Source organism: Salmo salar, chromosome ssa06 (genome assembly GCF_905237065.1).
Source record: "Salmo salar chromosome ssa06, Ssal_v3.1, whole genome shotgun sequence".
Classification (NCBI taxonomy): Eukaryota; Metazoa; Chordata; class Actinopteri; order Salmoniformes; family Salmonidae; genus Salmo; species Salmo salar.
In genome coordinates this window covers 30,767,020-30,839,108 of record NC_059447.1, presented here as the reverse complement: position 1 = coordinate 30,839,108, position 72,089 = coordinate 30,767,020, and the positions used below count along the sequence as shown (strand labels likewise).

The 72,089-nt window shown below is 42.5% G+C and overlaps 4 protein-coding genes across 6 annotated transcripts; 2 read left to right on the top strand and 2 right to left on the bottom strand.

The window, feature by feature from the left end:
• Positions 1-1,835: 1,835 nt before the first annotated feature.
• ppct (Phosphatidylcholine transfer protein) lies at positions 1,836-7,943 on the bottom strand. The gene is given in 6 exon segments (NM_001141138.2): positions 1,836-2,700; positions 3,242-3,309; positions 3,483-3,654; positions 4,068-4,147; positions 5,501-5,618; positions 7,784-7,943. Coding segments are annotated over 6 exon segments (648 nt in total). The 5' UTR covers positions 7,913-7,943; the 3' UTR covers positions 1,836-2,619.
• Positions 7,944-9,213: 1,270 nt separating this feature from the next.
• LOC106606948 (transmembrane protein 100) lies at positions 9,214-12,408 on the top strand. The gene is made up of 2 exons (XM_014203443.2): positions 9,214-9,601; positions 10,803-12,408. Exon 2 carries the CDS (start codon positions 10,904-10,906, stop codon positions 11,333-11,335), a length of 432 nt encoding a protein of 143 aa, XP_014058918.1. The 5' UTR covers positions 9,214-9,601; positions 10,803-10,903; the 3' UTR covers positions 11,336-12,408.
• Positions 12,409-30,287: 17,879 nt separating this feature from the next.
• LOC106606949 (monocyte to macrophage differentiation factor) lies at positions 30,288-50,253 on the top strand. Of its 3 annotated transcripts, XM_045720256.1 has the most exons (8): positions 30,289-30,875; positions 32,466-32,563; positions 38,198-38,279; positions 38,525-38,685; positions 39,323-39,397; positions 47,079-47,180; positions 47,392-47,461; positions 48,579-50,253. In XM_045720256.1, exons 2-8 carry the CDS (start codon positions 32,550-32,552, stop codon positions 48,780-48,782), a joined length of 708 nt encoding a protein of 235 aa, XP_045576212.1. In that variant the 5' UTR covers positions 30,289-30,875; positions 32,466-32,549; the 3' UTR covers positions 48,783-50,253. The 3 variants fall into 3 exon arrangements, with proteins under 3 accessions (XP_045576210.1, XP_045576212.1, XP_045576211.1); XM_045720254.1 differs by lacking the exon at positions 32,466-32,563 and having other exon boundaries at positions 30,288-30,875; XM_045720255.1 differs by lacking the exons at positions 30,289-30,875; positions 32,466-32,563 and adding an exon at positions 36,244-36,655.
• A 1,181-nt stretch (positions 50,254-51,434) lies between these two features.
• On the bottom strand, positions 51,435-65,125 carry LOC106606950 (hepatic leukemia factor). Its single transcript, XM_014203446.2, has 4 exons — positions 64,776-65,125; positions 61,357-61,704; positions 55,187-55,404; positions 51,435-54,633 (listed from the first exon to the last, which is right to left on the bottom strand). Exons 1-4 carry the CDS (start codon positions 64,888-64,890, stop codon positions 54,418-54,420), a joined length of 897 nt encoding a protein of 298 aa, XP_014058921.1. The 5' UTR covers positions 64,891-65,125; the 3' UTR covers positions 51,435-54,417.
• Positions 65,126-72,089: the final 6,964 nt, after the last annotated feature.

Genomic DNA, 72,089 nt, shown 5'->3' with positions numbered 1-72,089 from the left:
TGAGCTCTTCAGTAAGGCCATTTTACTGTTAATGTTTGTCTATGGAGATTGCATGGCTGTGTTGCGATTTTATACACCTGTCAGCAACAGGTGTGGCTGAAATTGCCAAATCCACTAATTTGAAGGGGTGTCCACATACTTTTGTATATATATAGTGTATATCATTTTATATTAAATACATCAAATGTATATATATATATATATTTATTTTATTTGACCATGCTATTTAATCTAGTGTATGCCCAATTTGTTTGAGGAAAATTGTGCCTTACATAATGTTGAATCAGTCTTTCCAAATGTGTGGGTGCAGTAAAAAAAAAAAAATACATGGAGATTTAAAATCCAATCTGAACAATAAATGGACTCAAACAACTATAAATGTGTAGTTCATTCAAAAGACATTTGAGGACGCATGCTCCACAGCTCATATAGGCTGTGATCACAGAATGTTTCACTGCGCAGATACTGTGACATTCTTTGTGTGGGTCTAATCAAGACCAATATGTAATGAAATCATGTTGCTGTGACATGTTGAGGAGGTAGGAAGATGACCAAATGGTATTACCTTCAGATTATGTAGCCACAACGTTGTGAGAAGGTAATGTCTAGTCATGACCAATAATTACAAATCCATTACGTTGGGGGTTGGTCGTGGTTCATTTTACACTGGGGTGACATTTTGTTTTATGGTTATGTGTAACTCTGTTGTGTGAGTAAATATTGATGCTTTGTCAAAGTTATAGGCGCTCTGCCAGTTTGAAGGCGCTCTGCCTTAGAAGCCAGAAACTTCAGTATTTTGGGCCCTTTAGTTTATTTTTTGAACTAGGCAAGTCAGTTAAGAACAATTTCTTATTTTCAATGACGGCCTAGGAATAGTGGGTAAACTGCCTCGTTGTGGGGCAGAACGACAGATTTGACCTTGTCAGCTCGGGGAGTCTAACGCTCTAACCACTAGTCTGTAGTGTTTCTGTTTGTCAGTGATGTTCATCAACTTGTCAATATTCATGGTTTCATCTCACCCTCTATACCTGTAAATAAATACTCCCATCTTCCAGCTGAATCCTGCCTGACTCCTAATGCTTTGCAGTTAGCACCCCACTGACAAGGTAGGGTCCACTTTCTCACAACCTGAGAATAACATCGCTTAATTACAACTAAACTCCTATACCACCTATGTAGCCAGACAAATTCTATAGGACTCACCATACTCATCACCATCACTGTTCATGAGTTTCGGTTTTTCCGGCCTCTCGCGGATTTTATGCTGTCGACGAATTTTAAGATAAAACCTGCAAAGTAGGCCTAGACTGCTAAACCTAGGCTCTACCTTTTTCAGATGATGTCAAGAAATACCCTGTCAATTTATCTTCAATATAACTAGTTTTTAAAAAACACAGCAGTGCTTCCGGTGAGAGAATTGAATTAACAGATACATGTATCAAATTTGAAAGGTCAAGTAAAGTATATCAACTTCATCACGCAACATCAAGGCCGCGCGGCGTGAACATATCATTTTTACCGCAAGAGGGAGCGCGAGCCAAAGAAACAATGACTTTCATTTGTCAACGTCAAAAGGTGGAAAATACAAAAAATTTTTTTAATTGTGTTCGATGAAGGTGGTAGTCCTGTTTTGAAAAGCATCTACGGGTTTCAGTCAAATAATGCATGCAGTGCTTCATCTCAGCCGTCATTTTATTTATATGTATTAGATAGTAATACACACTGTATCACCTCCATAGAACTGGAGGCCTAACTGCAACCACACAAGGACAAAGAGGTATAGGCCTAGCTCTCGAAGATTCAACATATGAATAATTAACTTAAACTATTTCATTATCGTGTTTTTTTATTTATTTCAAGTATCACAACAAATCAGTGCAGGCAACTTTTAATAACAGGACAAAATCAGATTTTTTTAATGTACATTCAAAATGTCCATTAGGGAAATACAAAATAAAAATCTAGTCTGCTTTCGATTCAGCCTTGCTTGCCTAAGCAACAATGTTGCATTGTAGAGTACAGAAATCATTCCTCAATAGAGCTGCTGAGAAACTAATAATTCACTAATTAATAGGCTGATGAACAGTAAAATTAAGGTTTGGAAGTTGATTTGATTTCAGTGCTTAATCACAAGTGCAAAAATGCATATCATTCATTGACTGAACATTCATACATAAAAAAAAAAAGTATAATTTAAAAAACACACATTTGACCATAACAAACAACAGGAAAATAAAAGGAAAAGCCATTGTCGTCAAAGAAACAGTACTCGTTAAAACAGGGGGTAGATCACTACAGATCTCATCCAAGCCCTAACCGTGGGCAAGCCCGAAATGCAACATTTACATAGGAGTAGGAATTCAGTACCAGATAACTTCAATTGAAATATATATATTTTTATACATCTAATAACTAAAATACAGTACATGCCCCAGTCAGTACCACATCCAGCTGCAGATTACACCAACACCACTTTCACCTATTGACTTCGTAATAAGTCTCCAACCATACCCAAAACACCCACAATGGCCCTCAGACACCGTAAGTGTAGACTTTATTGAACAATGGGCTGAAAAATGCAATCCTCATGGCTTTGATGCGACTTCCCACCAAGGGTGTTCATTTCTTGTTCTTCTGGCAGTAGTTTGAGTAATTGCCACAGGCCTTCTGCATGTCTGTAAGGAAGGCAGGCACTCCACTCTGTTGAAACACAGGGAATAGCTGCCTTTGTCAATGAACGTCATGGATAGACTAGCAGAGTAGACACACCCAAATGGGGCAACAGAGAGGAACCATTGGCATCCTAACACAAAACATCTGCTTGAGATTAACAGCGTGAATAAAGCCTTCCATTTGAGATAACAGGGCATGCTTTGGGGCATTCAAAACTGGCAAGTAGATATAAATGTGAGTAAACAAACCGTTTTCTTAATTCTATAGTACTCCTTTATTATTACTCTACTATGAATATGTCAGCCATCCCACCAACAGAAAAAGATGAGCTGCTACACTCTTAGAAAAAAGGGTTTGAAAAGGGTTCTTCGGCTGTCCCCATAGAATAACCATTTCTGGTTCCAAATAGGACACATTTTGGTTCCATGTAGAACCCTCCGTGTACAGGGTTCTACCTGGAACCAAAAGGGTTCTACCGGGAATCAAAAAGGGTTCTTCAAAGGGTTCTGCTATGGGAACAGCCGAAGAACCCTATTAGGTTTTACATAGCACTCAGGTCTGAACTCACCTTGGCTGCCCAGTTCACAAGCCAGGTTGGAATATTACCACCAGGGTTATCAAAGTAATTCATGAAGACTGAAAGAAAACAATGCAAATGTAAATGGCTGTCAATTAAAAGCAAGTAACTTCACAGACAGATCCACAACAGATTCAAGTTCACAACTGAACAGTTTCCCCTATGGACATTTAAAATGGTTCTACAGGGATGAGTTCTGATTGAATCTGGTGTACTCTAGAGTGAGCAGTACCTTTAGTGCCACAGGCACCATCACTCTCCATGGCCACAGTCTGCTTGTAGTCAATCACTCGCTGCACCCCACTCTTCTCTGGTAACGGGGACTGTGGGGAGCTCTTAGCCAGGACCACCCAGATCTTCCTGCTGTCCACGTCAACGTCCCTCCGCTCCCTGACGTACACGTACTGAGGTTTACACTGTTAAAGAAGCCTGGTAGAGATAATATGGTCTAATGTGGTCCACACCTTGTGACTGGATCAGTTACTCCTTGAGAAAATATACCGTCCCGTGTTGTCGCCTAAAGAACAATACATTTCTCACGTTACTCTTAATACTATAAACCATACTTGGTTTCACTTCACCATGTCAGACCCATTGTAAATGTGAAAAGGAGGAGAGAGAGAAAAGCAAGATTGAGACATTGTGGGTGGGTGAATACATAGAACAGGATTATGTGATATTCTATAGTGAGTATGTATTTAGTAAAAACATTTAAACAAAAAAAAGCATAGGCCTAATTGCTTTTACTGAGAAACATGATGACCTGATATTATCTACAGGTATTATTTATTTGGACATTTTACTTCATTAAGGATACGTCTCTGTTTGACAGAGGAAATGGGTATTTCACCTCCCAGTAGATTGCTGAATGACCATCATAGTCCTTCTCATGCAGCTCTACAAACACAAAAAGGCACACACAAAATAAAGCAGTGCTTACATCATGAAACATCAGTCATCTATTATACGATAAGCATTATACTATAATGTCATATACTATTCATTACATGATTAAATCATACACTGGCTACACTTAGCACCTTTTTTTCTATCTAGAACCAAAAAGGGTTCTTCGAATAACCCCTTTTGATTCTAGGTAGAACCCTTTTGGGTTCCATGTAGATCCCCTTCCACAGAGGGTTCTACATGGAACCCAAAAGAGTTCTACCTGGGACCAAAAAGGGTTCTCCTATGGGGACAACTGCAGAACCCTATTTTCTAAGAGTGTGTACAGCGCACATCAAGATACAATCACATGTGCAAGCAAAGACACCAACAGCACTTTCAGAATACAGCATCTATCCAATCTATTGAAATGGCCATTTTATTCAACAGCAAAAAGCTTGACGGCAGTCAGAAGCTGAAGCCAAGGATGTGTTTCCAATAAAAAGCCCACTCCACCCTCTCACGCAACAAGTCTCTGAGAGAGGCAAATGTTACTTCAGTTAGTTATCAATTCCAGGATATCCATAACCCTGTGTCTCTTCTTGAAAAGGACAACAGTACAGTATTTGGAAATCCCAAAACAAGATATGGCCAATGATTTAGGCCTACCCTGTTAAGATGGAACCTGTTGGTCATTTCTCAGAGGGTCGACGAAACAAAAACTACATTTTCAAGATACAAGCCCTGAAAGAACATCTTCAAGTTCCCTTGTTTGTTCACAGTCTAGGCTTAAATGAACATTGGATTAAGCACGTTAATACACAAAGGACACAACAACATTAGCCTATGGCTATACCAGAGTGCTAACTACCCAACTACGACATCAATAGCTACAGTCTATGGCTAAATTCAGGTGGACAGACATGTTACCTGTTGGATACTTTGGGGAGGCAAGAGAGAATAAAAGATGAGAAAAGTGATTAACTGCCAAACGCGCCCTGTGCTCTTAATGTGATCCTCATGAAAACTGAGATAAAAGGGATTATTGGTTATGATTGGTTTGATTGGGATAGAACAGGAGTGAATGGAAAAGGACAATGGAAAGGTGATGGGCTCATTTTTAAGATAATTAAGTAAGCGTTAAAGGGGCTATACATATGAACAATAACACATGCATAAGTAAGCACCATATAAAACAAGCATTAATATGCAATACCATGTCATCAATACTCAACCAAACTGACAGAATTGAGTTGCTTATGAATGTGTTATGAGTCTTATAAATGGCCCTTATTAGGGGTTGAGTGCGACAAGAGGTTTGAATGGAAGAAAGTCGATCTAGGGAGAGTTTGCGTTACTCTTTACCTTTGACATATCCATCCCATTGTTTCCGATAGGGCAAGTCCATGTAGACATCAGCACACAGTTCTGGAGTGCAGGTGGCAAGCACTCCAAAGACTTTGTACTCATAAAGTCCAGTTTCCTGTGAACAGCATATGAAAGAAGTTCTCTCTTCCAAATATATACCACACCTACAATGTAACTAATCCCATACCACAGGATTATTGCCAGTTGGAGAAACATGCAACCCCAAAAAATGTGCTGGATTTGCACAGGATATTATTCTCCAAAAACTTGAGCTGGGGATAGAGTTAGGCAGGGGGTTTAATAAAAAACAAACATGCATTCTGTGAAAAGGTACGGTCTGAGCATGCGTTAAGTTCTAGGCTACAATTTGGCACACCATACCCAACAGACGCAGCACAAAATGCAATATTTGGCATATTTCTGAGGGTGCCATTCATCCCACTATCTCTAGCCTACAACACCATCGTTAAGTTTGCCGACGACACAACAGTGGTAGGCCTGATCACCGACAACGATGAGACAGCCTATAGGGAGGAGGCCAGAGCCCTGGCCGTGTGGTGCCAGGATAACAACCTCTCCCTCAACGTGATCAAGACAAAGGAGATGATTGTGGACTACAGGAAAAGGAGGGCTGAGCACGCCCCCATTCTCATCGACGGGGCTGTATTAGAGCAGGTTGAGAGCTTCAAGTTCCTTGGTGTCCACGTCACCAACGAACTGTCATGGTCCAAACACACTAGGACAGTCGTGAAGAGGGCATGACAACGCCTACTCCTCCTCAGGAGACTGAAAAGATTTGGCATGGGTCCTCAGATCCTCAAAAAGTTCTACAGCTACACCATTGAGAGCATCCTGACTGGTTGCATCACCGCCTGGCAACTGCTCGACCTCCGACTGCAAGGCACTACAGAGGGCAGTGCGTACGGCCCAGTGCATCACTGAGGCCAAGCTTCCTGACATCCAGGACCTCTATACCAGGCAGTATCAGAGGAAGGCCCTCAAAATTGCCAAAGACTCTAGCCATCCTATTAATAGACTGTCCTCTGCTACCGCACGGCAAGCGGTCCTAAAGTCTAGGTCCAAAAGGCTTCTTAACAGCTTCTACCCCCAAGCCATAAGACTCCTGAACAGCTAACCAAATGGCTACCCGGACTATTTGCACTGACCCCCTCACCCCCCCCCACATTTTTACACTGCTGCTACTCTCTGTGTATTATCTATGTACAGTCACTTTACCTCTACCTACATGTACATATTACCTCAATTACCTCGACTAACCTGTGCCCCTGCACATTGACTTTGTACCGGTACCCCCTGTATATAGCCTCGTTACTGTCATTGTTGCTCTTTAATTATTTGTTATTTTTCTGTTTTCTTAATTAGTATTTTTTTTATTGTTTACTTAAGTTTATTTAGTAAATACTTTCTTAACACTTATTTTTTTCTTAAAACTGCATTGTTGGTTAAAGGCTTGTAGGTAAGCATTTCACTCTAAGGTCTACACCTGTTGTATTCAGCACGTGACAAATAACATTTGATTTGGATTTTTCTTTTAAACCTAGCATAAAAGTGAATCCTTGTACCTGTGTGGGCAAATAGTCACAATGTTTGCCTTGGGGTAAATTGAGCCAATTGAAGTGTTTTCTTTCCAGGCATAATGCACGGCATTATCGCTGGGATATGAGGTAACAACAGGGCCTGGCCTATGTTAAAAAAAAAGGAAAAAAAGAAATGTGTTTTTTGGGTGTTAAGCTTTGTTAAAATATGCTTAAAATGACTGAAATACAAAAAAGCGATCGTAATTGTGTTGAATTGCCGAGGTAAGTTGTGCCAAAAGGCCACTTTTTTTTATGGACAAGCTACAGTATGCTTTCAAAACTATGTTTACATGATTTCTGAATGGCTCAACTTACCCCACTCTCCCCTAGCTTACTCCATCATCAATATGACGTTTAAAACACTTTAGTTGATGATAACTAATAGCGACTTCCGCATTTTGCCAGTGGGCCTGCTGCTCGAGTCTAACGTAGGCTACTCACAAAATCTGCTATGCTATTTCGTCCTTTTCGACGTGAAAATAATACAACGTATGAAACGTGAAAATAGTCTACGTGCGAGCACATCCAACAGATCGATGCCAGTGCGTCATTCAATCACGCCAATCCGCATAATCACAATGAATTAACTATCGCTTCGCCAGCTAACGACGCTAACCGTCGATAAGCTAACACAGCAGTTTTCACTTTCTATTCCTGTCTCAAAACAGTAACTTAAATGTACCTTGTCATACAGCCGGTAGATTTTGACACCCATTGTCTCTGTGAAAAACTCCCACCCCCCCTCCAACTGAGGTTTATCTAATTCCTTCCATGCCTCCAGAAAATCCTCATCTGTAAAGTGCAGCGACATGTTTTCAAACCGTGCTCTGACATTTGATCATGTGATCTAGGACTCCGTGTGTGCGCGTCAGACGCCGTGCGTGCGCTGAAGTGCGTCAGTCATTCCAGTGATATACTTAGAATCACTATCTATTTATTTTTGTGATTGAAATTGTATTTTGGATTTAAACTGTGCGTGTGTGTGGTTAATGACTATCTGCACTGCACTGTAATGTTTTTGGAATGCTCCTCTGTCTATCCCACCTCCAAATTGAAGTGCCATCCAAGGAAAAATATAATTTGGAAGCACTGACCATCTCCAATTACAATAGATAGGAAACATAATCTGTAATGCTTTGTGTCCTCCTGGTGCCCTGTCTCAGTTGCTTGTTGATGATTACTCTGAGGTTAACCACTCCCATTCCATTCAGAAATCCCCAAAACTGTAGGCTATTTCAAATATAGGATAAGCTACATCTGGTGGTTTTAATAAAATATATCAATGCCTTTAGGAACTTCCAGAGGTAGAACCCTGGATCTGTGGTTTAGCATCCTTTGCAAACACACCAGGCGAATTCAGCATTTACATATGCCACTGATTGAAGGTAGGCCCAAATGATAATCACTCTAAAATATGTCACTCCATAAGTGCCTCTGAGGGATCGTTTAGAGACATGTCATATTACTAAAATCAGTTTTCCATCCGGACAGTATATGGTCCAGCTAAGGGTTGTGGAAGAGCCATGATTTCCCGTTGCCACTGTCTCTTTTTGGGAAGGGATTTACTGCAGGAAGGAAGAGACAAGACAACACCCCGTATCATATTACCATGTGTCAGATCTGTCTTGGGGAGCACTTGTGTTACAGGCAGTAGGCATATCCCATCCACATGCCCTGGTGGCTGCCATTGGATCATAGGCATAGCATGGGTGTGACAGCATGAATTTCCAGACACATAGGTCCTATGAACCATGGCCCCAGTTTGATAGACCATATGTCATTCATCTTAGAGAGTCCCTTGTTTTAATTAAAAATAACCAAACATGAAGATATGTGCATGGATATTCTTGTAGGCTCAAGTGTGTGTTTGTATGTTGTATGTTTTTGTATGTTTGTGTGTGTATGTTTGTTTGTAATGATGTGATAATATTATAATATGTCAACTGCTATTGCTCATCTTCGTATTAGCCAACATCTGCTTCAAAGGCCTAGGCTATATAAATGTGTCTGGACATCCCAACAGCTGTGCTTCGTGTTGGCCCTGCCTTAGTCAAAAGAGGTTAAAAGGTCCCCCCTCCTCTGAAGCCAAGATAATAATACAAACCTGTCGCCCGCTTTTGGTTCACCCCACCCCCATAGCCACCGATATTCTACAAACGTGCTTGCAATGCAAGAAGATGGCAGTCAAACAGTCGTTTTCTTACACAGGAGGAAACGCACAGGGGACATCCGATGAATGGGAGTCAAATTCCAACACAACGTTTACCGTGCTAGCTGTAGACTGGCTGAGCGAAGTGGAGAGTGAAACTGTGTTCTGGACCAACACATTGAATCTGGCTTATAATTTAATGTACATAAAGACCGAGGGGAGTCCCACTTGTGTCGGCTTTTGAAAGTATACGGCGTTACTGGAATACAAAAGCGTATTACAGTCCATGTTTTATTCATCGATGGGCAAAACCACATTTTAAACGGTGCGGGCATGGAAAATGCGTGCAAGGTAAGTTTAAACACTTCGTTAGACACTTATCGAACATGCTGATTTTTTTTCTTCATCACACAATATTCACTGTGTGTTTATCGGAAGTTGGTCCACGCGTAAAACTCGATCTCTCCAACCCAAACACTTTTCCTCATACATGATATGTTCCCTTTTATGTAATCATTATAATAACTTCAGATAACGTGTTTATATATGGTAGGTAGACTATGTAGTCATCGGAATTATAGCCTATGCATGTGGCACAGCTAAGGCTACAATATTTTCTATTACTAACTTTCTAGACCCATTGAAATTCAATTCAAACATAACACCCCTTACAGAAAAACCGCATGATTTTACATGTGTAAAATCACATAATTTCACATTAAATTGTACATGTGAAATCATGTGAAAAATTGTTTTGGGAACATTTCACATGTGTAATTTCATGTTATCTATCACATGTTGCTTTACTTGTTGTCATATGTTATCACATTAACTTCACATACTATCACGTGATCACATGAAAACATGTGTTTTTGGAACACTTCACATGTTCACATGTGAAATTAATGTGTTTTTTCTATCAGGGACCTCATCAACAAAGGTTACTATAATAAAGGACTAGGCCTACTACAATAGATAGGCTATACGTGAAATATATTCCATATAGAATATCAATTGCAAAAGGTCTACAATTTTGCACTAGGCCTATTAGAGTAATACATTTCTAAGATGTTATGACATGGACTAATGTTTTATAACAAGCATCTTGAATGACATTTTTTATTATATTTTCTAAGTTTGCGGACATGGAGAAACAATGACTGCTTGTGAAATTGCTGATGATTTTGAGGCTGCTCGCATTACACGGAGTAGTTTGTAATGCCATCTCCCACGCTCTCCAGGGAATGTGACAGCTTGTGCAAGGTTGAGTGGTTCTGCGTCATTCAGCCAATTTCTGACTTTGCTGGGCCAGAGGCTAGCATTGTGCAAGGAGGTTGCCTGGAGTTACTAAGTGCCAAATGAAGGCTCATGTCTTAAGCTGTCAACAATTCCGACTGAGGCCATGTGCATGCACATAATAGCTACTTAAATGATTGTTTAGGCCTATTTTATTATGTCCAGTGAGGCTACAATTGGGCAACATGTTGAGGAACATATGGATTTTGACACTCCCTTCAGCATGACATAACAAATGATATATTTCTTCACATAGATTGGGACACGCTGACAGAACAACCTCAGGATATAAAAAGTGAAGACCCATCTGTGGTTAAAGTGAGGATCCATCTGTGGTTGGAAAGAAGCAAAACTTTGATGCTGGATCCTGCGATGCCAGAGGAACCCAGTAAAGACACCATGACAGTGCCAGCAGCCCCAGAAAGAGCTGTCGTGGAGAAGGCCAACATCAATGACCACACTCCGACTGTGACTATAATAGCTATCCCTTTGGTCACTGAAATCCAACTGAACGCGGCCACAGGTGGTGCAGAACTCTCCTGCTATCGCTGCACGGTGCCGTTTGGCGTGGTCATTCTCATTGCCGGTATCGTGGTCACTTCTGTGGCCTACAGCTTCAACTCACATGGGTCCACCATCTCCTACTTTGGGCTTGTGCTACTATCTGCTGGACTGGTGCTATTGGCGCTAAGTGTGGTATGCTGGAAGATGAGACTTGAGAGAAAGAAGGAGAGGCGGAGGGAAAGCCAAACGGCACTGGTCGCAAACCAGAGGAGCATCTTTGCATGAAGGGAAAGACTGATCATCAGGAGAGAAATAAGTCTGTGATATGTTTGGGTGCAAGAGGAAACAGAGGTAGTGATGCATTTGAAAGCGGAGTGGAGACAGCTGTACCCAGATGTTTTCATGACTGACCAACGTCTATGTGGTGGGTCGTTGACCTGCAAGGCTTTGACCTCAGACTGTCTCTAGGCTAAGCAAGTCAAAACGTCTTAGCTTTCATGAAGTTGTTGGGTTTTTAATCTGTCAAACAGACTGGTCACATCTGGGAAGCTGGGCTGACAGCCAAACTGAATGTATCAAAATTAAGACAAATTACCACTGTACAAAGCAATGGAGAGGATGTTTCCCATTAATCTACTGTTGCATCTGGTGGCTTAGATTTACTGGGAGGGATAGTGGTCTGAAAGGAGGGGGACATGGGAAAATCCAGAACAATGAATCATGCTTCATTTACCATGTTTTAGGCATAACATCTCTCATAAAGTCTGATTGTTCCTTTTCATTTCACACATAATTTTGTTCAATTACCTGACATGGGAATATGGTACTTACATGTTAGTATGTAATGATATATATTGGCATTATGGGGACACAAAAACGTGTTGTTTTTGTTTGATGTTTATTATCGTATTCTCTGAAACAAGTCAAGCTCAGAGATAAAGTCAGTTAGATGTCACACAGTAATTATGTATAGTACCAATGATGTACCTATGATGTTATAGGTAGTATTACATTATGAGGGAATATGATTATTGACTAAATGTAACTTGCATCAAATTAACCTTTATTAAGTATTCTCTGTAAGCACTTTGTTCCACACCATGACTAACATGGTGTTCTATGTAACTATGACGACAAGATTCTTTGGAATTACTAGCATCTTGCCACAGTCTTGTTGTCACTACAGTACTTGCCATTGTCAGTAAATGTATTTCATATATTGAGCGATATGAAATGGTCTAGTATTTTATTCCACTTTATTATAATCATTTTTATGTATGACTTCTCTGTTAACAGTACATCAATTGTTAATAGGTTATAGTGAGGTTTAATAAACTCTCATCCATATTTAAACATTTCATTTGTGTCTGTTTTCATGATCCAAAGGTTCACTATGTATGCACTCTGAAGAGAACAGCTGATATATAGGGGAGAAGTCGAAGTGTTCCATGAGACAGTCTGGCTCATATCAGCTATTAGCTTGACATATCAAATGAAATGATCTTTCTGTTTAACACAACCACACATGGTTTATTTCGCCGTTGGGGTTTTTTAATGACTGAAATGACATAATAGAATGTCTCTCACTTAATGTATTTGTCAAAGAAGAAAGAGTAGGGCATAACTGCTAAAAGCAGTTAAGTGGTGTGACTTGAACATTCAATAGTGAATTGAAGGAAGTGTGTCTTTCTCTCCTGACGTACACCACTAAGTCCAACTCCTTATCCTGGGGTTCCATTGTGTATTCAACCTTATGCACTTGTTCTGCCCTTTGTTGATTGTTTAAACTGCTTTGAGGGCAGGTTTGCCTAGGATTACATTTCATTAATTTGCAGTGAATGAAATGTGTTCGTGATAAGGATAATAAATATTGTTTATGTATTATATAAATAAGTTACAGTAGTAATATCTACTTAATATTTGTTCTAAAATTACAATGTATTAACTATTTGTTGTTGTTTTGTACCTCTGTCAGGATCAAATTGTGTAGCTGCCAAAGGTGACATCACTGTATGCTTTGACAGCTGAGAAATCACTTCCACCGTTTCTTCCACTATATAGTAAAGTCCAAATAATCTACATAACAGTGGTCAGTTGGCCAACAGAATCAATACTTCATTCTACCTTCCAATACATACATTCCCAAAGGTAAAAGGAAATTGAACTCTCCTGTTTGACTTGGTTTAAAATAGCACAGACGCGGAGGTATATTTATAGGCAGCATTTGCGTTGCTATGCGTCCCTGTGACACCAGACACTACAACTAAATGGTTTGCTTGCGTCAGAGGAGCACCTACAACATACTTTGTCACTTTTGAGGGCGAACCTTACCCCACGCATAGGGAAGCTCCTTATAGGGGGAGAATGGAGTCATTCAGACACCTGACTCTGAGACCAAATGTTAATCACTTAGTAAGATGTGTCCTTTTTCCGCATGACATTTTACCAGCAGCTAGGGCTAATATGCAGTGAAGTTGGAAAAAAGGGGTGACCTGATATGGGATTTAACAAGTGCTCTCCACAACCGTACCCTCTTTCTGAATTTGGTGTACGTCACTTTTTTTGTTCCAGGGACTGCCAAGCAGATAATTATGTTTATGAATAAGACAAAAATGAGATTGGATCAAATTATTTTAATTGAATTGAAGAAGCCCATAACGGCTAGCTGTTACAAGCCAGAATGGGATGAGCACAATTAAAAGTAATGAGGCAGACATTACAGGGATCCTTTTCAGTCAGTTACTTCCTATCAAATACTTGATAAAAAAAACACCAGAGAAGCATGACTTAACCATAAACAGCTTGAAATAATCAAAATATGTGGTACCAGAGGAGCAAAGGGCTTATTTATTACAGCTTCTATTTCAAATGACCTCCAATCAATGACCTTGGTTGACCTGGAATATGAGGTCAACGTTTTAGAAATATTTCTTTAATCGTTGCTTGTGAGCTCACCCTGTTATCATTAGGCTGTTAGGGCTTGTCACGTCCTGACCATAGTAAGATGTTATTTTCTATGGTAGAGTAGGTCAGGGTGTGACAGGTTTTTTCTCTCTCTATGTTTTCTATTTCTATGTTTAGGTTCTAGTTTTGTATTTCTATGTTGGGGTTTTGTTTGGGATGATCTCCAATTACAGGCAGCTGATCCTCGTTGTCTCTAATTGGAGATCATACTTAAGTAGGGGTTTTCCCACCTGGGTTTTGTGGGTGATTAATTTTGAGTTGTGTATGTGTTCATCTCTGCATCACGGTTTGTTGTTTTTTCATTCAGTGTATTTATGTATTGCATAGTTTCACACTATAAATAAAATGTGGAACGCTGCACTTTTGTCTACTCCTTCCTATGACAACTGTGTCAGGGCTGTTGGTGTAAAGGAAGACAAATTCTCACTTTTTGTGTCTGCACACAAATAAGACTGCCCATGTTCTTATACAGTCCAGCCCAAATGGAAAAACAGCTAACCATATCCTAATAATTGTGGATTGTTCACTTGAAAACGGTGTTACAAAAATTCACTTCAAGAGATAAGTTGCTGTTATGAATATTAGAACTGTGTTTCTGATCAAGGTGTCATTTGAAGTACAGTGAGGGGAAAAAAGTATTTGATCCCCTGCTGATTTTATACGTTTGCCCACTGACAAAGAAATTATCGGTCTATAATTTTAATGGTAGGTTTATTTGAACAGTGAGAGACAGAATAACAACAAAAAAATCCTGAAAAACGCATGTCAAAAATGTTATAAATTGATTTGCATTTTAATGAGGGAAATAAGTATTTGACCCCTCTCAATCAGAAAGATTTCTGGCTCCCAGGTGTCTTTTATACAGGTAACGAGCTGAGATTAGGAGCACACTCTTAAAGGGAGTGCTCCTAATCTCAGTTTGTTACCTGTATAAAAGACACCTGTCCACAGAAGCAATCAATCAATCAGATTCCAAACTCTCCACCATGGCCAAGACCAAAGAGCTCTCCAAGGATGTCAGGGACAAGATTGTAGACCTACACAAGGCTGGAATGGGCTACAAGACCATCGCCAAGCAGCTTGGTGAGAAGGTGACAACAGATGGTGCGATTATTCGCAAATGGAAGAAACACAAAAGAACTGTCAATATCCCCCGGCCTGGGGCTCCATGCAAGATCTCACCTCGTGGAGTTGCAATGATCATGAGAACGGTGAGGAATCAGCCCAGAACTACACAGGAGGATCTTGTCAATGATCTCAAGGTAGCTGGGACCATAGTCACCAAGAAAACAATTGGTAACACACTACGCCGTGAAGGACTGAAATCCTGCAGCGCCTGCAAGGTCCCCCTGCTCAAGAAAGCACATATACGTGCCCATCTGAAGTTTGCCAATGAACATCTGAATGATTCAGAGGACAACTGAGTGAAAGTGTTGTGGTCAGATGAGACCAAAATTGAACTCTTTGGCATCAACTCAACTCGCCGTGTTTGGAGTGGGAGGAATGCTGCCTATGGCCCCAAGAACACCATCCCCACCGTCAAACATGGCGGTGGAAACATTATGCTTTGGGGGTGTTTTTCTGCTAAGGGGACAAAGACAACTTCACCACATCAAAGGGACGATGGACAGGGCCATGTACCGTCAAATCTTGGGTGAGAACCTCCTTCCCTCAGCCAGGGCATTGAAAATGGGTCGTGGATGGATATTCCACCATGACAATGACCCAAAACACACAGCCAAGGCAACAAAGGAGTGGCTCAAGAAGAAGCACATTAAGGTCCTGGAGTGGCCTAGCCAGTCTCCAGACCTTAATCCCATAGAAAATCTGTGGAGGGAGCTGAAGGTTCGAGTTGCCAAACGTCAGCCTCGAAACCTTAATGACTTGGAGAAGATCTGCAAAGAGGAGTGGGACAATATCCCTCCTGAGATGTGTGCAAACCTGGTGGCCAACTACAAGAAACGTCTGACCTCTGTGATTGCCAACAAGGGTTTTGCCACCAAGTACTAAGTCATGTTTTGCAGAGGGGTCAAATACATATTTCCCTCATTAAAATGCAAATCAATTTATAACATTTTTGACATGCGTTTTTCAGGATTTTTTTGTTATTCTGTCTCTCACTGTTCAAATAAACCTACCATTAAAATTAATAGACTGATCATTTCTTTGTCAGTGGGCAAACGTACAAAATCAGCAGGGGATCAAATACTTTTTTCCCTCACTGTATTCTATGGTCAGAGCTTCTGTCACGACTTCCGCCGAAGTCGGGTCCTCTCCTTATTCGGGCGGCGCTCGGCATCGCCGATCTTCTAGCCATCATCGATCCACTTTTCATTTTCCATGTGTTTAGTCTTGTTTTTTCTCACACATGGTTCCAATTCCCTCAATCACTTGTATATTTAACCCTCTGTCCCCCCCCATGTCTTTGTGTGGGATTGTTTATTGTAAGTGCTTGTGCACATGTTGATTGGTGCGCAACGAGTTTTTGTACCCATATCTTGTTATTTTTATGCCGTTGGTTTTGCTATTAAACTGCTCCGGCTATTACCAAGTTCTGCTCTCCTGCGTCTGACTTCCCTGCCACCGGTTATGCACCCCTTACAGAATCCCACACCAACTATATGGAGTCAGCAGGAGCAGGTGCCCCTGGAATAGGGGTGGAGGAGCGCGTCCGGGAGCATGTGGCGATGCTCCACCATCTCGGCACCGCCATGGACCGCGTTGTCCAAACTATGGACCGCTGGGAGAGACAGGGAGTTCCTCCAGTGCCTCCACCAGCACAACCAGGGTCTCCACTACTCGCCCCCCCCCCTTCCCCCGGTCCCAGTGGTAATCGTCTCGCCCTTCCCTGGGAGTATGACGGGACGGCTGCACACTGCCAGGGTTTCCTGTTACAGCTCGACCTCTACCTGGCAACCGTCCACCCGGCTCCTTCAGGTCATGAGAAGGTGTCCGCCCTCGTCTCGTACCTCTCTGGGAAAGCCTTGGAGTGGGCCAACGCCGTGTGGGGAGAAGGAGATGCGGCGCTGGACCATTTCGAGGATTTCACCCGCCACTTCCGGGCAGTCTTCGACCATCCACCCGAGGGTAGAGCGGCGGGTGAACTTCTCTTCCATCTGAGGCAGGGGACGAGGAGCGCCCAGGAGTTCGCCATGGATTTTCAGACCCTGGCCGCCGGCGCGGGATGGAATGATAGGGCCCTGATCGACCACTATCACTGCAGTTTGCGCGAGGACGTCCGTCGGGAGTTGGCCTGCAGGGACACCACCCTCACTTTCGACCAGCTGGTGGACCTGTCCATTCAGCTGGATAACCTGCTGGCCACCCGCGGACGTCCATATCGGGTTCTATCGGTTCCATCCCCCAGCACCGCAGCTCCGGTACCCATGGAGCTGGGAGGTGCTGTGCGTAGGGAGACTGGAGGTGGTTCCGGCTCGTGCACCATCTGTGGCCACAGAGGTCACACTGCCGGTCGGTGCCGGGTTGGTTCCTCTGGGGATCGGGGCAGCAGGCAGGGCACTCTGGCATCATCCCAGGTGAGCCGGCACCCTTCTCACCCAGAGCCCTCTGTTGCACACATGTTTTTGTATGTTTCTATGGTTTGCTATGGAAACATATGTCTCCGAATCCCTGCGTCAGGGGTACATTCGGTCCTCCACTTCACCCGACTCCTCGAGTTTCTTTTTTGTGAAGAAGAAGGAGGGAGGTCTGCGCCCGTGTATTGACTACCGAGGCCTAAATCAGATCACGGTGAGGTACAGTTAATATGGTAATCAGGGGGGCGCTGTAACCTATAACAAACCTCGTTCACTCTCCTCAGGACTTTAAATGGCCCCACAAACCGCGGACTCAGCTTCCGGCAGGGCAGGTGGAGGGTTGAGAGCCCTCCACCTGGTCGAGAGCAGAACTCCACAGATCATGGTGAGGTACAGCTACCTCTTATCGCCACGGTGATTGAGTCAATGCACGGGGCGCGCTTCTTCACCAAACTAGATCTCAGGATGGGCTCCTGTGCTTGCCCATCCGGATCCCTCTTTGGCATTCATAGTGGAGGTGGACGCGTCCGAGGCTGGGATAGGAGCCGTGCTCTCTCAGCGCTCGGGTACGCCACCGAAGCTCTGCCCCTGTGCCTCCTTCTCGAAGAAGCTCAGCCCGGCGGAGTGAAACTATGACGTGGGGGACCGGGAGCTGTTGGCTGTCATCAAGGCTCTGAAGGCGTGGAGACATTGGCTTGAGGGGGCTAAACACCCTTTTCTCATCTGGACTGACCACCGCAATCTGGAGTACATACGGGCAGTGATGAGACTGAACCCTCGCCAGGCAAGGTGGGCCATGTTTTTCACCCGTTTAGTTTTTTCCCTTTCCTACAGAGCAGGTTCCTAAAACGTGAAAGCAGATGCACTGTCCCGACTGTATGACACAGAGGAGCGGCCCATGGATCACACTCCCATACTCCCGGCATCCTTCCTGGTGGCGCCGGTAGTGTGGGAGCTGGATGCGGACATTGAGCGGGCGTTACGTGCAGAGCCCGCTCCCCTCCAGTGTCCCGCTGGGCGCCTGTACTTTCCGTCTGCTGTCCGTAACCGGTTGTTCTATTGTGCCCACACGTCACCCTCCTCTGGTCATCCTGGGATCGGTCAGACGGTGCGCTGTCTGGTTGGGAAGTACTGGTGGCCTACCTTGTCCAAGGACGTGAGGGTTTATGTTTCCTCCTGCTCGGTGTGTGCGCCCAGTGTAAGGCTCCTAGGCACCTGCCTAGAGGGAAGCTACACCCCTTACCTGTTCCACAGCGGCCTTGGTCGCACCAGTCGGTGGATTTTCTTACCAACCTCCCCCCCTCACAGGGAAACACCATGATCCTGGTCGTTGTGGATCGGTTCTCTAAGTCCTGCCGTCTCCTCCCTCTGCCCGGTCTCCCTATGGCCCTACAGACTGCGGAGGCCTTGTTTACGCACGTCTTCCGGCACTACGGGGTGCCTGAGGATATAGGGTCTGATCGAGGTCCCCAGTTTACTTCGAGGGTCTGGAAGGCGTTCATGGAACGTCTGGGGGTCTCGATCAGCCTTACCTCAGGGTTTCATCCCGAGAGTAATTGGCAGGTGGAGAGAGTGAACAAGGATGTGGGCAGGTTTATGCGGTCGTATTGCCAGGATCGGCCGGGGGAGTGGGCAGCGTTCGTGCCCTGGGCCGAGATGGCTCAGAACTCGCTGCGCCACTCCTCCACTAACCTCTCCCCCTTCCAGTGCGTACTGGGGTACCAGCCGGTTCTGGCGCCTTGGCATCAGAGTTAGACCGAGGCTCCTGCGGTGAACGACTGGTTCAGGCGCGCGGAGGAGACATGGGACGCCGCCAATGTTCACCTCCAGCAGGCCGTGCTGCGCCAGAAAGCCAGCGCAGACCGTCACCGCAGTGAGGCCCCGGTGTTCGCACCGGGGGAACTGGTCTGGCTCTTGACCCTCCACCTGCCCCTCCACCTGCCCTGCCGGAAGCTGGGTCTGCGGTTTGTGGGGCCATTTAAAGTCCTGAGGAGAGTGAACGAGGTTTGTTATAGGTTACAGCGCCCCCCCTGATTACCGTATTAACCCCTCGTTCCATGTGTCTCTCCTCAGGCCGGTGGTGGTTGGCCCGCTCCAGGAGTCTGAGGTGCGGGAGGTTCCTCCGCTCCCTCTGGACGTTGAGGGGTTCCCGGCGTACTCCGTTCGCTCCATCCTGGATTCGAGGCATCGGGCGAGGGGCCTTCAGTACCTCGTGGAGTGGGAGGGGTACGGTCCGGAGTAGAGGTGCTGGGTTCCGGTGGAGGACGTGTTGGACCCTTCAATGCTGCAGGAGTTCCACCGTCTCCGTCCGGATCGCCCTGTGCCTCGCCCTCCGGGTCGTCCCCGAGGCCGGCGTTGGCGCGCTGCTGGAGCCGCGCGTCAAGGGGGGGTACTGTCATGACTTCCTCCGAAGTCAGGTCCTCCCCTTGTTCGGGCGGCGCTCGGCGCTCGGCGTTGCCGGTCTTCTAGCCATCATAGATCAATTTTTCATTTTCCATGTGTTTTGTCTTGTTTTTCCTCACACCTGGTTCCAATTTCCTCAATCACTTGTTGTGTATTTAACCCTCTGTTCCCCCCATGTCTTTGTGTGGGATTGTTTATTGTAAGTGCTTGTGCAAGTGTTGATTTGTGCGCGACTGATTTTTGTACCCATATCTTGTTATTTTGTACCCATATCTTGTTATTTTCATGCCGTTGGTTTTGCTATTAAACTGCTATTACCAAGTTCTGCTCTCCTGCGTCTGACTTCCCTACCACCGGTTATGCACCACTTACAGCTTCTCGTAAGTCCAAACCATTGTAAATTCATTTTGAGGAGACTTTTAAGTTGCTCTACAAGGGCTGGTGGGTTAAAGAGATGGAGCGTAACTGTTTAGTTGCTCTACAAGGGCTGATGGGTTAAAGAGATGAATAGTGACTGTTTAGTTGCTCTACATGGGCTGGTGGATTAAAGAGATTGAGAGTGACAGTTTAGTTGCTCTACAAGGGCTGGTGGGTTAAAGAGATGGAAATTGACTGTTTAGTTGCTCTATAAGGGCTGGTGGGTTAAAGAGCTGGGGAGTGACTATTTAGTTGCTATACAAGGGCTGGTGGGTTAAAGAGCTGGGAAGTGACTGTTATTTGCTCTACAAGGGCTGGTGGGTTAAAGATCTGGGAGTGACTGTTTAGTTGCTCTGCAAGGGCTGGTGGGTTAAAGAGATGGCGCGTGACTGTTTAGTTGCTCTACAAGGGTTTGTTGGTTAAAGAGCTGGGGAGTGACTGTTTAGTTGCTCTACAAGGGCCGGAGGGTTAAAGAGCTGGAGAGTGCGTCAGCCACCTTTCCCCTGGAGGATTGGCCCATGTCACTACTTCCTCTGTAAACTCACCCCACCTGACACTCAGCGACCATGGGTACAGGCCAGCTGATGCAGGAAACAATAGGCAGCTAGCCTGCTTATCAGACACGATCCTCCCATTTCTTGAACGTGAGCAGTTCTTTGAAGGTTATGTCAGTGGATACAACAAAAGTGGAACCTTGGCAATCAGGAAAGGGTTTTGATTAGATTGTTGCAGCAGTCGCTTGTAATAATGCTTGCCTTCCCAAATTTTCACTGTCAGAAATATTTGTTCACTTGGAGTTTCAAACTTTTAAGCTTGTGCCTCTGCTGAATTCCAACATTGGCCCATGTTCTTGATAACTGAAAGAGCAACCACAGAAGCACTGCTAAATTCCATGTATTGGTTCAGCCCTTCAAAAATTCCAATCTATATTTCAAGCTCCTCGTCAAGCAATGTTTTCTTCCTGCTCCTTCTGAAAGGTACTAAGTGCACACCCTCCAAGATAAATAAATTGCTTATCAAAAAGTATTTCAAGGCAATCGTTAACCACAATTATGGTGGTAGTTCTCTTAAACAAATTATTATTGTGATAGCTGGGAGAGGATAAACATATTAATTACTTTTTATTGGAAGAAATCCAGACTACATCCATTATCCAAGAAGCACATTTTACCTTAAAAGGAACAGAAAAGCCACTATGGCATTCACAACAGTTATCTTCACTGGCACTGCCCAAGACTGTCTTTTCTTTCATGCTGTGCCAACAGCTCTCAAAGAGGTGTCTGAAGTGCTGCCTGCCCGCTGCCTCTGGGGTCCTAACCCATGGCATGTCCTCATTCCCATGCACACTGGAGGTAAAGCCCTTCCTGACAAACTCAACAACTCAGAGGGATAGAGGATGCACTGGATCACCATTAAATCTCAGTTCAACCCAACATTTCCCACTGTTGTTTTAAAAGAAAAACTTAAGCACTGCTTTTTAAAGCCTATTTTAAAACTGTAAAGTTCTTCACCCTCTTGTATCTGGCAGTATAACTTGAGTTTTGAATCTTGATTCAACTTGACATGAACAACTCTCAGCAGAGTAAAATAAGTCTGAACAACTAACAATGCAGTGACATTATTGAGTCTGGACATTGTGTAGACCCTTGGAAGGGTGGTGGGTCAGGGCCTCTAGAAACAAATATTTTTGTTTTGTATTATTTCCCTAAATTCTTATTCAGACTACAGGGCTTTCTTCAGCCATAACAAAAGGCCATCTTGACTGATACAATCTTGATGATTGAAGCAGCTGCAGCTCCCCCAATGCCCAACTGTTCAACTAGCACATTAATCTTCTAATCAATTGTGCTGTGTAGTATTTTACCTTTTATTTCCCCCTTGGCAAGTCAGTTAAGAACAAATTCTTATTTTCAATGACGGCCTAGGAACAGTGGGTTAACTGCCTTGTTCAGGGGCAGAACAACAGATTTGTACCTTGTCAGCTCAGGGATGCGAACTTGCAACACTCTAACCCAACACACTAACCCAACACTCTAACCACTACTAGGCTACCCTGCCAATTCCCTACCTCTTGTCTCCTTGTAGCCAGCCACCCTTCTGTCTCTCTCCCCACAGACTTCCTAATTAAACCAAGGAGTGTACTGCTAACAGTGTTTTCCCTTTGTTTCTCTTTCCTCATCAAGACCTCTTTCAAACATAGTGAGCCTCAACCAGCTGCCTGCTGGAAAAGGGTGAAAATGATTCCCATCATGCAACAAAGACGGAAGGACGTCAAAACGGCACAAAGGGAAACCACAAAAGTGACATCCTATCGTGACTGTATTGTTGACTCCGTCAAGCATGAAGAGACATTTAATCCATTTGTCTGAAAAGAGGAATGAGAACACACGGTCAGAGTTTGGTTTCACTGTGATACATAATACAGGATACTTGGCCGAATTTCTGTTGGACCATGGTGTATGTTGTATCTTGTGATGTACAATACATTGCAAAAAGCTTAGAGAGATAAATAGTATGAACAAGGCAGTGACGGATATGTTATTCATGGTCAATATGTTGGCTCAATGTTGATCTTGAAAGAAGTTCTCACCCTGAAACAATCGAATCCTTGTACCCTTGTTGGAACAACAGAGGAACAATCACTCCTGTCATGGTGTAAAAGACCAACAGAGCTGTTTCATGTCAATCTCTGACACCAACAGGAAAAAAGCGACTTCCACAGTGTTTACCAACTCTGCCTCAGGAAATCTGTTTGTAATCTGCAAGTTCTCCTTTGAAACCAGGGATTGGGAAACAGCTGTAATTGAAGAGTTATCTATTAATCAGTGTTTCTTTTTTGCACTTCTACCTTAATAAAAGTGCGTGTGTGTGTGTGTGTGTGTGTGTGTGTGTGTGTGTGTGTGTGTGTGTGTGTGTGTGTGTGTGTGTGTGTGTGTGTGTGTGTGTGTGTGTGTGTGTGTGTGTGTGTGTGTGTGTGTGTGTGCATGCATGTATGCAAATTCTCATTACAGAAGTATTTGAGAAAAATTGATCAAATAAGAGACAATATGCCAAAGTACATGTGCTGCAAAAGGATATTTTTAAATCACAAAACAGTGGATAAAAACTCAATGATTAACATGTCTCCTGTGTCTAGAATATCAGTTTACTGTAAAGAAACAATGTGGACAGTGAGTTAATGCTGGAAGACCTCAAGTGTAATTGGTTAGACTGCAATAATACATGCAAGGTGTTCACTCTTTCCAGTACCATATTCTTGCATGTGTGCCAAGAAACATCTTGGCAAGCATGGCCAGTCTTTTTCCCCTAAGTAAATGAACTAAATAATTGGAATGGTTTAGGGAGGAAATGACAAGGTGTGTCTGACACAGCTGCAGAGGTCATTTAACAAACACAGTGATGTCATGGGAAGTAGCTTCTTCACAGCACTTGGTTTCCTTTCATCTGAACAGCTGAGCTACTTTGTAAAGGGTTGGATTTTCCTCTATAGGCGTTCAGAAACTCCATTGCATAGATCTTTTTGAATGGTAAGTAGAAACTTCTACTTTTGCTGTTGGTTAGGTAACCACCTTGATATTCCTCAACAGATAAACTAATACAGTTATGCTATAAATGTATTGATCTTTGGGGGGAAATGAAACAATATCGAGGGAATAATCTAAACGCTTCATCCTTGAATGTATTAATGGAGACCAAGATAGAAATGTATATTTATTTACCTTTTTCTGCCCTTATATGACATGAAGTGAAAGCCCAGAGGCTCTCCTATTTGCCACGCTCTGTCAGGTAACTTTCACACCCAGAAGCTATGGCCCCATAAACCAGCCTGGGAGCCTAGGACTTGGTCAGACCTGGTCACACAGAGCACAGCAAGGAATGTGGCCCAGCTGAGAGTAGTGGGACCCCAGCTCCAAGCATCACCTCATCTTGAACAAGTGTGAATAGTTTACTGTGGGAAACAGTGGGGGAGCGTTTAATGTGGTCTCGTGGTGTAATTCGGCATGCTTTTAATCAGCTCTGGACGTTCTTCTGAGCGCTGCCTAGGGAAGAGAATAGCAGCATTTCTGATGACGTATGCAGGACAATGGAGAGGGGACACAGTCAGGGCATCTGTTTTGTAGTGCCCCAATGACTTATTACTGTGGCCAATGGGACCCACGTGTAAATCTGAGCTCCTTTGGAGCTGAAAGGCAAAAGTCTCTTTGATGCTGAGTGAGATTTAAAGCAAATAAAACAAGTCAACAATGCATTAGATGGAGAAAGAAAACCCTTGTCGACAGCTCTCTGTCCTCCTGAGTATGTAGAACATTGCTATAGGTTGCAATGTGTTCTGAGACATATGGCCAGAGAAGAGTGTTACAAAGGAGTACACAGGCTTCATATAGAGTAAAACAGTTAATTGAAATCCTATTACTCCATATTACATAGATGTCTAAGTAGGCTACAGATGTAGGATTTTAATTTGAGCCAGTTTAGTACAGCAGGAAAATTCTGAAGGAACAGGAAATGTGAATTATTATGTGGATTATAATTAATGTAAATGTTTTGTAGAGGTTGATACATTTTTGTTAGGGCAAATCATGCATATAAAGTCTGATATTTTCAAGTGGAAATGACAAACTGTAGAATCCTTTTAAAACCTTGAATACACTACAAGTTTGCATTTCCTCCTGTGCAAGAAAATTCTCAGCAACAAAAGAGTGATCAAATTAAAATCCTACATCTGTAATTTAGTGCTGTCTAAAAACCATTTCAATGATTCATGTGGTGTTTCGGTAAGGGTCTTTACATGTGTCACATACTCTCCGTGCGGTTTAACACCACTGTAAAAGCACTACTCTCGCAGGCTGGGCTTTAAATGTAAGTCACATGGTACACAGACTGGTTGTGCTTTGTTTATTTAACTAGGCAAGTCAGTTAAGAACATATTCTTATTTTCGATGACAGCCTAGGAACAGTGGGTTAACTGCCTTGTTCAGGGGCAGAACAACAGATTTGTACCTTGTCAGCTCTGGGATTCAAACTTGCAACCTTTCGATTATTAGTCCAACACTCTAACCACTAGGCTACCCTGCTGCCCCTTTGTGGGGTCCTTGACTAGAGGAAGCCCTGAGCTCTGGGAGGAGCAGGTTCCCACACCCAGAAGAAGAGACGGAGGACAGGCTAACACAAACAGTCCGCCTTTCAGGAAGGAAAAGGCTCCCTTTAGGCCTTTATCAGATCTGCGAGCGCCTCAGTCCGCCAGTCGCCTGCCAGCTGCTGTCCCCCCGAGAGGTACGGCTCCACCCTGGTCCAATTTAATGGTCCCTTTACTCTGAAATAATCAGTCATCATAATGCACTACTAATATATCAGGCTAGCTGCTAGGTCACTCCCTTATTTGGGTCTGAGGACACAGTGCATACAGAGGTAAAGTGTGGAACTAGTCTGTGAGTTTTGGGACCAATTTCAAGAATGCAGGCTAATGGCAACACTATCAGATAGGGCTAGACCGGCAGTGCAATATGTGATGACCTGTGCACGATAGGCCTACACCCCCTCACACGTGTTCAGGAAGGTCTGGCCAATGGGATACAGCAATGTGGTAACAATTACTATAGAATGAACAAAATAATAGACCTGTGGGTAGAGTTTGGGTAAGCTTGGTTTACCACACCACACATTGTTTCCTTCCCGTTCAGGTCTAATTTCCTTATCAAACAAGTTATTCTATTCATAAAAACAATTCTGAAGGAAATAAACACAACACGAAACAAATCCTCAACCCCCTGGTTCCTCAGTCTAGATCCCCTCTACTCTCTGTACCCATGGACCAGTATGTCTCTCCTGTGGTATTCGTACACATTGCGGCCGAACAGGAGCTGCCCTCAGCTGTCTTTTGATTGCATAACCCTGCCTCTTTGCTTACCTCATGGAACATCTCTGGAGTAACTCATGGAGACTGAAGACACAGAGAACAACATCTGCTGGCTTCAGCACCTCATGACTGTGTATGCCGCTTGGGCAGCTCCAAGTGAGTAATAGTTCCCTTATGTCCAGTAAAGGGGGCTGTGTCTACGTTGATCTTTTTTCTAAACTTACTAAACCCTTATGAAAAGGAACCGGATGTGGAACGGAATATTTAATGGGGGAAGGAAACTTTGATACTTTGAAACTTCAGTTTAGTTAAACCTTTCAGCAACTTGGTTGACTCCTCCATTCTTTAGATAGAAACAGATCTCAGCAACAGTCATGTAGTATAGGGACTGGGAGTAGATGATATCCTACTAACATCATAGGGAAACCTTTGCCACATCAAGGAGGTCTCGATTTTATAGGTTGTTGCGAGAAATTGATACGCTAACGCATTACAAAATTAGCACTCTGGTTTAATTTTTTTTCTTTTTTAAACCTGCGCCTGAAACCTCTGCAATCTTTTTTACTGGCATGGCTAAACTCTCCAAACTTGTATAAAATATATCTTCCATTTACATTTACATTTAAGTCATTTAGCAGACACTCTTATCCAGAGCGACTTACAAAATGGTGCATTCACCTTATGATATCCAGTGGAACAACCACTTTACAATAGTGCATCTAAATATTTTAAGGGGGGGGGTTAGAAGGATTACTTTATCCTATCCTAGGTATTCCTTAAAGAGGTGGGGTTTCAGGTGTCTCCGGAAGGTGGTGATTGACTCCGCTGTCCTGGCGTCGTGAGGGAGCTTGTTCCATTCGTTAGTAGTAGAAAGAACACAGTGTACTCCAGTGTCCGCCGATTGAATTTCATTATTATCAGATCTGTAAAACAGAGCATTTAAACCTCAAATGTAAACATGCTGCCTTTTGATTGATGTCAGTTAAGTTGTAACAACTTTCTACATTTGGCACACCCACATGGTTGCCCATAGAGACACCATGGCAACAAAGACAAGAGTGCTTGAATACATACATGTCAAGACAAAGGTCTATGCTGTTCAGTATTTTAACGTGAAGCTAGTATAGGCGAGAAAGGCTCTTGGGGCCCTGTAGTGCCGATTTATCACATTGTGTTGGATTGCAGAGAGGGAAGGACCTTTTGAATGTGTATGCCTTGTAACTCATTTGTTGTGGACTTGGAGGGGTGAGGGTGGGGGGTCAGGATATGTCTGATGGAGGGAGGGACACCACCGAGTATTAGTGGCATGCTGGGAAAATAAACAAACATTGAGCAGAGTTGTGTCTCTTTCCCTTGGAGGTAAAGTCTTTGGGCTCTAGCAGAAAGTGAGGCTTTTGTTGACGGAAAAGTCAAAGAAAAGACTAACTCCCCTAGCGTCCTCAGACATCCACACACAGAAAGGCTCCATCCAGACAGAAACGACAGATGTGAAGGCCCAAGGCCCTCTGGCAGGTTTCTCTACATATCATTTCTCCCCAGCTCTCTCAGGGCGTCTGTCTGCTTCCAGTCCCGTGGAGACGGCTGGACACCCTGGCACCAGGTCTGAAGCTGGGAAAGATCGTCGGCCCAGATATAAACAGGAGAGAGACCCCACCCATGGGCATGGGACAGACAGACAAACCTGACATATCCTCTCCTGTAATCACTTCCAAAGAACTCAACAAAAACATCCCTCAGCTTTTCCTTCAACCCAATGTCAATGTGCTATTTTTTGTTTAGTAATCTTGAAAATGAAGCTATATGGATTGCAACGCACAAAGTAATCTTACTGATGCTTACCAATATTAATCCATACCCACAATGTCATCTCATTGCCAAAATGTACCATTTCCCAGAAGGAAATTCTGGCCTCCAAAAATAAGGTTGATGTTTGCTAAAAAAATGCAGGTTGAAAATGTTCTGCATATCAATCCACAAACAGACAGGCTGACTGTATTAATGCTGAGGCCTCCACACAAGGGCGTAGCCTTTTCCAGATGCTCATTTTTGGAATTTGACCAGATTAACAAGTGATGACGAACTGATGACGTGCAGAGGACTGTCAGAGGACATGGTTGCTCAATGAGGACTTTTTACTCAAAGACAGAGAAGGCATTAGTCTTCTTCATAAGCTTTCATGAAATATTGTGCTGATTGTCTTTCAGAGGCCAAAATAACCCTCTTGTTTAAATCAATGTCCAAATGGACAGTTAGATCATGACATTTTGGTGTGGCTATGAAAAATCTTTGTAACCTTTGACATTGATCACAAGAACATTAAAAACGTATTAAAGGCATGAAATTCCAGTTCTGCTATGAAGTAACAGTGAATCTTAACTAAACCTCTTTTTCAAAGAAATTCTTACTTTTTCGAATTAAAACTGCTCTGTCCTTTGTTCTAAAAACCCATGTCATCTGTTTGGGGCTTGTCCATTGTAGACAATCATCCTGATAAATGACCAGTTGATCCAGAGGAACACGAACTCTAAAAACAGAGCTGTTAGAAGTTCATCAATTCACATAGGATCTATCTGGTTTTATCTTTGTTCAAGAATACAATCTGAAACTCATGTATGCACTCATAAAAGTGCACCAATCAAATCTCATCTCTTTGTATTGAAGTGCCTAATAAACAAATATTGATTGCCAACAACATCAAGTAGAACATTACAGTTTGCCTGTCCCCATACATGACAGACACAGGAGTGTGTGTGTGTGTGTGTGTGTGTGTTTTGTGTGTGTGTGTGTGTGTGTGTGTGTGTGTGTGTGTGTGTGTGTGTGTGTGTGTGTGTGTGTGTGTGTGTGTGTGTGTGTGTGTGTGTGTGTGTGTGTGTGATGGCAGTCTGGGTCAAAGTTCAGATTATCATCCTATAGATGGTGCTGTTCCTACTGCGCAGCTCATGTTGACGATGATGACTGCCCTCTGCTGCTCATCTAACCCTCTCGCTTGAAAGCAAAAGGATGAAAACCATACCACAGGAACAACATTAGCTTCACTCAGTAAAAATATATCAGTAAATATATATGGTAAAGAAATGTCCTTGTGGTGGAAGTTTTCTCTTCCACAGAGCATGTGTATTTGAAATTGAAAAATGGCACTGCCTTAATTGACATGCGTCAGCACAGATTATTGACCTCATAGGAACGCTTTCAATTCCGTTAATCCGCCCTCTGATATCTGTGCAGTGGCAGCCTACAACGACTGTGTCAATCCTCTGCTACACAAAGTGAACAGAAGAGTACTGATCACACATATTTACCACAATAAATATGCCTGCATTGATATTTAACATTGAAAATATGAAAGTCAAAGACCCCTCTTTCACATCTGAGTAGCTTTTTAAGTTGCTATCGCGGGTCTCTATTTAGCCAGATGGCTCCCTCTCTCAATCCCCACTCACAATCAAGATTAAGATTACAATATTACACACACACACACACATTCACACATACACACACACACAACACATACACACAACACACAGAGAGACAGACACACAGAACACAGTACTCATAAATGCGTCATACACATGTTCATACTAACGACAGACTGTCCGTCCCCACCCTGCTTTTTCTGTTAATTCTCTAAATCCGTGCTGTTTCCGACATTAATATGCCCTTGATAAACAGATTCTGGTGATATAACACAGGCTTTCAAAAATGGCCTTTTTAAAAGGGCAGAATCCTATACGAGATTCAGTTGTTGAAATTACAACTGAGGCTTAAGTTATTAAACAGAGCAGCTTTAATCATTGATCACAGAAATTCAAGGTTGGAGGAATGGCATGGATTAAAGTATTTTTACCACAAAGCCACATATCCACTGTGATCTGAGAGAGAGAGAGAGAGAGAGAGAGAGAGAGAGAGAGAGAGAGAGAGAGAGAGAGAGAGAAAGAGAGAGAGAGAGAGAGAGGCAGAGAGAGAGAGAGAGAGAGAGAGAGAGAGAGAGAGGAGATTGACGAGGATAGATTGACGAGGATAGAGAGAAAGCCCTGCTGTCACTTGCTAGTTTAGTGATTCCAGCTCCACTGAAGGCGACCGTCTTCCATTCTCCGTCCCATCCACCAGCTGTTTCTTCTGGGCCTGTGGGCCGCACAGTATGAGGCAGCTACCATGGGCTTTAAGGAAAACTTCTCGGAGATTGATCCTGTCACTTTGAACCTCTGCATCCTTATCGCCAGCTATGTTATCTTGCTTCTGGTTTTCCTGATATCTTGTATAATGTATGACTGCCGGGGCAAGGATCCAACCAAGGAATACGCGCCGGACCCTGTGCCTACCCAATCCCCCATCAGACTGGTGGTAATGCAGCAGACCACCCCTTCTCCGCAACATCAACGCTGGGACCAGACCAATATGGTCACCTCATATGAGCCTCAGCCCAGTCCAGACTTCAGGGAGAAGAAGAGCACCATGGTCTAGATTCTAGAAGGACTACTGTGGTGCTGAATAACTCAGTCCACCACCCGTTGGAATTATCGCAGCGGGATAAACTTTTGTACATACATGTTTTTTAAAATCTGTTTCTACTTTTATTTTTTAGACTGTATTTTTCCCTGGTGGCCAGGACAATGCTAGGATTGGACCTGCAGAAGACCAGTCTGAGACGGTAAGAGAGAGGCATGTGTGTGCAGTGTTGATGCACATGAAATCCGTCTTTTAGAAAGCTCTGGTGGATCACAGAAGCCTACAGCCTGTTCTAAAAGAAGAAATGTCACAACTGATAATCAACATGGAAGTCAGGAGCTGTACTCTTAACAGTGGTTTGTGTTACACGACATGAGAGGGAAATGCAATTGACTGAAAAATGGTTACAGTTTTCAAACCTTATCTTTGCACGTAGCTCAACTATTTATTACATCACAAAATGCCTCAGGGTTTAAATTTGATACAAAGTATTACCAGTTATAATTTTTCATTTTTAAAGAGAGACAGGTCTGTCCCCTCTCAGTGAGCGTTCATTGTCATCTTGCTTCACTACTTTGTCAAATGTTACTTGATAGACATTTGTATGATGCTCTGCTAGTGTAATGTTTTCATCGATGACAGACTTGTTGCCCTATCTCAATCAGGACTCAGGAGGAGTGTATTACAAAGTGTGCCCTGGCATTTTCAGATTAGGAGATTGCCCAACATTTCCTCGTATTGTTTATAGGCAAACTAAGGTAGCCATTAGCCAATTACATAACTTGACAGTGTTGAGTCTCTATGAAGTAACCAACCACAGTTCAGCCAAGTGCTGTCCAACCATGGTCATGACCTGTGAGGCCCAGATTATTCTGCTATTTTGAGACTTGCTTCTTTAATCGCTCTCCCACCCGCCATGAGAAACAGGTCATTTATGGAGCCAATTTCAGATATGTACCTGCTAACCCTTTGATGTCAAGACATGTGACTTGATTCAGCCAACACAAGTTGATACATGTAAATAAATATATTAACAAATGCTATGTAACTGTTTATATACAGTTAACTCATTAATTACAAGCTGTATTGAACATACAAATGGTCAGAGTAACACATCAATCAATCAATGTTGCATACTGTGTACTTTTTCTGAAGTGCTTATTGTTTTGTATAATTTACCTGTATGAGTAGTAGCTTCCTGTGCAAATGTTCCCTTATGAATAATGAAACTACAGACGCTTGATACAGACTACTCCTATCATCAAGCAAAAATAAACATACTTTCTAAATAGTGTTTTACTTTGAGAATTGCTGAATCCTATCAGTGCATGTAAATATTACATGGACTGTTCCAATAAAGAGCTGCAGTATCTAATACTGATAAAGGTGTCCGCAGCTCACGCATGGCTATTTCCTGACTGTAGGGTCCAGACTGCCCAGGGCACTTCCCTTGTTGGTGATACAGAGAGCACACCATGCATTGCCCGGATAAACCTGTATCTCTCGTGACACAGATACGATGGGAACATTGTATTCCCAAGTCCACACCAGTCATAATGTAGTGCAGCTCTGCAGTGTACACAGGAAACGAGCAAAGTCCTATAGATATTTATTGATGTGATGCAGGGCTGTTACTGTAGGTCCTGAGTCCTGACTTTGCCTAATGTGCAGTATATGATTCACTAAATAGCCAAATCTATGCACAGATTCCTTGACTTGATGTGGTCTGATTCCAATGTGTTTCCTCTTTTATTCTGACTGGCAGTGTTTCCATTTGGCATCTGTGTTATAGGTATATGAGACGCTAGAGAGGGTCTGTCTTTTGTCCTGTTGTCCTAATGCTGAAAGGGGACAATGCATCCACAATGCAGACCTCATGAGGACTCGCAGGTATGGATTGTCATGGCCATACATTCCCCTCCCGAAACTCACTAGGTCATCACAGACTCCATTGAACGACTACAGTATATTGTGGGACAGAGGTTGTGGCTAACACTTATCCAATTATTCAGTCAATCTGCTTGAATTAGGATCTCTAAAAGAGAGTGCAAGCTGAGGCTATAAACTGAATTAAGCCCTTGCATGTAATATAATTAAACGCCAGTAATCATACATTCACTCGAAGGTGTGACGGAAACCCGTAGTAGTCACTGCCAAAACTAGCACCTGTACACACCGAAATAGCTTTGCCCATGCCGTCTTACCTGGAGCATAAACAAATTAAGCTGTTTTAGTCCTTATACTTAGAAACGCTACATGTATGCACCTTGCCCTGAGCTGACACACCTGGCAAAGCAGCTCCAATAGCTTGATTACAGTACAACATCAACACCTACAGTACCAACAGAAGATTACAGTACAGCAACATCAACACCTACAGTACCAATAGAAGATTACAGTACATCAACAACACCTACAGTACCAACAGAAGATTACAGTACAACAGCATCAACACCTACAGTACCAACAGAAGATTACAGTACAACAGCATCAACACCTACAGTACCAACAGAAGATTACAGTACAACAGCATCAACAACTAGGGAATCACACGATCTCTTGGGAAAATGTATTTCTCAAAAGCTGGAATCAAGAGATTCCAACTGATGAGAAACTAGCAATCTGAAAGGATCCTGTTCTGCTGAGTATTAAGATGTAAAAATAATTACCACTAAGATAGAATACCACGGAATCCCGTCTAAGAATATACTGTATGGGAACAAATAATTGTACCATTTAGAAAAGGCAACATGTTGCAGGACAATGGGGCCACTAAGGTCTAATGTGAACATAAATCCAAATGTCCCAAATATCTGAAAATGCTTGCAGTATTTTTGTCAACAGTGAAGAGCAATGTTGCACCAATGTATTAGCTGGGTGCAGGCCGGCTGTCATGCCTCTAAGCAGACACTACACCAGTAATCCTTTGCTACAGGGGGAAATGTGCTTTACAGGTTAAGAACACACCATACTCAGCTTGTTAGCTACTAGATCAATTCTGAACTCTGTTGAGGCTGGGACACAACACAGGCTCTAACTTACTTTACAGCAGTTTGATTTATTGATTGAAATGGGCATTGACAGCATGGCTATAACATACACTAATATATCCACCATGCCATGAATTGCAAAAAGCAGCCATTTTATTTCCATCTCTTTACTGAAACCTCGAAGGGCATAGCTATGTATTTAGATGTTTAGCCTTTTCACATTGACAACATTGATTCATCAAGCATCTGAATATCACAGCTTTACATTTCTTGTCATCTTTGTCAGACAGAATTAGCGTTGTTGTTATTCTAAGTGCGAGGATGGGAATATTCCGTGGCTTTTCCTAGAGGTGTTTCCGGCCTATTGTAATTCACAGTATTGGGATTCCCATGTCTTCCCTTTTTAGAGGTACTGCATTCCAGCATGAAGCAGTAAACCAATTACAGAGCTGTTTAACCCTGGCATCACGTGTCTTCACAAAGCCTCTGTTATCCTGTGGGTAGTCCCACCAGTGTCTGTCTTACAGTAGCCACTAAAGATGTCATATTAACAGCATGGCCTGCTGTGTGCATGTACAGTACAGTACATTGTTGTTGGGCAGTATGGAGCATTGTTTAGTTCTGTTGATCTACATGGTGTAGAGAGCTTTTACATCCTGGCAGAGGGCTTTGTTGGGCAAGCTTTGAGTGTTTAAAAGCAATCAATGAAAATAGGTCACACACCGCCTTTACAGTATGTGTAGCTATATTGTAACACAGAGGGTGATTCTTGTCTGATGCTTAACATAATACCTGACCTGAGGGACCTTTAACCGCACTTCCTCTGTAACATGAGCACTTCCACTTGCACTGCCATTGTGGCTAGTGGAGTAAGTGAAATTGGTCTTCAGGTTGTTGACTGTGAGCAGAGTGGTGTAACGGATGAACTCTGCATGTGCCTCTAACATGTAACAGTGTCAGAAATAGAATGAGCTAAACACTGTTTTGTAGCATATTTAGAAACACAGGGACACTATGCTGAGCTGCTAAACCCTGTGTTTGTATGACAGAATGCCAACCTCCATGTCTCAGTCCTGTATCACATTAGGGGTGTTAGCATGGCACCATGGGGGAACTGCAGCCTTGCAGCAAGAACAAGGAAACGCTAAACCCTAACATATGGCTGCTCGCATCCTCCCGTTGTCTCTGCTAATGTCATTCTTAAAAACCCTGCCTGCCTGCCACCCACCATCTCAGATGTACTTCCACAGCTCGTAAACCATGAGCTCCTCCTGGGCTGGATAAACCACATTTGAACTGTCCGGTGCATGGTGTACCCTAGGGATAGGATCTTGTGCAAAAAGTGGATTTTACTTTCATGAACTACAATACACATTAGGCTAGGGCTACTTTTGTAATCCTTTGGCATCACAACATATAAAACCAGAGAGATGAATTCATACTTAGAGGCTTACCCGTCTGTCCAAATATAACATGTGAAATCTTTCTCTAAGGGGTTGATTATACATCTTATTCTGAGTTTACCAATGCAAACATTTTAAATGGATACATTTGGGAATGTTATCTTCTCATGCATAAATGTGCTGGTTATTAATGGTTCTGAAAAGTATTTTGCAATGCCACTGTGTTGAAGTTGAGTCAGTATGGGCTTATGTTTCACTCTGGTTGTAATAGTCCAAAGAGAAAAAAAAACTGCAGGCATTTGTCTGTCTGAAACTCATTATCGCACTTAAAGTCTTATGTAAACAGCTATGTGTTGTGTTATCTAATGCTGTTCCTGAATGATCCAGTTACATTACTGTCACTGTTATGTAACTCTATGGGTTAGAGAGTGCTCATCAGATACATTGCTGATGTGCAATTCAACATAGGCTAGCAGCACATTGTTTTGTGTCCTGTCCACATACAGCACAACACAATTACCCATAGGGACATGTTTGCATCTGATAACATTGTGAACTAATCTCTTTGCATGCAAGTATGCATCTGTTGAAACAGGCCTATGATGTAATATCAGTTTATTTGCTCAAGTTTATTGACACTGAGATAAAAAGTCAATACTAAAAGGCTGAATTTGGAAAAATAAATGATTCATTCATGACACAGGACATGATATTCGACACTGAACAGAATACAAAAATATTTTTTTATGCATATTCAGGTTTTCGTCACTAGTTGCCACACCTACAAAGTCATAAACCCCGGCAATTTATACAATTTATATCTTGAAATTAAAATCTGATTTCAAAACTAACGCTAACATTAACATTAACCACACTGCTAACCTTATCCCCAACCCGAACCTTAATTTAAGACCAAAAAGCTACTTTTGGTTCTCATGAATTTTTTCGATAAAGCGTTTTAACTTTAGGGTTGTAGTAACTAGTGGAAACCCATATTCAGGGTCGCTGGTTGAAAAACAAAAGTAACTACTACTGTTACATCTGTCTATCATGTTGGGCCGATTTTGAGACTTCCTCCAGCTACCCACACTGTCATCAGATGCTTGATTGGTCTGATAGGACGACGTCCCACACTTTTAGTGCTATTATTGGTTCAAGCATCCGTCATTCAAAATCTCTTTGCATGAACTAAACACATTTCAGTCGTGAAAAAGGGAACAACGCCGGTGTCTACAAGGGGACACAAGTGTCAGGAGGATATGTCTTTGCTAAATTATAGTATTAATGTAATCGATTGAAGCTAGTTTATATTTGCAGCTCAATGGTATTAAGGAAAATACTAAAATAGTGTCTTGATGTATTGATTTGGACTGGGGGTATCTTATTATGTGTACAGATGACTGATTAGTTGATGACGATAGCTGGGCCTTCACGTTCTCTTGTTTTGGCTAGCTTTCTAATTTCCCACTTGGCTAGCTTGCTGATTTCCTATTTTTGACTATAGCTCGCTAGCTAAATCTTGCTTCGTGATTTCCTCCCTTCGTTTTGCGTGAAGGCATTGAAATGAAGAGAGTGAACAGCCTTCAAAGGTGGGTTAGCTAAAAATGTGGCAGACATCATCCAATGTTTGCATTATGATGAATTCAGCTATAGATAGATAGCTGACGTTCATTTTTTCAGGCAAGTGGTCTTGTTAACGTAAGTGAACCTAGCTATTGGCATTTTACTGAGCCTTATTCTTAGATGGATTGTTTCTTTGTAGCCATGAATGAAGCAGAAACATTGTTATTGTAGCATGCAGTACTATAGCGTACTAGCTACAATGTTTACCACCAGGAAATACGATATAGCACAGGTAGATGGAATCCGGTAAAACAAGTCGCCATAATTGTCCAATCATGGCATTGTAAATAATGGGTATATGTCCTTGATGAAGGGTAATTCCATGTTATCAGAGTGACGCTGAGACTCACTTTAAAATGTGTGGCAAACAAAAACGATTGATTGCAAAGTTTTAAAAAACATACACCTATATGCAAAAGTATAGTTTTAATAATTGCCACTGAACATTTGACAAAAATACTTATTTGAGGAACAGGTTTGGTATCAGAATGACAGTAAAATCTCCCTCAGTTTTTTATGTGACCACGTTTTTCAAAAACTCTAAATAAGTACTTCGAATTAAGATTCAAAGATGATTGCATTAAGAATTAGGTTTCAGCTATGATATGACACCTTGAGAATGAACAAATCTGTTTTGGTTATTGAACTAAGTGAAGTGGATCAATACCCGGTAACAGTATGACTGTAACAGATTGACATCATGGGTCTGTATTATACAGAAATGTATAATTATGAATATCATTCTCTTCATGGTGATGTGTCCTATACAAAGGTAGAAAAATGTAATATTCTCCTTTGCATGTTTGAGTATTATTCTACACACTGGCTATTATTCAAAATGTATTTTCTATTTAACCCTAATGAGCTCTGCCTCCATACTTGACCAAATCTCTACCAATCATCGATGTCTATGTTTCACAAGTTTGGACATTACAGTAAATTAAAGGTATAGTACTGCCATGTAGAGTATATAGTTCAATACAGCACAGCATAGTTCAGTCCAGAAGAGTATATTACATTATATGGTACTCTACTCATGTGCTCTACTGTACTGAACTCTACTTTCATCTCGGTGACCAGAAATCAAAGCTTTTGCATATTCCACATTTTTTGGGATTTAAAATGGTTGAAAAATGTATCACTCAGCTTTCATTTGGAACAAAATGTTATGTGCTGATGGGTCCTTTTACATGGAAATGACCTGAAACTAAACAACTTTTCTTTTTTTTTCATCGGTCAATCACTGAAATGTGAATGTACCAGTAGGCCTTCTTGTGTTAGTTATATGCTATTTTTCTTTGAGATGTACTGTATGTCAGTTTCTGGTCTTCTCGTGTTATTTTCCTGCTTCCTTCAATTGGCATGGCATACTGTTGCATGAACAACCCAGAAACAGTGTGGGAACAGCCCTGAATCAGGATAACCTCTAACACCAGCATTGTAACAGCCCCTAGTCCTCCCCGCTACCTGCCCCACTAACACTTGCTGCATGTTGCTGTATGTTTCAGGTTCATGAACAGGCGGGCCTCTGCTAACTGCCGCTACCAGCCCACCTGCTATGAGCATGCTGCAAACTGCTATACTCACGCGGTGAGTTCACCTTCCCTAAGTGTAGGCCTACTGTTCAAAGATGGGTTTTCAAATGTCAGACCTCAATTGCTCTTTTTCCCATGCTTAATTCTATTGACAGAATCCTATCTGGTGTTGATAGGGTTATGGAGAAAACACATTTGACCAAAAACACTATCAATGTAGACTACACCGAGTGTATGTTACAAGGATAATTTTCAACAGTTGGTGATGTTAATCTGTCTCCCTCTGTCTGTACCCTGCAGCTCCTCATCGTACCAGCCGTTGTGGGCATGGCCCTGCTGCACCGGCTCTCAGACGACCGCTGGGAGAAGATCACAGCCTGGGTGTACGGCATGGGTCTGTGTGCCCTCTTCCTGGTCTCCACAGTGTTCCACATCATCACCTGGAAGAAGAGCCACATGAGGTGAGGAGGCAGAGGAATGTTCTATCACACTAGACCAGGAGTCTTCAACCTTTTCTTGCCAAGGCACCCCCTCCCAGGCAAAACGGTGACCCAGGGACCCCATCATAAGTTAGCAATTTTAAAAAAAAATGTTTTACATGTCTTGTCATGTTGTTGTATGTGTCGAACTGCTTTGCTTTATCTTGGCCAGGTCGTAATTGTAAATGAGAACTTGTTCTCAACTTGCCTACCTGGTTAAATAAAGGTGAAATAAATCAATAAAAATCATCAGGTGAATGGAAAGGAGAAGTAATCAACATTTTAAAATGAATAGATTTGTTTGATTATTTTGACCTCCCCACATTATAATTGAAAGAGGAAGTGTAAACTCATAGCCTATTAGTTAGAAAGGTAACTCCAAACTCATTTTCGCTAAGAGCAGCTGTTTAGCTGGTTAAACAAAGGTTAGCCATGTGTTGGCAAAAATGAATGTCCAAGCCAAGAGCTTACCAGGTCTGATTACAGTAACCGGTCTGACTACCTGAGTTATATTATACAGCACCCAGCACATAATAATTTGAATTGCATACTAGGTATGAGTGGGCAGACACAAGAAAAGCCAAAGAGAGAAATACTGAATGCTTGGTCTTGATTCTAGGTCTGTGGAGCACTGCTTTCATATGTGTGATAGAGTGGTCATCTATTTCTTCATCGCTGCCTCCTACACACCATGGTAAGTTCTATTTCTTCATCGCTGCCTCCTACACACCATGACATGGTAAGTTCTATTTCTAATAGCAATTTCCATATGTCACTTATGGAATGCACTTAAGGGGCGGATCGCAAGGTCGAAGTATCCAATCACACATCGTCTGTTGGAGACAGTGGCGAATGAGTTGAGCCCTCTCCTTCATAAAGGTGGCCACTCGCCCGCCAACTGGTCATTCTCGCATCTACCTTGCGGAAGTGACCGCATTCACTAAAATCTCTCCTCAGCACAACTAGATTCCTGTCTTTCTAGTGAACTGTTCTCAGGCGAACCGTGAGGTTAACGCTGCTGAACTTAGAACCTCAGCTCTTGTCTATAGTGTTGAGTACTGACCGAAAGAATTTTGCTTCGAGTAGAAGTCACTTTCTACTCGTTCAGCCTCCGGTTTTCAGATAGTGCCACACGGCTAGCTACTGAGACTCGGTTAGCCCTCGCGTCGGCTAACTAGGTTAGCACACACCGTAAGGCTTTCACAAACCACTAACACATGTCTAGCTCCCGCCGCAATGCTTAAGCTAACCTGGCTAGCTAGCTACAAAGCAAGCTAACCACACCAGCCTTACTCCCAGCAACACTACTATTGCTAGCTCTCTTCCCTTGTCTGGTTCAAATCTACTTTTACACGTTTGTATTAACACCCAAATGTTGATGTCTTCACCCCCGCGGAAATCGAATTTGCATAATAAAAATATCCCCATAAAAATCTGTCAGTTTAAGCTAGAGATGTTTTTTTTGTGCATAGGATGCGTATCAAACTATCGCATCCGCCGACGTAACACTTCCGCATCGGCGTTGAAAGGTGACCGAGCTAGAGCAGTGTTTGTCAGACCATAAGACATCCCGAAAATCGGTCTTCTCTCGTTTGTAATGTCCGAACGGTTTGGGTTACAAACTATTATTGGCTACGACCTCCACAAGCATCTTGTGACTCGTTTGAAGTCGGTACTGCCGATATGCCAACTTCTGTCTGTAGCGTCCGAACAGTTTGGGCTACACACTAATCTAACGTACATGTCCGTTGTTTTGCTCTAGGACGCCCACAGGCCTCACAAGAATCGTCTGAGGGTCTCCTGTAGCAGTCGGAAAAATGTATGGAAGTAAATTATATATACAAAAGTATGTAGACACCCCTTCAAATTTGCTGACGTGTATAAAATCGACCACACAGCCATGCACTCTCCATAGACAAACATTGGCAGTAGAATGGCCTTACTGAATAGCAACTGGAAGTGCTGTTATTGTGAAGTGGAAACATCTAGGAAAAACAACTGGTCAGCCTTGAAGTGGCAGACCATAAAAATCGTCTGTCCTCTGTTGCAACACTCACTACCGAAGTCAAAACTGCTACTGGAAGCAATGTCAGCAAAATAACTTTGTCGGGAGCTTCATGAAATGGGTTTCCATGGCATAGTGAATGCATAGTGACAACTTTAAAGTTTGGTGGAGGAAGAATAATGGTCTGGGGCTGTTTTTCATGGTTCGGGCCCCTTAGTTCCAGTGAAGGGAAATCTTAACGCTACAGCATACAATGCCATTCTAGAAGATTCTGTGCTCCCAATTTTGTGGCAACAGTTTGGGGAAGGCCCTTTCCTGTTACAGCATGACAATGCCCCTGTGCACAAAGCGACATCTATACAGAAACGGTTTGTTGAGATCGGTGTTGAAGAACTTGAGCCCTGACCTCAGCCCCATTGAACATCTTTGGGATGAATTGGAATGCCGACAGCGAGCCAGGCCTAATCATCCAACATCAGTGCCAGACCTCACTAATGCTCTTGTGGCTGAATGGAAGCAAGTCCTCGCAGCAATGTTCCAACATCTAGTGGAAATCATTCCCAGAAGAGTGGAGGCTGTTATAGCAGTAAAAGGTGGACAAACTCCATATTAATGCCCATGATTTTGGAATGAGATGTTTGACGAGCAGGTGTCCACATACTTTTGATCATGTAGTGTATATACAGTGCATTCGAAAAGTGTTCACTCTTTTTCCACATTTTGTTACGTTACAGCCTTATTCTAAAATGGATTAAATAAAATAAAAATCCTCATCAAGCTACACACAATACCCCATAATGGGCTCCTGAGTGGCGCAGCAGTCTAAGACACTGCATCTCAGTGCTAGAGGCGTCACTACAGATACCCTGGTTAGAATCCAGTCTGTATCACAATCGGCTGTGATTGGTAGTCCCATAAGGCAGCGCACAATTGGCCCAGAGTCGTCCAGGTTCTTAACTGACTTGCCTAGTTAAAAAAAAAATTGAATGACAAAGAGAACTCTTTTTTTTCGAAATGCTTGCAAATGTATATATAAAAAAAAAATAATAATACCTTATTTACATAAGTATTCAGACCCTTTGCTATGAGACTCAAAATTGAGCTCAGGTGCATCCTGTTTCCATTGATCATCCTTGAGATGTTTCTACAACTTGATTGGAGTCCACCGTGACTCTTCCTAGAGATGGCCTCCCAGCCAAACTGAGCAATCGGGGGAGAAGGGCCTTGGTCAGGGAGGTGACCAAGGTCCTGATGGTCACTCTGACAGAGCTCCAGAGTTCCTATGTGGAGATGTGACAACCTTCCAGAAGGATAACCATCTCTGCAGCACCACCAATTAGGCATTTATGGTTGAGTGGCCAGACGGAAGCAACTCCTCAGTAAAAGGCACATGACTGTTTGCAAAAAAGCTCGTAAAGGACTCAGAACATGAGAAATAAGATTCTCTCGTCTGATGAAACCAAAATTGAACTCTTTGGCCTGAATGCCAAGTGTCATGTCTGGAGGAAACCTGGCACCATCCCTACGATGAAGCATGGTGGTGGCAGCATCATGCTGTGGGGATGTTTTTTAGCGGCAGGGACTGGGAGACTAGTCAAGATTGAGGGAAAGATGATTGGAGCAAAGTACAGAGAGATCCTTGATGAAAAGTGCTCTGGAGCAGGTTAGGACCTCAGACAAGGGCAAAGGTTCACCTTCCAGCAGGACAATGACCCTAAGCACACAGCCAAGACAACGCAGGAGTGGCTTCAAGACAATGCTCTGAATGTCCTTGAGTGGGCCAGCCAGAGCCCGGACTTGAACCCGATCTAACATCTCTGGAGAGACCTGAAAATAGTTCTGCAGCGACGCTCCCCATCCAACCTGACAGAGCTTGAGGCTCTACGGATAAGAATGGGAGACACTCCCCAAACACAGGTGTGCCAAGCTTGTATCGTCATACCCAAGAAGGCTGTAATCGCTGCCAAAGTACTGAGTACATGGTCTGAATACTTACGTAAATGTTAGATTTCAGTTTTGTATTTTTAATATATTTGCTAACATTTTCTGAACCTGTTTTTGCTTTGTCATTGTGGGGTATTGTGTGTAGTTGGTGAGGGGGGGACTATTTAATCAATTTTAGAATAAGGCTGTAACGTAACAAAGTGGAAAAAGTGAAGGGTTCTGAATACTTTCTGAATGCACTGTATATGGAGACTGTTTAGTGCCAAAAATAAGGGGTTAAATACATTTATCTGGGACTATCTGTTGTACCATGTAGTCAATGCGTTTGTATGGGCCAATAGCAGTAAGGCCCAAAATAATTTTTAATTAAATACATTTTTTTATATATTTTTTGATAACTAAAGGGGTCTTACAATTCCAAATCAAATAGCAAAATGATCCTTGGTATGACCTTCTTTAAAATAATTCCATATAGCTTAGTAGTAGCTCAAGTCCCGATGTCTGTATCGATTGGCCAGCTCTGAAAAAATACTCCTATCTCGCATGGCCCTGCTAAGAAACTGCTTCCCACGGTGACAGCCTGCCTAAGAGAGGCTAGGAGCTCATGGAATAAGCCCCTAACCAGCAGCATCCTGAATCGGGGTTCCCTAGCAAGGACATGTATGATCTGGTTTTCCCTCCCAAGGTGGAGCCGTCACTGGCTGACCACCTCCACCCCACACTCTGTGCTGCTAGCACTACTGGCACTTCCCTCCCTGGAAAGATGGATCACTTTATTGCCTCCATTTTCCATAAGACATACAGAGAGTTACAGGAGGATGTGGGGGAAGCAACTGGATTCAGGTACTCTGAATCCAGTTTCTTGGGATGAGATCTGTATGGCTACAGATCTAAACCTCTGTGCCTCCCATAATGCCATCCAAGGCTGTGGTCATATTATGAGTCTGGCGGTGGTGGGAGAATGGGCTCTTTGGCTAAGCTTATCCAGCTTGACAGACAAAGAAAAAGTGGACCTCCTGATGCCCCTGTGATACCCAAGGAGTTGTTCGGCCCGCTGTCACCGCCATGTAGCAGAAGTGCAACGTGTATGGAAGAAGGTGAAACCTTCAACTTCTGCCTGCCCCGCAAACCAGGCCCTTTGGCAGCCCGTTGGTCACTGCAACTCGTCTTAGGACAGGGCAGCAAGCTGGCCTTAGGGGCCCTAAACCCCAGCGATACAGCAGACTGCCAATACCCAGGCTAAGCCCTTGAATCAAGGCAAACCTGAAGCCAAACAATCCTTTTCTGCGGCCTCAGCAAGGTTCCGCCCTCCTACCCCCCCTAAGGGGGGCAAGAAGTGCCAGTCAAACTAGGTCACAGCCCTAAGTGGCAGAGGAGGACAGTGTGCAAAGCCTACGGCCTCTCTCTTGGGTTTAACGTAAGCTGTCCCTCGCGTGACAGTGGTGAGGCACATCTGTAAAAAAAAATAAGAATATGTATACACTATTCCCTTTTGCAACAGCGCACTTTCGTGACATTGCTCACATGGGAGATGGAGGATGTGCACTCTTACCACAAGTGCCATCCCCCTTGGACTCTGCTTGGCACCTTCTCAGGTTTTAGCCAGGGATGAAAAAGTTAGCATGTCCGTTCTCCCGCCGATCTCTTCTGACATACGGAGCTGGATGACAGGTTGCCTTTTGCTATTATACCATGGCTTCCTTATTTTTCCTTGCCTTACGGCATTGTTGCCTCTGTCTTTTGCACTAGCAACACAGTAAAAACAGGCTCATGTGGGCACCTCCTCGGTACTACCACCAGGAGGCGCCATCACGAACTGAGCAGGGCAGGGGAGAAACCTTGCACCTTGCTCTGTTTTCATAGCGACAAACAGGAAATCGGGTTTCTGGGGTTCACTTTAAGAACCACAGTCTTTTTTTGGGGCAATTTTATGGCAACTTAGCTCTATTGATAGAAAACTATTTTTGTTGAGCTATAGGACAGTCAGTAGTACAGTATTCCAAAAATAAGAGGGGGGAAATGGTTACCTTTGCTGGGCCCCAGACAGCAATCTGGTACACCAAGTCCAACACGCTCTGGCGTTTTTTTTCCCTTGTCCCGTTCTTACCTGCGCTTGGTTTGCAGATTTGAGATTAGGTCAGCTCCACCTTTGCTTTCTGAACGAGCGGCTGAGGAGATCTTCGCTCATTCTAACCCTCCCTTCCGGTGTAGGGCCAAAACAGACCAGACACATACAGGCAACTGCCAAAATAAAGGAAACACCAACATAAAGGGTCTTAATAGGGCGTTGGGCCACCACGAGCCGCCAGAACAGCTTCAATGTGCCTTGGCATAGTTTCTGCAAGTGTCTGGAACTGAAGGGATGCGACACAATTCTTCCACGAGAGGCTTTAATGGTGGTGGAAACCACGGTCTCAGGCGCCACTCCAGAATCTCCCATATTGGGTGGAGATCTGGTGGCTCGCTCACACACACACACACACACACGCTTTAAACCCCCTATGCTTCTTTGAGACCCCTCTTTCAAAGACAATGAACTAATGGGCAACTGGGCATTTTTATACATGAGCATGATGGGATGTTAATTGCTTAATTAACTCAGGAACCACACCTGTGTGGAAGCACCTGATTTCAATATACTTTGTATACCTAATTTTCTCAAGTGTTTCCTTTATTTTGGCAGTTACCTGTAGCTGATCTATTGCTTAGGATTAGGATCTGGGTAACCATCATGTTTCCTTCTTTCGGCTACAGGGTTGCCCTTGTTAGTCATTCCATTGGCCGGTCTCTCTCGCGCAAAGAACCCCGCTCCGGGACACGGTATAGCCATACCTATTGCCACCTGCAGTCCAAGAGGATCAAGCAGGTTTTGCAAGAAACATTCATGCTCCTATGCCTTCAACCCATTACGAGGTATCCTAGATATCCTAGTTAACTGGGACACTCTTTGCTCTCCCCCCAGTGGGGTTATTATGCCCCGGGGTGAGTATGACACTTGCGTGCTGGCACTTTAAACCAGTCCCTGAGAACCCGGCCTCCCCATCTATCCAGACTGACTCGAGAAGACACTGTTAGAAGCGTCAACCCTATAATGGCACCACTAGGGGTGGAAGCAATGGCACACCCTCTCAAGGGTAATGCCCTATGCTTTTTCTCTCTCCTAGGCCTGACACCCCCACTCTAAGCAGAGCGAGGTAACAGGCTTATCCCTGATCTTCGACCCCCGCAATGACCAGGTGCACCCTGGTTAGCGGAGACCACTCTCCTGCTCTATAACCAGTCCTGGTAGCCACCGTTATGCAGGGTTCCACAGACCCTAACATACGGAAAGATTTGCACCCTCACCCTGTAGCCGTGACCCTCTGAGCATAGCCCGTGGGAGGATAAATCTGAATGCGACAAGCCGGCCACGCAAGATCTTTCACAATCCAGAGTGCCAGTGCCCCACTTACATGCCCATTGTTTGGAGAAACAGACCATGCGTTTTTTTGGAGAAGTGGTGTAACCTACACAGATGATTCCTTAAATGCTCCGTATGCTTCATTGCAGGACTTTTTTTTGGACCGAGGGAAGATCTCCAAACGTCCAGTTGACTGCTATCTCGCCTGTCACACAGACCTCGACGGATGTTATACTTCTCTTTCTAACCCGCTTTACCGTCTGCCCTATGCCTGTAAAACGAATAAGCGGGCTGCACTCACTGGCAGCCAACCTCTGCGGTTTTTGGGGGGCACGCCCCTACATTGTTAACGGCTATATTGAGATAGTGTAGGCTATGGTATTGGAAAATATAATAGCAAGGTTACAGCCCGGAAGGGCTCATTCCACTAGAGATATGGCTACCTCTTGGGCACTGGTCTAAGGCATCTCCTTAGGGGAGATTTGTGCTATTAGCGTGTTGTGCCACCCCTCATATGTTTGTGGTCTTCACCGACTGGATGTCACTGCACCTTCGTGGTGTCGGAGCCTCTGAGGGGTGATGCTGTTGGAGCTACCCTGGCTTCAGAGAGCCTGTCTGTGTTATGGGAGTTGACCATATCCCATAAGTGACACATCGAAACAAGTATAAGAAATAAAACTTTGGGTTACTTGTGAGTGAGATGTGTCACCACTTTTCGCAAGAGCGCAAGGACTAGAGGCATGATTGAAAATGACCAGTTGGCTGGCGAGTGGCTCCCTTTATGGAGGAGAGGGGCACACCTCATTCGCCAGTCTGTCTTCAACAGACGCTGTGTGATTGGATAATTGGAGCCTGTGACCCGACCCTTAGGCATATCCCGTAAGTGACACATGTCACTGGTATTCTCATAGAACCGGGGTTACACAAGTAATTCAAAATGAACTCATGTATGTGATGAGGATCATGTAGTTGGTATGTTTCCCTAGGCTAAAGTGTGGAATGAACATCATCTTTCTCTCCTGCCAGGTTGAATCTTCGTGAGCTTGGCCCACTCGCAGTTCACATGCGTTGGTTTGTATGGCTAATGGCTGCTGCAGGAACAATATACGTCTTCAACTACCACGAAAAGTCAGTATAATAACCTTTCTGCATTTTAATGGTGCCTTTTTTGCATATGTCCAGGCTACAGTCTCAATGAATCTTATAACAATGAAGCTGATGAACAGGGCCATTGTTATATCTGCTAACCATCATCACTTTTGTTCTCAATTTTGTAGTTTTTCTGGTGATAAAGTAGGTCTTTTTTTATATAGAATATTGTGTGTTTTTTTTGTTCTAGGTATAAAGTTGTTGAGCTCGCCTTCTATTTGACTATGGGTTTTTTCCCTGCGTTGGTTGTGACATCAATGGTAACGTACTCAGTTTTACATATTGACTTTCTGCTGTAATCTCCTTACTCAGCCACCACCCACACTCACAGCGGTAGTGGCAGTGATGCTTACATTTGCATCTGCTGCTTACTGTTTGCTTTGACACTGTTTCGCGCTATCTGGCAGACGCATTAAACATGACCGATTTTACATAACTTAATTAAAATGGCCCTAGAAAATCTGGAATCTGTCAATTCCACCAAACCAGGGTCTACATATGTGAAAACAGCGCATTTCTATGATCTGTGGTTAAAAAATGCTTCTCTGCGACCCCACAAGGTAGGATTAAAAGGGAAAAACTGATTTTCAAAACCTGCAATGAGTTTCTTGCCCCAGGGAGGGTATTTTCTTGCTCCCCACGTCTCCGTCAATCTCATAGTGTTTGAAAATCATTGTTTTTAAAATGGTTCAACTTTTGATGATGTCATCGGGTGGAACTTTTCGCTTCATTTTTTCTATAAAACGTAGAAATGGGCCGTTGACACTGGAGATAGTGAAAATGAGGTTGAAAAGTGGTGGAGTTGTGCTGGAGATAGTGAAAATGAGGTTGAAAAGAGGTGGAGTTGTTCTAAGGTGCTCTATCGTTTTGCACCGTTGTAATGCCTACCGTCATCAGGTATTCTTGCAAAAACATCAAGTTAATGAATTTGTTAATGTGTGTATTAGCGACATACTATACATTATCAGTAGCATCCATCACCAAGGCGTAGTGATCACAGCCTCCATCAGCACCCTTCACTTGTGTACCACAATATCCCCCAAACTCAACTCTGGACCTTGAAGCCAGTCCCACTGCATTTTTGTATTATTTCCCTCTAATCAGGGACTGATTTAGACCTGGGACACCAGCTGTGTGCAATTAATTATTAGGTAGGACAGAAAACCAGCAGGCTCCGGACCTCGTAGGGTGAGAGTTGAATATCCCTGCGCTATATGAGCAGCAGAATATCTGTTGTTCAGCTTCCTATGCCCCCTTGTGGACTTCTTGTGGTAGTTCACTCAGACTCCAAAGGGTTTGTATTACTGTACTATATGCTGAACCTTGGAGAATAATATTCTAGTCCTTTACATGAGATTTTCCCGAAATTTTCCACAGAACAACACGGATGGACTGTTCGAGTTGGCCTGTGGGGGACTCATCTATTGCCTGGGCGTGATCTTCTTCAAGTCGGACGGGGTCATCCCGTTTGCCCATGCCATCTGGCACGTGTTTGTGGCGCTGGCTGCAGCCGTGCACTACTACGCTATCTGGAAGTACCTCTACAGGAGTCCCCCTGCTAATACTATTCGGGATGCCTGACCCCCACCGCGTCAAGTAGGCTAACTGAAAACACAGTGCCCTCCAGTGCCTCTCGACATAGGCACCAGCAAATAAAGACTCCCACAACTGCCCACCGAGGATGCAACCACAGCCGGAAGGTTTACCAAAACGACCATGCATTGTTTACTGTTTCCAGGTAGGGAACATTTGTTTTTCCGGTTTAACTTTGACTGTACAAACTTTGAACAAAGGTAATTCTGTTTTTGTACAACTGTTATTCAGTTGGAACCCCCAAAACAATTAAAATGATCAACTTTTGACTTCCATTTGGAAATTGTTCTCATCTTCTACATAATGATACGTTGGGCTGTATTGATATGTGTTTTGTATCACTTCACATTCCATACTTAGTATCATCTGTCATTTGTAGTGATTTTGTCAGTCATCGTATTGATTGGAAAGCAGATGGGAAGGACATTCAATTGAGTTGGTTATTTTCACTCTGAGGTAAATGTGCACTGTACACATTGGACACAATGTCTGAATCAGTATTTATCAGTATCTAAGTGCAGTCTTATTTTTCGGAAGCACTTTTGTATGACAAGAACCACAAAGAACCATTGGATATGATGTTTAATAAGTACTCTGATTTGTGTAATTGTATTCTTTCGCACAAATATGGAGCCTTCAGAAGGTGAGTATTTGAGTTGGTATAGCTTTTAAAAAAGGGTCTCTGTGATTGGACTGAACTTCCAGAAGGATACAGTATCTACAGTACATCTGAGATGTCCTGTACTTCTGCACATATTATCACCGCTGCCACTTTTATGGTATAGTAGATAGTTCCATTATATCACACACTTCCTGATTTTAAAAACTCTCCTCACATCCTAAATTACCCTTCTGTTCTTTGTATTAATTTTCACCTGTTATGTGTTTTTGGGTCTTCAATGGTACTGCATTCCCTACCTTTCTTTTGAGGAGTATTTGCCATTTCAGTTGAGTAACTATGAAGACCATTATACTATGAAGTTGAATTGATTGAGAAACGTGTCATGTACAACCAACCCTATAATGATTTTTAATGGTTGGTAAATTTATCCATTTTTAGCTTTCTCACTTGTTTCTCAAATTGCCAGAGACAGTTTTTGGAACAGGTGTTCACAGATTTTCCTTGTGTAAAACACTGTACAGCCCTTGGTGAGCATGCCTTTGTTTTTCCCCTCCCTGACATTTTGTTAGCTATGCTAAGTGGAGAAATCAGATGATTTTGTTATGGATTGTAGCCATTCTGAAATGTCTTGCTCCCTTTACCACAATGTTTTGTAATATTTGTATATTCTGTTTTGGCACATGATCCCATTCTGGCCTTTTTTAGGGAACACATCTGCTCGTTAACTCTCTACTTTATCCATTGGGTGTATTGGTGCTGTACATATAGAAAACAATGTTCACTCTGTAAGAAATAGGTTACTAATGTGTCGATGAAAAATAAATGCCCTCAACATCGTTCCTTTCTTCTGTTTGTCCATGTCTTGTAAATGTGTACTAGATCTATAGGTTGAAACTATAGCTGACCTCTGGGGGCTTGTCACAGCACTTCAAACAGACAGAAAACACATTTCTCCATTGTTCTGTGTAGGAAACCAAACCTTCATTAAAGGAGTTGCATTTCCCCTTAGCTCATTTCCTCCATGGACAGAATGGTAGCCAGACAGAGTCCCAGCAAGAGACCTTCCAATCACTGACCTTGATGCTTGAGACAGCTGCTGGGCCTGGGAGCTTTTTGATCAATCAGTCTGGCAGGTGGATGATGAAAACACACAAGCCGCTGAAATGTTGATACCAGCGGTTTCATTCATTTAGTACCATGTCCTGAACATGCCACAACTGACCTTAACCCAGCCCCCTGTAAATGTTTTTTACTCCTTTAGAAATACTAGTTATGTGACATTGCTTTCCTAAATGTATGCTAAACATTAGGAACAACTTCCTAATATTGAGTTGCACCCATTTTGCCCTCAGAACTGCCTCAATTTGCTGGGGCATGGACTCTACAAGGTGTCGAATGCTTTCCACAGGGATGTTGGCCCATGTTGACACCAAAGCTTCCCACAGTTGTCAAGTTGGTTGGATGTCCTTTGGGTGGTGGACCATTCTTGATACACACGGCAAACTGTTGAGCGTGAAAAATCCAAAACCGTTGCGCCCGGCACCATACCCCTTCAAAGACCTTAAATCTTTTGTCTTATCCATTCACCCTCTGAACAGCACAGATACACAATCCATGTCTGTTGTCTTGAGGCTTAAAAATCCTTATTTAACCTGTCTCCTCCCCTTCATCTACACTGATTGAAGTGGATGTAACAGATGACATCAATAAGGGATCTTGGCTTTCACCTGGACACACCTGGTCAGTCTATGTCATAGAAAGAGCAGGTGTTAATGTTTTTTTTATAAACTGGGTGGTTCGGGCCCTGAATGCTGATTGGCTGAATGCCATGGTATACCATGGGTATGACTAAAAATGACTATTTACTGGTCTAATTACATTGGTAACCAGTTTAATAGCAGTAAGGCTGTTCTTAAGCAATAAGGCCCGAGGAGGTGTTGTTGTGCCTAAGTACTATATAGACTCAGTGTAAACAGTTTAAAAATGTTTGACACTAGCAGAAATAAGTGTGACACTCATTGAAAGAAACAGAAAATACTTTATTAGACACTACAAATTACAGAAAGGGAGACCAAGGACTGAATATCATATGTTATGCATTCATTCCATGACAGACAAGACAGAATACTCCTTTCATTGTGCATCTATGTACCCTCTGTGAAACAGTCCATTGGTGTTGCCATTAATACAATGGTAATTAGTTAATTGTGTTTTAAATAAGTAAAAAGACAATTGTAAATATATAGAATATTTGCTGCATTAGATCTGAACCTATTCAAGTGGTGATAATGACATTACATCGCTGAGAGACTGAGAACAGTCAGTGTATTCAAGGCACTGGAATAGACTCAGAATTATGGTTACTTTCTTCCATTCATGGGTGAGGTAGTGAAGTCACTCTACAGGGAGGTATGTGGGAAATGTGTGGACTGGTAATGGCTTTATCCTATTCTTTCATATGGTACATCCATGGTACAGAATAGCATGTTAAAGTACATAGACACACACAACTAACAAAACCCATATCTGTACAGATGGGCTATAGAAATGTGAATAAGGAAAACCACCTCCAGCCATTTCTCTACAGCCAAAACATCATCATCTCTACTCTCACCTTGGCTGGACCATGATCTGCAACAGGTAAGGAACACTACACTGTATTTGGTCAATTGTGAATTTAAAAGTATTATAGCAGAAATAGAGAACACAGTAAGCTATGCAGTGTCATTGAGAGTAATATCACTCAGGCAGTGGGGCTTACTAGAACCACAAAGGTCTAACAAACAAACAGCAGCTACAGTAACCTGAAATTGCCCTCCCCCTTCATAGTAACATCATTCTAACTAGTGAACATAGAGATGGCTCCAAATGTTAGTAATATTAGTTTATATCAGAATATGACTAAAGGTAAACCTTTTCAGTTTTACCATCAAAGGACTCCAGTGACATATTTTGGTCATCTGAGTGAAGGGACCCATAACAGGAGTCTTCTTGAGACACCTAGTGGTGACATCGATGACAATCAATAGCAAGCAAGTGTTGGCATCTCCTTTGCAATAGTGGGTCTCTTCAGAAACCAATTAAAGATCATTCCATACATTCCATCCTCACGACTTTATTTCATGTTAACGTTGGTGAGAGCTTAAAGTACTACGATTCTATGACACAAGGAACTAAAGGTTACTAATGGCTAAATCTATAGTATATAACCAGGATACAGGAGTGTCTTTCCAATAATGCCCAAAAGTATCCATTACTGCTGCTGGATTTGGAGGAATCTCTGTAAAACTACCACATTATTATGGTTAAGATATCAAAACACTACTATATTGGTTGTTTTCTTTGAGTAATGTATTTGTATTCTTTAATAATAATATTCTGGATTCTGTGCCTTTAAAATACATAGCCAGTAATGTATCGAAAAAATACTGTACAAAAAACCCCATATAGAATAGCTTTATATAAACATCTCTTATAACCAATATATCACCTCTGTACTGAATATTTTGGTTTGTAGTAAACTAATTGTTTGGGATAACCACAGTACTGGACAACACCATCCAACTATTTTTACAACATCTTTTACAGTCATACAGCCATCTTACAGAAGAAGGCAAACACATAGCTACAAAAATACAGATATCTCTATTGATTATTAAAAGAAGAACCACTCTTGTTAATCATGCTAAATAAAAAGGAAATAATTAAACCATTTTGCGATTAGCTTGAGGTTTGTGTTCTGAGAAATCATGCTGAAATATTCAAATAAAAACAATGAGATGATAATAATAAGAATAACAATATCAACGAGACAAATAGAAGTCATAATAATAACAATTGAATATTTAAAAAAAATGTATCTGTCCTTAACAGAAAAGATACATAAATATCAGGCAGATTAGACTGAGGATCATTGCACCAGGTCAGATTGTGACACGTGTTAGAAGATTAGTGCAGAGAGGGTTAGCTGAGTTGTGGAACAGGCTGCAGCAGAGAAACCACTGAGCACGGGGTGGGAAATCTGTTCACCATCACCATGCTAACTAGCGCAACTCCCAACAGAAAATGATCATGCAACGAGAGACAAGAGGGTTGTGGGTTCTACTGGAGACCAAGAGGTGCTCTGATTGGGGGATCGGTGTGGGAGGAAATACTTGGTAGCATGAATTAATATAGATTTGGAAAAGATTATTGCTCAATGTGTGATAGAAAAGAATCACTGGTTTTTCTTTTCAACTGTACAGTTATACTGAGGTTTGAGAGAGAGGTTAAGTGCTAACAAGAAAATATTAAAATCACAAGAGTAGCTTATAGTCCTGATGTGATGAACTGATGTTACAGCGCTGCAATAGAACAATGGACACGAAAATGTATAATATTAACGGAAGTACAATAACAAAAAAAAATTGCAATATGAATGTAGGCGCAGTACAAACCGTTTGAGAAAGGATGCTACAGGAAGGTACAGGACATAACAGACAGGAACAGGGTCTTGGGTAGGAGGATGATCCCTCTGAAAACAGCACTAGAAGGATGGGGAGGGAGATACATTACAACAGTTCTCAGTCCTGATCACACGTATAAAACAGGTGAGAAAAGGGGGAAAAAAACAAAACACAATGGCATCATTTACAAAATGAACAATGGAAGGAGGGGACAGGGTAGGGATCCGGGAGAGTAGGTTGTTGGCTCATTAATACTCAAAGTGCCTTGTAGTACTTGGAGGAAAGTGTGTGTGCATACTGTACATACATACTCATACCCCATGTACATGTTTGTACATAAAGGATGAGTGAGAAAACAGAAGGAACAAACAAAACGGATGCCAGTGACAGAATTCAAATTCCAAATGATAGAATCCTATAGGATTATCATGTACAGGGGTGAGGGGTTGGTGTGTGGGGGGGCCAGTGCCGCCAAAAGGGAGGCACATTGTCCTTCAAACTGTTGGGTGAGGGGGTGAGAGGGAAGGGTGTGGCGTGGACGTTGGTTTGGGGAGGTTCACAGGGGCCCATGCCGAGCCTCGTATTTGGCCACAATGTTCTTGGTGCGACCCAGTTCCTTCCTCAAGTCGGCCACCTCTGAGCGAAGCGCACCGTTCTCTTTCTCTAGGAATCCAGCCCGGATGGCAATTTGGTTCTCCTTCAGTCGCCTGGCATCCCGTGATCTTTTGGCTGCTACGTTGTTCTTTCTGCGTCTGGCCCAGTACTTGTCATCCTGGAAAGGGATGTGAAACACACTGATGTGATTCATATTTTCTTTTCACACTACCTGTGGTATTGTAAAAATATAAAGTGATTCACCTGAGTAATAAACAGTATTCCGAATGTGACCTATTATTTATGTCATCATGTATCTCATTTTCACTTATTACATTTCCATAATGTTATTTATAACTGCCTGAAACGTTCAACCTCCTTTGCACCCTGCAGGAAGCCATCTTACCTCAACAAACAAAATAGTACATGTGATACACCTCTTCCAACAACATCTTATGACTCGGGTTAAGGGTGAATGACCACGGCTAAACCTGTCAAGCTAAATCCTGGCCAAGTTCGCCTCCTCCCTATCAATACTGAAAAAGCTGCCGGTTTGGGTTTGCACCAACGCTCCTCCTTATATTGTGGTTTAAAAATACTTCTGGTTATTTAGGTGGAATAAGTCCACTTGCTGCTTACATAACATAAGGCAACATGGTGCTTAAAGTTTTTGGCCAAACAAGTGGCAAACCCTTTCAACCTTCCACATAAGTAGGCTCCAGGTAGGTTACCTTGAGATCTTCGGGGATGAAGATCTTGCGTGCCTTTTTGATCATGGGCTGTGGTTTGAGCTCCTCTGGGGCAAACTTGCGTTTTCGGGGGTCAAACATCTCCTGTCCGGGCACGCTGGACAGAGCCAGGTCTGCAGGGTCGGGCTCGTAGCCCACTGGAACTTGAATAGACTCTGGATCGATGGGGCTGGGGGTGTTCCTGGCAGCTGAGGGCAGCACTGCAGGAGAAAGGCAAAGGAAAACAGGTTAGAGGGTCTGCTGAATTACGTCTGGGAAATGTTTAGAAGAGACTGTACTCTCTGCAAGAGCAGGCTTTGAGGTGCAATGGTCCTTGAGAAAGTAATGGTTAGAAATTAGGCCTTATTAGATCAACTGGTTTCCTTAAAATGAAGGTTCTAGAATCTGCCATTAAATGTAATATAAAAGCTATGACAAATGTGGCAGTCATTAGTACCCCCCCCTCATCTCCTACCCCATACTAGGGGTACTTTTGAGTTCTCTAGAAAGCCCCCTTTAAAAAGTCCCTAGGAGGGCACTTATGGGGAAACTAACACACGTGTGCCTGTTTACATCATAGTATTGTGCCATTCTCTTCTTTAACATGGTTGTGCTTTACAAAGCTGATCCTCTAGAACAGGGGTGTCAAACATACAGCCAGGTCCAATGCGGCCTACGGGTGGTTTGAGTAAAAAAAAAAAAATCTCTCTCATTTGTTTTTCAACAGGACAATGACCCAACACACCTCCTTACTGTGTAAGGGCTATTTGACCAAGAAGGAGAGTGATGGAGTGCTGCATCAGATGACCTGGCCTCCACAATCACCTGAACTGGTTTGGGATGAGTTGGACCGCAGAGTGAAGGAAAAGCAGCCAACAAGTGCTCAGCATATGTGGGAACTCCTTCAAGACTGTTGGAAAAGCATTCCAGGTGAAGCTGGTTGAGAGAATGCCAAGAGTGTGCAAAGCTTTCATCAAGGCAAAGGGTGGCTACTTCGAAGAATCTCAAATATATTTTGATTTGTTTAACACTTTTTTGGTTACTACATGATTCCATGTGTTATTTCATAGTTGATGTCCACTATTATTCTACAATGTAGAAAATAGTAAAAATAAAGACAAACCCTGGAACTGTATGTCTGTCTGCATGTCTGCATGCATGCATGCATGCATGCATGCATGTATACACACTTTAAAATGTCTAAAACCAAATTGAAAATGTGTAGAAATGATAATGGACCTACATTCATATAGTTTCTTGACTGTGTCCAGCTCGCTAATAATCACCGAAATGAAAGCTTGACAGTCAGGGAGCATCGGAATTTCAGAAAACAGAGTACTACAAGACTATTTATTTGACAGCAAGGAAATATAACAAAAAAAATTTTGCGGCCCTCCGGACCTCGTTGACGACCGTATGTGGCCCCCGGGGAAAGATTAGTTTGACACCCCTGCTCTAGAATCAATACCAGCCTTGCAAGTGAAGACGGACTATATTCTTATGTCCGTCTTATTCTATACATGCCCATCAAGTCAATGACTATTTCATCTAAATAATTCTACAACTGGCCTTGCCCACAGGGAAGCAAAACAACTGTGGTTGCACCTTTTAACCAACAGGTGGAGCACAGAGAACACGACACACAGAGACAGACACTCTCACAAACACAGAAGATGTGTTATTTAAGCTTTTCTGGGGCCCTGTTATCAGTGCCTCTAGTCAGCTGAGCTCAGGCAGACAACAACATTTTGTCTGTAAATTGACTTAAGGCAACCTCCTCGTCAGCCAGCCTCAACATGTGCCTCTGCAATCTCTCTGTGGATGTTACGTAACACCTAATAGATTTCTATGGCACAGAGCAGCAGGTCAGCAGTTGACACGGTTTCACATTCTACCCTTCATCATTCAGTGGATTAGCAAGCAGAACTGAAGAACTTAATTGGATGGCTTCATCAAATCAGCTGTAATTTGATTGGTGGCTGGCGGTGAGCATCTTATGACAGTAAGCTAATAGAGCCCAATGTCAGTGTATTTACCTGAGATTCATCCACTTAAAACAGCTTGACAATTACAACCAATCACAATCAAAAGACTGTAGTCTTTTGTAGTTGGTTTGAAAACTTAATGAGGAATGAAAGAAATACAAATTCTTCCTGCTGGCGGTGAAAACATTTCACTCAAACAGAATTCAAAGGCCGACATTTTAGGTCACTTCCTACGTCATGACCCAGCTTCTCTGTGCTTTAAGCTGGCTACGGCCTTAAGCCTTCTGACCTTTGGTCACAGCAGCATTTCTAGCTCCACCCAGTCCTGGTTGAGATTTAAGCCGAGGCCAACATACAGGTCTGACCTGCTTGTACGTTATGCAGAAGGAGGTAAGACAGCTACTCCAGCCCTTTCACAAGAGAAAACACATGTATGAATTTAGAGAAAAAAAAATGTGGATGAATATGAATGCACTCAGTACTATAAGTCGCTCTGGATATGAGCATCTGCTAAATTACTGAAATGTAGACACGCAAGCGTGACAACTACACTCTGGCGTCACCAGTGAATCATTGCATCAGTAGTCACTGACACATTAAGCTAAAATGGCTGGCCATCCAAAGTGGTACTTCAGCAGGGGTCCAATTCAATGCCTCATTTTAGCGAATTGTCAAGAACACGTTGGCTGCATGTTAGTCCCCAACAACGACAGGCCACTGACTAACACTGTCAGCTTAGTGCCAAGCTACTTACAAGGGCTAAATCAGACGCTGTCCAAAACAATCTGTCAAAACTATATCACCTGTATAAATAACAAGCACTGTGGCCCAAACGTCTTATCACTTTAACCATTCATTCTGACCAGATTACTGGAGTAAAAATACAGTGACATGCTTTACTGGCTAAGAGTGGCCTGGTGAAAAGCCTGGCTGATAGTGCCCTATAGTATTTGGCTGTGACCTCTCCTCTACGAACCTCCAATAGGAAGAGACAACACACACCCGTCTGACAACATGTTCAACGTCCACCAAACATAGATAGAAGGTAAGAGCTCTGCGTCTTGTTCCTTCTCCTGTAGGTAAATTATCAGATTTGCATTGTGTGGGGTGGTAGTAGAACCAGTGCAGATGGGACGGCGGGCTAAGATGACTTCTGACCTGACTCTCACCTGCATGTTCTTCCTCTGACCGCTGGACAGTCAGGAAAGAAACTCAAACCCTCTTTAAACTGGTTTGATTTTCATTAACATTTTAAGCTCGAACCCTAAGGAATAACAACATCGAGTCTGTGCCTTTTCCAACCAATCTTCAAAATGAAGTGTGAGCTAGTCGGGGATTCATATTATTGTGTTAAGTGTTTACTGTATATGAATGTGATGCTAAACATAGAGTCAACAGGAGAACTAACCACGCCTCCCCTTTATCTGTTTACTATAGGGAGAGGATTTCCATAGGTACCACACACCTTATCAGACAGTCACTTCCATGGCACACAAGTTTAGACATGACCTTTGACCTTGTCTACGCTCCACTTCCCTTTTGGCCCCTGCCAACAATACACCTTAGGCCCCTTATTGAACCAGCAGTGGGACCCGCCCATCGCTAACTCCACTGGATATCTGCTGTGATAACAAAGATACCTCAGGCTGCATTGTGCTTGCATGCAATATGAAATTGGGAGGTTGGTGGGGCGGGCTAGGCTGGAGGTGTATGTGACAGCAGTATAGCCTTGACCATGTGATCTCATCAGGGTTCAGCCTGTGCCTCTGCTATGGCTCCGACTGGGATCTGTCTGGTGAGGGAGAATTAAAGGAAGGAGGAGATGCTCATGCCATGACAAGCTCCCTTTAGCATTGGGGCTACACATGGCGGATGCATGTGTCTGTCAGAAAGACCTAGCCGTACTCTCGTGAGAGGGGATGTGCATAACGTCGAGAGGACAGGCCCTGTGAAACTGTACCAGACAAAACACACACACTCGCACTGAGACAAATATACACGCACGTACACATACACCCTCACATGCTGGGATTCTGTGTACTGTAAATGTAGATGTAATTCTTTGAGACTGAGTGACAGACTTGTGTCTGGATGTACTATTACTCCCTGTGGTGAGGCCAAAAACTACTTACAGTACCACGCCAAGGTTTGTTCCCAGCTTTTTTTTCACTTTGTGAAAGCAGTGGGGAAATAAATACTGAGAGAAACATTGTGGTAACTGTACGTACACTGACGAAGGACATACATATGGGTATATTTGGCATGAGTAATAATGTCATCATTAGAAACAAACTATTACACTTCTGTCTGCGACTACTTTCAAGGTACAAGCTAAATCATATTAAAATGTGTCAAACAGAATGCCACATATCAAAAGAAGTTGTGAATGTTTCTTTTTTACCATGGCAATTGTGAGGTAATTTTTGTAATGGATGGGAATTTAGGGCATTTGCAATTCCTTCAAATGTAATTGCAAATCACAGTAAAAGCATGCTGGGTGGATCAGAGTAAGTGGGGGGGAATTGATACAGTAGAGTATCGTAATATTAATACTATTTATGACAATATTATATACATTTTATGACTCCAAGTATCGATTCTCAACAACAAACGTTTTGTATATTTTCCTGCTAGCTAGTTGACGTTAGCTGGCGCTAGTCGGCTGTACCTGTGCCAAAACGTTGGTATTTCTCCTATAGCTTTGGCCTCAATCTTCTATTAAAAATGGTGAGCCAACATGTTTTCAGCACTTATTTCCATGATGGATCAAAACTAGTTTTTATCATGGCTCTCTCGTGTCCCCCTGCAGCAGACATAGTGAGCAATATGTCATGAACATCGAATCACAAAAAAAAAAAAAATTATAATAAAAAATAATAATAATCGCAGTATCAAATCAGAATACATATAGAACCGTGATAGACATAGAATCGCAATAAATATCGTATTGGCACCTAAGTATCGTGATAATATTGTATCGTGAGGAGACCTGGCAATTCCCAGCATTTGACACACTGTGCTCTACCAACTATGGTAATGAAAAGATATCACACATACCAACCAAAATACATTCCAAAAAGTTACTATATAACACAAACCAATGGGCACACAGAAATATTCCCTTTAAAACATATAACATACTTATAACTGATGTGATAACACCTTATTTACATATACTTGATTAAATAAAATAGGGTCATAAAGACAACTACCATCCTCATCATTAATTAACTAGTTTCAAAATAAAACAATTACAGGCAATAGAATCACTGTTTTGCCCTCGACTAGAAGATTCAGATAGGATGTCCATTATTTAGCAACAAAGAACTGGCTAGCACAAACCAGATCACATCTGCCTGCTCCAACAAACACACCAATTACACTGAACCTCTATTCACTCCCCCACTTTCAAGAGGCTGAAACCATGACAACTAGCCTTATGAAAGATGTTTGCCTTGGTGATGCCTGTAAATAAGGTATGTTATCCTCACACCTCTAAATAACTGGGTACCAGGAATGTGTGTTTCAATAAGGAGGAACGTTTTACTTTTTTCTGGTTGTCTCTTCAGTAGGCAGAAACAGATACGTCAGGATTCACCTTAGGCAAACAAAGCAAAATGGAGCATTGCGGGCCAAGCAACAAAATGAGCCTAATCTAAATCAATATTGGAATTTCATCGGGTATGTAGTAAAACTGTAAATGTTTGTTGACAAAAACTACACAGTTGAGGGATCAAAACTATAACCCACCCAAGTTGTACAACTACTGTTCCTCCAGTTTAACTTTCTAGTACTTGGCACAATGCCACTCAAGCTCCAAAGTCCAGGGCCAGAATTGTAGAAGAAATGTCCTATCATACTCAAAGCCCCTGAAGTAGCCTAAATACTGAGAAACCTCTATCTGTGCTTTTTGTCAGAGTGGAATGGGGTATACAGTAAAGGAGAAAGTTCAGTGTTGAGAAGACAACCTGGTCATGATGTGCGTGCTGAGTACACCAGGTGGACAAACAGCGCCCAGGGCATATTATTAGAAAGCATAACAACTAAGGTTTTGACCATAGAGATTTGCCCTAATTTGAGAGCTATAGGAGGGTTGTGCGTGTGCGTTTGGTTGACCTTGCAGATGTTAGCCCTCATTTGAGAGTGTTCCTGTGCTGTGTGTTGAGTGTGTGTGATATGGTCTTTTACCTGCTCTGGCTGGGGGGCTCTGGAGACAGTTCTGGGAGACCATGGCTGTATGAACGGAGGTAGTGGCATGGCTGCTGAGGTCGACCACAGAGGGTAAGGGGGGTGCAGGGGAAACCTGCTGGATAGTGGGCTGCCGGGGCTGGTTTTGGTTATTCTGAGCTGAGTTTGCGGGGATGCCATTCTCTGACAGAAACTCTTCCAGGTCCATGTACTCTAGCTGAAAGTTGTCCCCATCATATGGCAAGGTCTTGTCCCACAGGGTTGGCCCTAGGAAGGCCGACTGTGGAGTATTGGCACCGCCTTCCTCATCCAACTTTTTCTCTTTGTCATTCTTCTCTTTTCCAAAACCTGCAAATATTTGGAGAGTCACATCACTGTTAGACCAAAACAGCCAAACAATGCCTTTACAATATCAAAACGGCTAAGCCAATAAAAGGCCAAAGTTTTAATTTATTTATATACACACACAATATCTACAGCCCCTGATTGTTGATTAAAACGTGTAACATAGATCTTACTTGAGGCGTATTTGAATGTTTATATACTTGATGCAAATAGATAAATAACCAAACTACAGTAAACACCCCATCAACTCCAATAGCAAAAGCACCCTCTAGGGGACAACCTCCAGTCTCAGGAAATATATTTTCATTTCTCTTCTACCTATTTCCAGAAGTTTTAAAATAGATTTGAAAAAACTTTATCTATATATTCCCCATCAAGTTGTTGACAAATAAGTACTAAATGGTTTCTAGACTGGCTAGTCTTCGGAATACTAATTATAGTGTATTTACAGTAGATTACAAACTTTCCACAATGTACTACTGTTGGACTTGCTTTTGCCCTTTAAAAGTATTTTTGTAATAGTGTTCAGATTTTTGTCTAAGTTGTTGGGAAAGTTGTCAAAATGTCAGTTCTTTTTAAAAGTTGATGTGGTTAATAAAACAGCGGTTGTTTGATTGGTAGAAGATATTTCTGTTCTGATTTAAATAGCAGAGAAGTAGACCAAGATGCCATATCGTCCTCTAAGTTTTTGCCTAAGTTGTTGGGAAAGTGGTCAAAGTAGCTGATGTGTCAAAAGTCTAAATGTTTACTCATTGTCTCATGCTAGAAATGTGCTCACCCAGTGCTATAAATGTTACATTTCTGAAAGTTATATGACAGTTAATTCAACAGTGGGAAGTTAGCTTAACGAATGCAGTGGATAACCGTTACTAAAACATCTGCCACTTTTGATCAGAAGAAGATAATTCTGTTCTGATTTCAATGTGTTGTCACGACACCAGAGTTCTGATTTCGATACCAGGTTTAGTATTACGATACTCGATACCAAAATGATACCAATTGAAAAAAAGAAAGCGTATTAGCCAAAGTCACAGAATGGTAATTGATCCAGATGGATCTTTTGAGTTCATTATCATTACATTTGAAAAATGTTTTAATGTATCCATTAATTAATAAATTATCAAATAAATGTCACCTTTTTTTTAACCAATCAAACTACATAACATTATGGTCATCATTTATTTGAATGGTAAATCTCTAGTCTATTGATAAACTGGGTAAATCAAGATGTAGCCTAGGCCTATTTACAATACAAGTGAATGCATATTCAATAGGAGTGTGTGCATGCATTGAGTTATTGACCTTGTTTTGGCTGATTTCATTGGGCTACAGATGAAAACCAATCTGTTCCCCTTCCATTTGGGACTTATTTTAAAGTATGCGCGTTCTCTTTAAAACCCATGACGTCATTCACATACACACACACACACACACACACACACACACACCACACACTTGAAAACATTTATTAACAGTTTCAACATTTCTACATGCTGTTTTTCATTATTCAAGTGTGTTAACTTATGTGCAACATAAGTGGTGATGCAGCACAGACTCCCAGTGGTTCCTCCTGACAGGCTTGGGCTAGCGCTATAAGGGGACATCGGCTACGCTGATAGACAGACTTGATCCTCTCTCAATTCGTAGACGACGTGAGACATTTGACAGAAGTACAAAATAAAACAACAATTCTGGTACCCAGCCGTTTTTCAGGTTCTAGTATAGAAAAAGTACTGACATTTCGGCATATCGTGAAACACGCATTTGAATAGCAGAGAAGTAGACCAAGATCTCATACCCTCTACGTTTTTTGTCTAAAGTGCTGGGGAGGTCGGCAATTTATTTTATTTTTTTTAAATACAGAAAATGCAGTTGATGCGGTTACTAAATCAGCTATACCGTTTTATCGCAAGAATATATTTTTGTTACGAGTTCAGATTTCAATAGCAGAGAAGTAGAGGAAGATTCCATACGTCCTAACTTTTGTCTAACTGGTTGGCAAAGTATCAATGTAGCTGATTGTTGTCACAAGTTACATTGTTCACAGTGCATAGAATGTTGGATGTAATGATGTCACAATGGGACCTTTAGAATGTTGAAATCCCTTTAAAGTGGATGGAGGACAAAACGAAGGGCAACAAGCTTTATAGTTTATAAAGTGTAAAGGACATCCAAAAGTTGTATACAAGCACACTGGTCCTGACCACTCTGCACGTTAAAAAAAAAGTTTGAATGACGTTTCTAGCTTAAACGGTGTACGAAAAATAGCATTCCAAATAATAAATGTATGACAAACACTTACAGTGGGACGTTTTCTGTCGTGAGTCACATGAATTAATGGGATAGTTGCTACACTGTATCCTTATCAGGCTGGAGCTGGCATACCAGGAATGTATTTTTTTTGTACATTTAACGACAAATTGCAACCATCATGGATCATACTGTACTCCTTCCCGATCTGGCTAGATGTAGTAGTACTAATCCATTACACTTAATGCGGCAATCAGCAGTATAAACAATAACAAAGCGAATCCCCCGACACTGGTTCGGTAAAAAGCTGAGGGATGGGGCTAGAGAAATGTAACCACTCAAATGCATAGACATGGAGAGTTTGAGTTATGGATACAAGGATTGACCGTCCATGATATCAAAATTATAGTTTTAACCATGTTGAGACTATATTGTGTTTACATTTTCATTGTTTACAAACATTGGAGTAAAACAATCTTATATTTTGGGTATGACAGTTGAACTAAGCTTATGAGGCATTTATAAGTTCTACTCTTCAAGAATCAATTAATTTATAAGTCCAAAAATGGATGTAGAAAGTGATTGTCCCTTTAATTTACACTTGAATCAACGCCAATTCTTAGTAACCAAAGGTGAGAAACACCGGGCTACCGAAATATTATAGCCATCGGAGACGTTCTGTTTTTTCTGCATTGTATCTTGTTTGCTAACGCGCTGCAACACTGACAGATCATGCTTGAAAGCGAGAACGACAAAACAATCGTCTCAAAAAAAGAATGTAAACTACAACGTAACAAATGATTTGATGTCTGCGTTTTGTTTACCTTCTTCATGATGAAATGGCAGCTTCATTGGATTCTCCAACAGGGATTTCAGTACGCCATTAGTTGGAGGTTGGAAAGATGAGTTTAAAGGAACAGGTCTGGCCATTTTCTCCATTGGTCTGGAGGACGATAGTATAGCGTACAATTGCTGTTATTCCAAAAGAAGACCCACGTTTGAAAATATGTTAAACAAACACCAAACCTCAATGCTTGACCCAACCTGGAGTTCTGACCGAGAAATTGATATCCGCGCAGAAAATAACAATTACGGTTTTCGTCGAACGACGCTAGTTCGAGAAGGCAGAGCACTAACTGGATGTGAAGCTCAAGATGGTTCACAATCCATTTGTGGAAACCGATGTACATGACGTCAAACCTTTGGCAAACACTTGAATACCGACTCTGCGAATGAGATGGAGGGAAGGAGGGACTGACCACTGCTGAATAGGGAACTTATTTGTTTCACGTTTTTTTCCCTATCATTTTTTTCTCAGCCCTTTTCTCCTTGAAAATATATATGTCAATCATGTTAATTGACAGATTACTCCGACATGGCGTATGTGATCGTTGTACTACCCACATCCAGGGGCGAAAATCTGATATCAACTTTGGGGGGGACAATTACATGAAATTTTCTCAAGAGCAATTCCTGAGGGGGACACCAAAAGTAGTGCTGTAACACATAGCCTACATTGTAATATGGTAAATGTATATTGAGGAACCAAAGAAATAAGGTGTTTGCCGTACTCCTAACTACCGGTACCCAAAACTACACAACTACTCACAACAGCAATACCATTGCCTTTAACAAATCTTAGTTCAGTCACCAGTTTAAGTTGAGAGTGGGGGTATCCATGGCATTTTCCAATTATGTTCCTATTTTACAAGTTAAAAAAATGGAGAACCTTTCATAATGTTGCCAAACAAAGACTCAACAAACTTACCTGAAACTCCCTGTCTCTGCCAGTCTGTCCCTGCATATCTGTCCCCAACTCTGCTGTCTGTGTGCCAGCTGTTGCCTAATCTGCCTAATGACATCATTGTGAAACATTTCCATTAGAATTTCATTTCTTTCTTATGAACATTTTATCAACTAGTCTTTGAGATATTAGGCTACTAGGGTTCTTACTTTGCGTTTTGGTGTACTGAAAAATACTCTGATGTCCGTCTTTTATTTTTCTGCCATTTTTCTACCTGGCTGGCTGGCTACACACACACACAGTGTGTAGGCTATTTACAGTAGGAGATGGGCGTCTATCATCTTATCTTTTATCATTCTATTTGGGCTTCGATCTAAAAGGTAGCTAGCAAATGTGAAACGGATTAAAATGACAAGAGTTGACAGCTGTATGAGTTCACCATTTACACAACATATGCTGCAACCTTTTGTAATTTTAATAGTTTGTTTCATATTGGCTGGCTTCCAACAATAGTTGAATTTGCAAAGCTAGCGAGCACCAATTCAGTTTCGGTGGTGTTTGCTATAATCTTTGCTACCCGGGTTAAATAAAATAAATAAATAAAAGTTCCCTTGCGACAATTTAGCTTTTGCAACGAGACCATTAAATATATTTAAGACAATGGTAGAAGAGAGTGTAGTTCTGTTCAGTTTGGACTTCAGTTTATCGCTAACCTTATCACAGGGACTTTGAAGCACTAACTTACATCATCTGCATGCTGATCTCGGAATAAATTGACGATAGCAAAGATTCCATCTTTGACGAGGCCACATAAATGGAATAGGTACTAGCTAGCTTAATAGTTCATATTTGCGCGCTAGCTCTGCATATTCAGCTAGTGTGTGTGCGCGATTGACTGGATTAACCTCACGTCAGTTACGTTCATTGAGTGCCTTTCAGACAGTAGATACGACCCCTCTGTTACCTTGCCAGTGGATCAAACCATTGTGAGGAAAAGGGTGGGGGGTCGCAATCTTTTGAAACTTAAAAACGCGCTATTAAGTGTCTATAATCAGCACAATTGCTTTCATTGCGTATTATTAATATTATTTAAATTACATAGTTATGTTTCAGTGATATATTGGGGGGGGACAAATCATATTTTTCCCAGGATGGGGGGGTCGTGTCCCCCTCGTCCCCCCCGCGACTTCCGCCCCTGCCCACATCCATTATCCTTGGTATGTAGTGCAAGATCCATAGATTGAGCCCCCATACAGTTCTCTCTCTCTCCCTGTTAGGCTACACTTCTGTGTTATTGACTGAACGTTTGTTCATTCCATGTGTAACTCTGTGTTGTTGTTTGTGTCGCACTGCTTTGCTTTATCTTGGCCAGGTCGCAGTTGTAAATGAGAATTTGTTCTTAACTGGCCTACCTCTTTAAATAAAGGTGAAATAAATAAAACACTGGTGGCAGCAGTGGGATCATTGTGGTGTTCTCTCAGGGCCTTGTAAGCATGTGAAGTTTTGAGTGTGAGGACATACAACCCTTCTTTAAAGAGGGGGAATATTGTAATTTAGGCCTACTGCAATGTGGTGTAGTGAGCTTCGTTGGACATATACATCTACACAGAGTCCTGTGTTATTAGGTGCTCAGCAATAGGATATGGATCAAGCCCCCATCATAGCTCTCTCTCCTGTACATTCAATAGATAATTTAAAGCTTGTTTCCACCAAACTGGTAACTATTCAACTCTAATAATTTTTTGTCACACACACACACACACCCTATAGTTGTAGTGAAATGTGTTGTTTTACAGGGTCACCCATAGTAGTACGGCACCCTTGGAGTAAATTAGGGTTAAGTGCCTTGCTCAAGGGCACAGCGACAGACTTTTCACCTTGTCAGCTCAGATATTCAAACCAGTGACCTTTCAGTTACTGGCCCAACGTGCTAACCGCTAGGCTACTAAAATGAGTAGGCTTATAACAGGTGTGCCAACTGCACATTTCTTAACCTTAGATCTATAGGCCTACTATTGGCCACAGAGTAATTGAATTATACAAACATTTATTTTATCTCTCTATTATGTCCTAAAAACATTTAACCTATGGTCTACAACAGCCATCTACACTCATTGCATTTCTTAAAACCAATCAATTAAAATGATGTTAGTACAAAAAATGCCCAGGACATCTCTCGATGGAGCAGCTGTAGAACCTTTTAAGGATCTGAGGACCCATGCCAAATCTTTTCAGTCTCCCGAGGGGGAATAGGTTTTGTCGTGCCCTCTTCACAACTGTCTTGGTGTGCTTGGACGGCCTGTTCACCCTGCTGTCATCCAGAAGTTGAGGTCAGTACAGGTGCATCAAAGCTGGGATGGAGAGACTGAAAAACACCCATCTCAAGGCCATCAGACATCACTAGCCGGCCCTCACCCAGTACCCTGCCCTGAACTTAGTCACTGTCACTAGCCGACTACCACCCGGTTACTCTACCATGCATCTTAGAGACCGCAGTCCTATGTACAGTCGGAAGTTTACATACAGTTAGTTAGGTTGGAGTCATTAAAATGAATTTTTCAACCAACCCACACATTTCTTGTTAAACAAACATACTATTGTTTGTACAGATGAACGTGGTACCTTCAGGCGTTTGGAAATTGCTCCCATGGATGAACCAGACTTTTGGAGGGTTACACATCAAAAGTTTGGACACAACTACTCATTCCAGGGTTTTTCTTTATTTTTCACAATTTTCTACATTGTACATTAATAGTGAAGAAGTCAAAACTATGAAATAACACATATGGAATCATGTAGTAACCAAAAACGTGTTTAACAAATCAAAATACACTTTATATTTGAGATTCTTCAAAGTCGCCACCCTTTGCCTTGATGACAGCTTTACACACTCTTGGCATTCTCTCAACCAGCTTCACCTGGAATGCTTTTCCAACATCTTGAAGGAGTTCCCACATGTTGAACACTTGTTGGCTGCTTTTCCTTCACTCTGCGGTCCAACTCATCCCTAACCATCTCAATTGTGTTGAGGTCGGGTGATTGTGGATGCCATGTCATCTGACGCAGCACTCCATCACTCTCCTTCTTGGTCAAATAGCCCTTACACAACCTGGAGGTGTGTTGGGTCATTGTCCTGTAGAAAAATAAATGATAGTCCCACCTAACGCAAACCAGATGGGATGGCGTATTTCTGAAGAATGTTGTGGTAGCCATGCTGGTTAAGTGTGCCTTGAATTCTAAATAAATCACAGACAGTGTCACCAGCAAAGCACCCCCACACCATCACACCACCTCCTCCATGCTTCACGGTGGGAATTACACATGCGGAAATCCTCCATTCACCTACTATGCGTCTCACAAAGACACGGCGGTTGGAACCAAAAATCTCAAATTTGGACTCACCAGACTAAAGGACAGATTTTCACCGTTCTAATGTCCATTGCTCATGTTTCCTGGCCAAAGCAAGTCTCTTCTTATTATTGGTGTCCTTTAGTAGTAGTTTCTTTGCAGCAATTCGACCATGAAGGCCTGATTCACACAGTCTCCTCTGAACAGTTGATGTTGAGATGTGTCTGTTACTTGAACTCTGTGAAGCATTTATTTGGGCTGCAATTTCTGAGGCTGGTAACTCGAACTTATCCTCTGAGTCTGCAGCAGAGGTAACTCTGGGTTTTCCTTTCCTGAGGCGGTCCTCATGAGAGCCAGTTTCATCATAGCGCTTGAAGAAACATTCAAAGTTCTTGACATTTTCCAGATTGACTGACCTTTATGTCTTAAAGTAATGATGGACTCTCTTTGCTTATTTGAGCTGTTCTTGCCATAATATGGACTTGGTCTTTTACCAAATAAGGCTATCTTCTGTATACCACCCCTACCTTGTCACAACACAAGTGATTGGCTAAGACACATTAAGAAGGAAAGGAATTCCTCAAATTAACATTTAACAAGGCACACCTGTTAAATGAAATGCATTCCACGGGACTAACTAATGAAGCTGGTTGAGAGAATGCCAAGAGTGTGCAAAGCTGTCATCAAGGCAAAGGGTGGCTACTTTGAAGAATCTTAAATATAAAATTCATTTTGATTTGTTTATCACCTTTTGGGTTATTACATGATTCCATATGTGTTATTTCATAGTTTTGATGCCTTCACTATTATTCTACAATGTAGAAAATAGTAAAAATAAAGAAAAACCCTGGAATGAGTAAATGTGTCCAAACTTTTGACTGGTACTGTATATTAGAAGTCAAATGTATGTCCCAAATTGGGTCCATATCAAGTGAATGATTGGCCTATGTTGGGATCCCAATATCTGAAAGTAGGGCAACAACCTCAGTTCACCTCAACAGAGGAGCTGAGTCTAACAACTTGATAAAACATAAATAAATATTTTGTTTTACTGGCTAAGTTGCTTAAAAAAAAGAAGTAAATTCAGGCCATATTTCAGTCATGGCTTGTTGTGGGTGGTAGTGGTGGTGGTGGTTGAGATGGATGTATTACTCAGATAGAGTAGTTCTGACTAAAACTGCACCATTCTACACAGCACACCAGAGTGGGAGTATAGAGATCACAAATACTGTTTGTGAGAACCTGACTTTGCCTGCAGCCGTTTTTAGGGTTCTTGTGAATAGGGTTGTATGATCAGTATATCCAAACACACTACCATGGACCTTTCCCCCTCACTCCCCCACAACCAAAATATAGAATTGAAGATTCAGCTGGTTGAAATGTGTAAAATGAAACCCACAGCTTAATTTGAACTGTACCGACAGAGAGGAGACTATGGTTTTTCAAGAAGATTGTCTCACTTAGCCGTGGAAGTCATGTGATTAAGAATTCAGGGGCTGGACGGAAAAATAACAACTCACTGAAACGAGCCACAGTACAGCAGTTAAAGGCCTGTGGAAGGGACTGAAACGAGCCACAGTACAGCAGTTAAAGGCCTGTGGAAGGGACTGAAATGAGCCACAGTACAGCAGTTAAAGGCCTGTGGAAGGGACTGAAACGAGCCACAGTACAGCAGTTAAAGGCCTGTGGAAGGGACTGAAACGAGCCACAGTACAGCAGTTAAAGGCCTGTGGAAGGGACTGAAACGAGCCACAGTACAGCAGTTAAAGGCCTGTGGAAGGGACTGAAACGAGCCACAGTACAGCAGTTAAAGGCCTGTGGAAGGGACTGAAACGAGCCACAGTACAGCAGTTAAAGGCCTGTGGAAGGGACTGAAACGAGCCACAGTACAGCAGTTAAAGGCCTGTGGAAGGGACTACTGGGTGAGGCCCACTAAGTACCTTTAATATACATGATATGGATAATATGGGTCTTAAAACATTCCTTGAGAACCCTTGATATTGACCAACTATTTTGGGACTTAGCATCATGTGCAGCTATTGCTTAGAACCACTTGACATGATTTATTGTCCACCACAGCCAATGAAAATTATACACTGCTCAAAAAAATAAAGGGAATACTAAAATAACACATCCTAGATCTGAATGAATGAAATAATCTTATTAAATACTTTTTTCTTTACATAGTTGAATGTGCTGACAACAAAATCACACAAAAATAATCAATGGAAATCCAATTTATCAACCCATGGAGGTCTGGATTTGGAGTCACACTCAAAATTAAAGTGGAAAACCACACTACAGGCTGATCCAACTTTGATGTAATGTCCTTAAAACAAGTCAAAATGAGGCTCAGTAGTGTGTGTGGCCTCCACGTGCCTGTATGACCTCCCTACAATGCCTGGGCATGCTCCTGATGAGGTGGCGGATGGTCTCCTGAGGGATCTCCTCCCAGACCTGGACTAAAGCATCCGCCAACTCCTGGACAGTCTGTGGTGCAACGTGGCGTTGGTGGATGGAGCGAGACATGATGTCCCAGATGTGCTCAATTGGATTCAGGTCTGGGGAACGGGCGGGCCAGTCCATAGCATCAGTGCCTTCCTCTTGCAGGAACTGCTGACACACTCCAGCCACATGAGGTCTAGCATTGTCTTGCATTAGGAGGAACCCAGGGCCAACCGCACCAGCATATGGTCTCACAAGGGGTCTGAGGATCTCATCTCGGTACCTAATGGCAGTCAGGCTACCTCTGGCGAGCACATGGAGGGCTGTGCGGCCCCCCAAAGAAATGCCACCCCACACCATGACTGACCCACCGCCAAACCGGTCATGCTGGAGGATGTTGCAGTCAGCAGAACGTTCTCCACGGCGTCTCCAGACTCTGTCACGTCTGTCACATGTGCTCAGTGTGAACCTGCTTTCATCTGTGAAGAGCACAGGGCGCCAGTGGCGAATTTGCCAATCTTGGTGTTCCCTGGCAAATGCCAAACGCCCTGCACGGTGTTGGGCTGTAAGCACAACCCCTACCTGTGGACGTCGGGCCCTC

What these genes read in the sequence shown, in the direction of transcription:
- LOC106606948 (XM_014203443.2), top strand. Translation starts at nt 10,904, where the DNA reads ATGCTGGATCCTGCGATGCCAGAGGAACCCAGTAAAGACACCATGACA.
- LOC106606949 (XM_045720254.1), top strand. Translation starts at nt 30,838, where the DNA reads ATGCTAGGATTGGACCTGCAGAAGACCAGTCTGAGACG. An exon ending in CAAACTGCTATACTCACGCG is followed by an intron (nt 38,280 to 38,524) that starts GTGAGTTCACCT and finishes TGTACCCTGCAG; the next exon opens with CTCCTCATCGTACCAGCCGT. An exon ending in GTCTTCAACTACCACGAAAA is followed by an intron (nt 47,181 to 47,391) that starts GTCAGTATAATA and finishes TTTTTGTTCTAG; the next exon opens with GTATAAAGTTGTTGAGCTCG.
- LOC106606950 (XM_014203446.2), bottom strand. Translation starts at nt 64,890, where the DNA reads ATGGAGAAAATGGCCAGACCTGTTCCTTTAAACTCATCTTTCCAACCT. An exon ending in GCCATTTCATCATGAAGAAG is followed by an intron (nt 61,705 to 64,775) that starts GTAAACAAAACG and finishes AAATATTTGCAG; the next exon opens with GTTTTGGAAAAGAGAAGAAT. An exon ending in GAGCCCCCCAGCCAGAGCAG is followed by an intron (nt 55,405 to 61,356) that starts GTAAAAGACCAT and finishes TTTCTCCTGCAG; the next exon opens with TGCTGCCCTCAGCTGCCAGG.